The sequence below is a fragment of the Apium graveolens genome, chromosome 9 (genome assembly GCF_009905375.1).
Source record: "Apium graveolens cultivar Ventura chromosome 9, ASM990537v1, whole genome shotgun sequence".
Taxonomy (NCBI): Eukaryota; Viridiplantae; Streptophyta; class Magnoliopsida; order Apiales; family Apiaceae; genus Apium; species Apium graveolens.
The window spans coordinates 199,626,353-199,698,441 of record NC_133655.1 but is presented as its reverse complement, the minus strand read 5'-3'; the positions used below and the strand labels follow the sequence as shown (position 1 = coordinate 199,698,441).

Below are 72,089 nucleotides of genomic sequence, written 5' to 3'. Positions count from 1 at the left end.
GATTGCTGAATACCCTTGTTTACTAATGTAGTGAAATTGTTCTTCTCATAAATAAACCCAGTTTGAGACATAATCTTGACAACTGGCACCATTGTTAGAGAATAAAAGCTTGAAGAGAGAGAGAGTAAGTGCTTTGAGAGAGAAAGAAATTTGAGCAGTTGATTTGAGAATGATAAAAGAAAAGCAATTGAAATGAAATGAGCTTTTATACTATCTTAAAAATAACTGCAAAAAAAATAATAAAGTAAAATAAAGTAACCAATGAAAATTGCCTAAAATAGCCGTTTAAAAATAAACTATAAAAATTCCACCCATTATCTGTCATGTTATGCTTACAAACTTTAAGTATACTCGATGGATAATGTGCAGGGAATTAACGGCTGAGATTAAGACAATTCGACGGATGAGGATAAACTGTTATCCGTTGTGTCATAAAATATTCCAGAAAAGTAATTGATTTTTATTAGCAAATATTATACCGACGGATGATCAAACTCGATGGATAAGGATCATCCGTCGAGATGCAAATTTTGACTTAGCCAAAATTTCATCCAAGACTAAAAAGTCAATTAAATTTCTGGCTGCATTTCAACTAGCAAATTATCTCATAAAGATTTAAGAATAATTAAGCATACCTAACTCACTTACCAACCTTGTAAAGGTAGATTCATCCAGTGGCTTGGTAAAGATATCTGCAAGCTTCTTCTCACTTGGAACAAAATGTAGTTCCATAGTACCATTCATTACATGTTCCCTTATGAAGTGGTACTTGATATTTATGTGCTTTGTTCTTGAATGTTGTACTGGATTTTCAGTGATGGCAATTGTAGTTGTGTTAATCACAGAAGATAGGAATCCTCTCAACTTGCAAACCATAGTCTAGCAACTGATTCTTCATCCATAAAATATGTGCACAACAACTCCCAGCAGCAATATATTCAGCTTCAGTTGTAGAAGTTGAAACTGAATTTTGCTTTTTATTGAACCAGGACACAAGCTTGTTTCCTAGAAATTGACAAGTTCCTGTTGTACTTTTTCTATCAATTCTACAACCTGCATAATCTGCATAATCTGCATCTGAATAATCTGTGTTCCCTTGAGATATCTGAAAATTCTCTTAATAGCTATTAGGTGAGATTCTCTAGGATCAGCCTGAAATCTAGCACATAAACATGTAGCAAACATTATATCTGGCCTACTAGCTGTTAAGTATAGAAGTGAGCCAACCATGCCCCTATAACTTGAAATATCCACAGACTTTTCAGTAGTGTTTAATTCAAGTTTAGTTGCAGTAGCCATGGGAGTTTTTGCAGATGTGCAATCCATTAGATCAAACTTCTTTAAAAGATCTAAAATATATTTAGTTTGACTAATGAATATTCCATCACTAACTTGCTTAACTTGTAAACCAAGAAAGTAAGTTAGTTCTCCCATCATACTCATTTCATACTTACTTTGCATCAATTTGAAAAACTTTTTGCAAAGTTTCTCATCTGTAGAGCCAAAAATAATGTCTTCTACATAAATTTGAACAAGTATACTAGAGCTATTAACATTTCTAAAGAATAAAGTTTTATCTACAGTACCTCTTGTGAAATGATTTTCCAAAATGAGCATTGATAAAGTGTCATATCAGGCTCTAGGTGCTTGCTTTAATCCATAAAGTACTTTCAAAAGATAGTAGACATGATCTGGAAAATTTGGATCTTCAAAACCAGGGAGCTGACTGACATAGACTTCCTCCTCCAAATCTCCATTCAGAAAGGTACTTTTGACATCCATTTGATAGACCTTGAAATTGGCATGGGCTGCATAGGATAAGAAAATTCTGATGGCTTCAAGTCTTGCAACAGGAGCAAATGTTTCATCAAAATCTATTCCTTCTTGTTGACAATAGCCCTTAGCAACCAATCTAGCTTTGTTTCTAACTACTATGCCATTTTCATCCATCTTGTTTCTGATACCCATTTGGTGTCTATTGGATTCTTTCCTTTAGGCTTGGGTACCAGCTTCCATACATTATTTCTTTCAAATTGGTTTAGCTCCTCCTGCATAGCTAAAATCCAATCAGGATCCAACAAAGCTTCTTCTACCTTCTTTGGTTCTTCTTTGGAAAGAAAGCTACTGTATAGACATTCTTCTTGAGTTGCTCTCCTGGTTTGAACTCTAGAAGAAACATCACCAATTATTAGCTCAAATGGGTGATCTTTTGTCCATTTCCTCTATTGAGGTAGATTAGCTCTTGATGAAGAGGCCTCATTGTTGTCTTGATGTGTGATTGAGTTTTGATTGTTAGAAACTCCCCCTGAGTTTGTGGATCTTTGATTTGAGAAAGGGGAACTTTCTATAGGTGATCTATCTTGACTTCTTGCTTCTCTTGATAACCCGACGGATGGTGAATTTTGAGTACCGATGGATGAAGCAGGTTGCCTTCCGACGGATAAGGCAGATTGTCTCCCGACGGATGAAGCATTTTGCAATTCGACAGATGTTAAATTTTGTGCTTCATTGGTAGTAGATTTTTCTGCATTATCCTTTGATATTGTTTCTTGATCACTTCCATCATCACTGTCATCACTAACCAACTCCACATTGTCAAATTTGAGGCTCTCATGGTAATCTCCATCTTGAAGTCCTTCAATCTTTTTATCATAAAACACAACATGTATTGATTCCACAGCAATGTTCGTTATTAGATTGTAGACTTTATATGCTTTACCAACAGCATATCCAACAAAAATTCCTTCATCTGCTTTAGCATCAAACTTCCCATTTTGATCAGTTTGATTTCTCAGAATATAGCATTCGCAGCCAAATACATGAAGAAAATTTAGAGTTGGCTTCTTGTTCTTGAACAATTGATAGGGAGTCATGCATTGTCCTGGTAGCTTCAGCCCAGAAGTATGTTGGCAGTTTAGATTCTTCAAGCATTGTCCTGGAAGCTTCAATAAGTGATCTGTTCTTCCTTTCCACTACTCCATTCTGTTGTGGAGTTCTTGCTGCTGAAAACTCATGCAGAATCCCATTTTCCTCACAAAATGCTCTCATGACAGAATTCTTGAACTCAGTTCCATTATCACTCCTGATTCTTCTAACTTTGAAATCAGGATGATTATTGACTTGCCTTATGTGATTGATGATGATTTCAATAACCTCATCTTTAGACTTTAGGAAATATGTCCAAGAGAACTTTGAATAATTATCTACAATTACTAGGCAAAATCTTCTCCTTGAAATGGACAACACATTGACTGGTCCAAACAAATCCATGTATAGCAGTTGCAAAGGTTCTTCAATTGTTGAATCAAGTTTCTTCCTGAATGATGCTTTAATCTGCTTCCCTTTTTGGCAGGCATCACACAGTCCCTCCTTAAAAAACTCCACTAGAGGAATGCCTCTAACCAGTTCTTTCTTTACTAGCTCATTCATGGTCTTGAAGTTTAGATGGGATAGTTTCTTGTGTCATAGCCAACTTTCATCCTGACTTGCTTGACTGAGAAGACAAGTAACAGATTCTGCACTAGATGAGTTGAAATCAGCTAGGTACATATTTCCCTTTCTCACACCAGTGAGAACCACTTTGTTGCTTCTTTTGTTAGGTACAACACATGCTTCTGAGTTAAAAGTTACTGAGTTGCCTTTATCACAAAGCTGGCTGATACTCAACAAGTTGTGTTTGAGACCATCCACTAAGGCAACCTCCTCAATGATGCCACTGTCCTTTGAAATCAAGCCATATCCCATAGTATAACCTTTGCTGTCATCTCCAAAAGTAATACTTGGGCCAGCTCTCTCCTTAAACTCTGTGAGCAGGGTAGAATCACCAGTCATGTGTCTTGAACAACCACTATCCAAGTACCAAAGATTCTTTCAGTTTCCCTGCATATATCAAAATCAAATCAAGTTGATTTTGGTACCCAAGTTTACTTAGGCTTTATCTCATTTGACTTGGGGATATCAGATTCATCCTTAGTCATTTGAGTTGGGCCTTTGAAACCATTCATTGCAACAGAATTATTATGCAAATTATAATCAGCAGGGAATGACATGTTATTAGTGAACATGTTATTCTAGTAAGGTATGCTAAATAGCATTTGTGGCATACTGAATGCAGCATAATAAGGATTAGGTGCAAATGGCATACTAGCAAACTGTGCATTCATATTCTGTGTAGACATAACATTTATAGGCATGGGAGGCATAGCATTCATGTTGTGAAAGTGAGGTGGCACAGACATGGAAGTAGGCATGGCAGATTTACAATTAACAGACAAATGATTTACACTACCACATTTGACACAGATTTTTCTAGGAGCATATATATCAGGTGTATAGTTATTGTTTTTGTTAATCCCTACTTTACCATTTATATTATTTTTCATTTTAGCCAGTGTTTTCACCTCAACCTTTTCAAGTCTGTCACTTAACTGTTTGATAGTCATGTGACCAACATTAGCATTTTTCCCTTTCTTAACTTGACTCGATTCTCCTAAAAAAAAGTTCTTGGAAACATATCCATACTTTTTATTTAGCTTAAAAAGTTTGGCTTTACTGATAGGCTTGCTTACAGTCGACGGATGAGGATTTGCATCAGTCGACGGATAACCCTTTTTGTTATCCGACGGATGACCCTCATCATCCGTCGAGTCTACATCTATTAGCAGTCCATTCACCAAATTTGGTTCTAGTTTCTCCTTGTTCTTTTTCTAGGCTTCATCACAGAAGGACTCGATTCCTTGAACTTTAGTGATTTGAGCATGTACATCTTTGATGTTTTTCATGCCTTAATCACCTCATGTTCACGCTCGAGCTGCTTCTTCAAAATTTCTTCTTTCTTCAAGGACTCAGTTAATTCCTCCTTGGCAATCTTACACTCAATTCTTAATTTTTCAAAATCAATGAAATGAGACTCTAGCACATTATTTCTCTCACTAAAAAACAAATTGTTTTCTTTAATTTTAGCATTTTCTTTAGTAAGAGACTTAAGTGTAACACGCAAATGATATAACTCTATAGACATGTCATTTATAGCATCATTACACTCAGCTTTAGATAAATGTGCAAGGTTTGTAGTAAGTACCTGATTACTTGAAGAGCTTGTTTCTGTTTCATCAAACTTAGCCATTAGGGCTAGATTGTCATAACTGACATTTTCATCTTCATCCAGACTATCAACTGCCCAGTCATTTTCTTGTATAACGAAAGCCCTTTCCTTTTATTTGAGCAGCTCAAAGTATGTTTGCTTATAATCCAATGGCTCAAACTTTTTCTTGCTTAAATCTGGCTTTCTACAATCACTAGTAAAGTGCCCTGCCAAGCCACATTTGAAACATTTGAATTTTGATTTATTCTCCATGTTTCTATTTGGCTTGGCTGCTCCAAAGTTCTTTTTGAACTTGAGCTTGGCAAACCTTCTGGAAAGAAATGCTAAGTGTTCATTAATGTCTTCCATGTCATCTTGGCTCAAAGATTCTTCACTTTCTACTGCAAGCCCCCTGCCTTTGTTCTCACAGACCCTTGAAGTTGATTCAACAGCTTTCATCTTCATCTCTTTCTCCTTTTCTAACTCAGCAACTAGTGCAATGGATCCTCCTTTATTCTTTCCTCTCTCCATCCTCTCATCTTGCTCTATTTCAAGCTCATATGTTTTCAGGATGCCATACAGTCTCTCCAAAGTAAACTCCTTATAATCTTGTGACTTTCTCAATGAGACTTTCATTGGTTTCCATTCCTTTGGAAGAGATCTAAGGAATTTCAGATTGGAGTCTTTTGTCTGATAGACCCTTCCACGCAACTTTAGAGCATTTAGCAGTCTTTTGTTCAATGTCAGGATTAGACCATTCATGCCTTGGCTTGGGAACAGATGGCTCATTTCCAGTTGCAGCTCTCATTGGTACATGATGGCCTCTTTCTATGCAGTCCACATAGGCCTCATCTTGAGAAAGCAAAAGAAGATGCATCTTTACCTTCCAATGATGGCAATTATCTTTATCCAGAAAAGGAATCTTGACTCCATCATCCGTCTTGTTCATCTTGCTGTGTTGTTTTGATCTTTAAACTCTTTGTTCTTCAAGAGTTTGCTCTGATACCAATTGTTAGTCCCTTAACAATATAACAAGAATTACAGAAGAGGGGTTGAATAGAATTCTTGAAACTTTTTCTTGAATAAAAATTGTTCTAACTCAATTATATATATATATATATGTGTGTGAATTGATTAGTAGAATGTGGAATAGTTACTTGAAATGAATCAAAACATAAGTAATTAAAAACAAGAGTCTTTAAAAACTTTCTGGTGGATTTGAATGATTCCATCAGAGATATATAATATATATCGAGAGAACTCTGTGTGCAAAAAGCTCACAGCTGCTTACAAAATGATAACAACTATGAACGAGAGAAATGCTAAGAGTATAACTTACAAATGTTTCTCTTTTGGTTGCTAGGTTTCTTAGTTACTATTCTATTTGCTACTTCTTGGTTTATATATCACCAAGATTACAAAGTAATAAGACAGGATAATAAAACAAAAATTTTCAAGTCTAATACAATGCTACTTCATTACTCTATTCCAGCATCATTGAATATCTTCATAATAGCATGGAAATGGCAATGCTTCTTTGTTCTCGAGAACCCAGTTGAATAGGCTACCACATTTCACTTGCATACACTCGACGCATGTGACTGTGTTGTCACTGTCAACAGATATTTGAATTCTTTATCCTTTAGGTTTATGATCATCCGTCGAGTTAATGATCATCCATCGAGTTGTTGATCATCCGTCGAATCAATTGTTGTTCATCCGTCGGGTAGTAATCAGGCACTTGACTCCATTTCATTTATGCAGAATTATAAGACATCATCTATATACAATTAATCAACCTATTCTGCATATCTAGTTACAGTCAGTATGACTTAAGTACTACTATATATTTTAAACAATGTGTATGCAGAAATATGCTACAGACTTATTGTTACATAAGCTACTCACTCGATGGATAATAAATCATCATCCGTCGGGACTAAAATGATTTTTCTGTCGGGACTATTAACCTTATTCGTCGAGTGCTACATTTTCACTAAGTAAAATCTACCAAGGTGTTTTGTTCATGAAATCATCAAGTACACAACATATACACAACATACTCTTCCATGCAACTTCAGAGCATTTAATAGCTCTTGAAATCTACTAAAAATATCAGTGAGAGAATCACTTTCTTCACAGTGGAAATGCTCATATTGTTGAATCAGTAGCTACATCTTGTTCTCCCTTACTTGCTCAGTACCATCACAAATAATTTGGATTGTGTCCCAAACCTCTTTGGCTATTTTACAGTTAATGATGTTATCAAACATATCACCATCACCAACATTGAACAATATGTTCATGGCCTTCTTATATTTCCTAACTTGCTCAATATCAGGATCTGACCATTCATGCCTAGGTTTGGGAACATATGGTTCATTGCCATTGCAGCTCTCATTGGTACATGAGGACCTCTCTCTATGCAATCCACATAGGCCCCATCTTGAGAAAGAAGATGGAGGTACATCTTCACCTTCTAGTGGTGATAATTGTCTTTGTCCAAAAATAGAATTTTGACTCCAACATCCTTCTTGTTCATCTTGTTGTTTGATGTAATCTTTATACTCTTTGTACTTCAAGAGCTTGCCCTGATACCAATTGTTATTCCCTAACAATACAACAAGAATTACAGAAGGGGGGGGGGGGTGAATATAATTATGGCTACTTTTTCAGATTATAAAAACTGTTCCAATTGAATATATATAAGTGTTTGATTTGCAGAGTGCGGAATGAAAGAATTATATAAATCAAAACACAAAGTAATAAAAACATAAACTTTTAAAACTTTCTAGTGGATTTGAATGTATCCACCAGAGATATATATCAGTTTGAGAACTCTGTCTAGCCTAAAATGGCTCACAGCTGCTTTACAAGTAGAACAAACAAACTACAGAGAAATTCTTGACAAGTACAACTTTTTATGTCTCTCTTTAAAATGTGTTTGCTTAGTTGAATGTTCTACTAGCTACACTTGGTTTATATATCACCAATTTTACATGACAATAAGACAAGATAATAAAACAAAACATATCTAGTCTAACTCCATGCTGCTTCACTACTCTATTCCAGCATCTTTGAATATCATCACAATTGCATGGAAATTGGAATGCTTCTTTGTTCTCAAATTCCTGCTTAACAGGCTGCCACATTCCTTTTGCAAATACCCAACGCATGTGACTGTATTGTCACTGTTAACATATATTTGAATTTGATCATCCGTCAGGTACATGTTTGTCATCCGTCGGGAAGCTTTGTTGATCGTCCGTCGGGTAGCTATTTGTCACTTGATTCCATTTCACTTATACAGAATTACAAGACATCTCATATTAACAATTAATCAACCTATTCTGCATATCCACTAGTAGTCAACATGACTCACATACTCCTACAGAATCTACACAAAGTTGTTTGCAAAAATGTGCTACAATACTTATTTGTTATATAAGCTACTCACCATGTGGATGTCGAATTGTCATCCGTCGAGACTATATTAAAATCATCCGTCAGGACAATATTTGATTATCCATCGAGTGCTACAAAATTCACTAAGTTAAATCTACCAAGGTGTTTTGTTTAATTTATCATCACGTTCACAATATATTCCTAACACTAACTACTGCGTACTGACCCTAAAATACACACATACACACGCCACACGTTATAGTCTCAGAGTTGAAACTGAATTGTACAAGTCATATTATCCACAAATTATCAGTTCTTACACCTCAAAAGGGTTTCTGAATAAATTTACATGTTCTTTTCCATTATAACAATTCATAGATATACATATGTCTGGTACATCAAAAGTTGAAATCATATCCTATTGGTAGTTCCTACCTTAGCCAAAGTGGCATCAATGCCTACAGAAAACTTCGGAATGTTTTCTACCCATTCACGAATTGGGAGCTTAGTCCTGTTCATCTTGTCTAGTTGTTCTTGTGTGATGAAGAAATGAAGCAAGGGTGAGAAAAACAGCTCACCAAAATAATATGTATATTATGATTAATAATATACTCATAGTATTTATGAAAGTCTTGGTCAAGCAAAAATGAACCAATTTTAATGTCTTAACGTGATGAAGTCACAATATAATCAATATATATTCACAATATATATGTATATATATATATATATAGTTTGATCAATAATGCAAAGTATCTTTATCGATAACTTTCTGAAAATCTTTATTAAGCGTAAGATAATCATGTACTAGAGATAAGATTAAAAAAATGAAGTAACAAAATACTCCAATATATTTAAATATGTTCCGATTACTACTTGAACTACCACTGTTCAAGTATAATTAGTTTTCAAAAGTTTGTCATATAGATAAGGTTACAAGATAAAGCTCGTATAAGATCAATCTTAAAAGTATTATTTAAAAGATGAAGTTATGAAATACTTCATTTTTAAAACATCATTTTGAATGCTTGACCCTGCCAACATTCATCGGTCACCCAGCCCGGATTTCTGATCGGGGTGCTCTCGATAGTTTTGTAGAAGATATCCGAATTGGATGATGAACCAATACTAGAGTTTTTCGCACCAGGAAGTCGACCCACGATGATCAGTCGCTATCGTATAACCCAAAAATATCTATATGTAGAGGAGATCCACAGAAATTTAACATCTACAGGCATTGGGCTTATAAGAAAATGAACCACCGTATCGGAACTTCCATGCGCATTAGTCCCAATAATAAAAAAAGGTTGGGCCCGCACCACTAGGCCACTTACGCCACTCCTAGTTCAGATGAAATCCATGACTCTGAAATGTAAAGCTCGTCTCCCCTTTCCCCAAGTAGAAACTTGTAAACCAGACTTCACAAAGAAGTCCTATCTAGTTGGAAGGGGGAAACTCACCAACATTTCCGAAATGATGCTTGTTAATGGATTAAACTTGTTCCATGTGTTACTTCCCGAATGTTGGGTAAGTACTCGGGATTCTCTTTATCCACCTAGCAACTTCGTTACGAAGATAAAGATATCCCCTTATCCTTGAACCGGATCCCCTATATTTTGAGTGAGTATTCAAATATCCATAAAAAGGAAAGATTCAAATTTGAAAACGGTTTTGGGGTCCGCTCTAACTTTTAAAATCATTTTGAAGATTTGAAAATATTTTGAAAATGTTAGAGGTAAAGATGATTTAATAAAATAAATCAATTTCAAAATATTATAAGAATGCCTGAGTATTATTATTTAAATAATATTCCAATAAAGAGTAGCTCTTATAAAATAATTGAAGTAAAAAGTTTTGAAAGAATACTTGAAACGAATAATAATTAACAAAAAATATACTTATACGAAAGTAAAATCTTTATTTGAATAATCGAAAATAATGTTTATTTATTATTAAAATTATCGAATAAACTTTATTCGGTTAACAGTTATAGAAAACTATATATATATATATATATACTCAGGAACATCGCCTCCCGGTTTAGGAAATTATTCAACTTTGGGTCCCCTATGCTAAGGGTATACGCAATTACTTCTTATCTCTAACATATGTATTATGTAGCTCATAAGCTCTACTTTAAAGCAATTGTATTTGAAAATAAAATATCACGATTTCAAAATATACATGCATATATATATATATACATATATATATATATATATCGTATCAACATGCTTCCCAAAACATACATGCAACAATATATTCCAAGATTTTCTAACAATACTCATACAATTATCTCAAGATAACGCATAATATATATATATATCATCACAACAACAGTAATACGGGTAGAAAACTTGTCTGAGTGTTCCAGGGTAGACTTAAGTTTAAAGTGGGTCCGGTAACCTGTGAACAACAACATAAGTAGGAATTAATCCTCAGTCGCTTGAGAAACTGAACTTTACTCATGCATACCCTAACGATCACTTCTCCGCTAAAGGATTTACATTAGTCGCTCGAGTAATCCCGGCTCCACCATTTTTATAAAATTGAACGTTAAATATTTTAAAGTGAATCCTTCGCGAGAAATTTAATAACTTCCTAATAAACTTTACATAATTGTTTTATGTTTCGATAAGTCCTTAAAATACGATCTCACAGTTACTCGAAGGGTAGAGGTTTGTTCGCAAAACACCATTATTTAAAACGGTCATTTCTCCTAAACCATAAATCAGATTAAAGCGAACCACATATAAAACGAATATTAAATAATAACCTATCTAAGCATGGAAGTGGTTAGTTCATAAAAGTGAGTGTTCGGGTCCGAAAGTTAAGCACAAAACAGTTTAAAGAAAATCGGGCATTACAACGGCTATACTTTAGTGATTCCCAAATTTTCACAACACCAAAGCACACCATATCAACTACAATTCAACAACAACTCAAGATCAATACATTTACAAGCTCAAGAACATCCAACCCAATCAATCTCACTCATGATTCAACAATCACAAAAACAACTTTAACGAATATTACACTAAACATGCTTAATCCTCTCATTCCTTAACAATTATCAAAACACCCATTTATAATCTAAAATCATACAAGTTCAGACTACAAATCAAATAGGTAAAGCTCTGGTATACCTTCTTGAAGCTTCTAATTTAATATCTGGGATATATCGTGTAATTATTTTTGCTAATAAAAAAATATTATGCATATTCAATATTTATTCTGTGAATTAATTGTTAAGTGGTATATGTGTTTGGATGTTTAAAAATAATATAAATTGAGTATTTTAATTTTTATATTTCCAAAATAAAATATAGATAATTGTCATATCGTCCGATTTATTTTTATGATGATTTATGGTTTTATAGGAAATTTATGGATTTAATAAATTCTTTTTCCGAGTATTTATAAACTATTTTATATAATCGGGAACCAACCTACTTCACCCGTTTTTAAGTTTTTATAACCTAAAACTCTTCCGAGAACTCCTTTCTAACCTACTTGCAATATCCCGAGGATTTTCCATGTTTTGATTTTTTCGATCCGGCGTACGGTTTGTCTTGTGCGGGTCCCAGCGCCATATTTTCATTTCGGTAAATCATTAAAACTCATATTTTAGATAAATGGGATCTTTTTATTAAACTATTATAATTATCACCTCGTAATACGTGTAACTAGGCGCTGAGACCAAGACCGCAGTACAAATTGTAAAGATTTGGATAATTATCTCGAAAACCGTTACCGTTTGGATCTGTTTTTATAAATAAATGTACTATTTTATATCCGGAATGATCCAAAGGGGTATTAATTTTCCATAAATATAAATAGCCCTTACCGTAATTTATTTCGTACATAAATCATTTGCAATCAGTAAAATCTATATAAAACAGAGAAAATACTATATTTATAAACCGTTCTTCGTAATCAAACCTAAATCCGGAGGCATTGTCGATATCGGATTGAGGCGTGCATATACTCGAATCGAAGCCTGAGAAATATCCTATCTGATTCAGCCATCAGATAGGGTTTTGAGTTCAGCCATTAATTTCCTATAAAGTGATTTAAATTCGAATTTTCAAGAATTATAATTATGATTTTGAGTTCGAGCAATTGTTTGTATGATTTGATGATTGCATGTTGTAGATCTTTTCTTCCTAATCATTTTGGTATATTATATGCTTGATTTGGAGTTCAATAACATGTTCAAATTAGGGTTTGATTCTCGAATTATATAATTAGGGTTTATACTCGTTTGAAAGTTCTTGACTGAATTTGGGGGTTTCTTATTTAGGGATTTATAGACGTTCTAGAGGGGTGAGTTGTGTTCCTTATGAAATTTGTAATCGATTCATATATAGCTTGCTAATCGACGTTGCTCGTAGTGACCGTGTTGTTGATTTGAAAGTTCGCTGGTGTTCTTCGTTTCCGGGCACAAATCCGGCTAAATAGGAGTTTGTTTGCTTGATTTGTTTACATGAATGAGTTCCTGACAATCACCCGCACATTTCCCCGAGTTTTTGAATCGTTCTGAGCTTTCAGGCATGTTTTCGGCGAGCTTGCGCAGCGGCAGGTTGCCGTTAATGGCTTCCCGGCCGTCCGCCGGTGAGGATGAACGGGGGAGACAGCAAAATTGTTGTCTAGTTCCCCTAGTTTTCAAGAACTTACATTTTAACCCCTGTTCTTTAAAAAGTTTTTAAAAACAAGATTTCCAATTACAAAACTTTCGAAATTAGGATTTCTGTTTTAAATACTTTCAAAAATAGGATTTCTTTTTATAAAATAATTAAAAAAAAAGTTTTAATTATTTTTAAAATTCCAAAAATCATTTATTTTAATTCCAAAATTTCATTTTTAATTCAAAAATAAATCTAAATTAATTAATTAACTAATTTTAATTAATAATTAATTGATTAATTGATAAATTAATTTAAATATTCATTGATTAATTAATTTATTTATTTATTAATTGACTTTAATTGATTATTTAATTTAATTTAATTATTTTAAAATGATTTAAAAATCCTGAAAAATAGGTTTGAGCTTTAAAATATTATTTGAAATTATTTTGAAGGCTCGATAATTATTAATAAATTATTTTAGAGTCAGATTTGAGTAATCAGACTATGTTTATTACCCGAAATTGATCCAAGGACCCGTTTTGACTCCGAAAAATGTTTTAAAAATCATATTAAATACCTGCAAGAGTGTTTATGACGTGCTATGTGTTATATGTGACTTGTTTGTTAGACTATTGGTCTATATGTTCGGTGTTTATTTATTTTTATTATAACTTTCAATCCGGTAATCGGATTTGGGTAAAATGAGGGGTAGATAGAAGTGTATACCGAATATATTCATATGAGTTCAGTATTGATAGATACTTATGTTATATGAATAGAAGAGGCCATGTGTAGGAAAGGAAAGCAAGTAGTCGAGGAGTAAGAGATTGTGATTGAAAGTTTGTGAAGTATAGCAGACTAATACCAGGCAAGTATTCTGAACTTTCTCGATATATGTTGTGAATAGTTGATAGTTCTATTTTATATTGCAGGTGCTTTGAAGCACTGAACCCTAAACCTTGATTCCTGTTATTGATCTTTGAACCATAAATCTTATTCTTTCTGAACCATTGATTTTTGAACACCCGAATATGAACCACCGATATATGATACTACTCCATAAATACATACAAACTAAATACCAAACACAGAACCAAGATTTGCTTACATACTCAAACCATTGTACCTTATGCATTGAAAAACCAAATCCTTGTATCTTTGAAACTTTGATTCTTTTGTTATCCGATTCTTTCACTAGCTGATAGCCATTCTTTGGAATTGCTATCTTATTTCCTTGTGAAGATTGAAACCCATCTCTTGATTGAAATATCCCATGTTGATTATGATTTTGTTTATTTCTTTACATTGTTTATTCTATTATTGTGATAGAATTGGATTGTTTTATAAAATTGTGGACCAGATTCGTGGTTAAACCAGATTCGTGGCCAACTTAGGCCAATGTGTGCCGTGGATCTAGTAATTAGAGCAAAGATGTTTGCCTTGCTCGGGGTTAGTGCATTACTGATCAACAGCCTAACCTTGGTTTTTAAAATAAAAATATAATATCCAATTCTATATCCTTATTCATTGTTCCTTTGATACTGTAACTCATTTCACTTGATCATTTTATTCTCAGTATTGTCAATGTGACTTGCTGAGCTAGTTAGCTCATTTGTACGATGTTGTTTATGTTCTTTCCAGTTAAGAAGGAACCTGTTGGTAGCGAAGATCCCCAATCCAGTGGGAGAGCTAGGGGTCCAGGTTGATCGAGTTAAGCTAGCTAACAGCTTTTGAGATAGTTTAAGTTTGTAAAGTTTGTAATGATTTTTATTATTCAGTTGTAAGTTTGAATAGTTGGGATTTGGACGTTTATAATATAAGTGTGTGTGTGTGGCTTGTGTGTATAGTTTAACCTGTTGCGGTCCGTGGTAGTTGATAGTAGAGTCATTGTATATTATTATTCTCTTTATTATTGTTATAAGTAGGTTATAAATAAGGTATGTGTGTGGACCCTAAAATTCTGACCCGGGTTTGGAGAGCGCCACAGGTTTGGTATCAGAGCTACAAGTTATAAGTCACTGACACAAGCTTAGATTGACGGGAATGGGTAGAGGGTTAGGATTATAAGTAAGAAATAGAAAGATAGAACGTCGAGAGGTTGAGTACGATGGTATAACATGTATTAGTATAATTCGCGTTGTGGTTCGAGATTCTTATTTTATGATATGATTTCAGATAGCAGCGATGGCCGACTCTTTCATCCACGTATCAGCTGATCACTCAGAGCCCTTAGTTGGACCATCTTTAGATCCACGTTCTGTTGTCCCACCAGTGTTGGCTATTTTACCTTCACCTGTGTTGCAGCCTGTACCATTGCAGGCCATTCCACCCCCAGGCATGAGGTCGCTAATTAGAGGACACCCACCTACTGATTCAGATTCCACTGGGCATTCAGTTGCGGGTGCCCCATTCCAGTCTACATTGCATCATGTTCCTTATTACCGGTATGAGGCTCTTCTACTGGAGCGTGATTCTTTGTTGGCACAAATCCGAAAGCTGCAGCATATCATCAGGACTACAGATGTTGATCGTAGTGTGAGGGAGCTTCGAGAGGAGATTCATGTGACACGGGGGATTCTTGAGGGTAGAATGCATGGAGCTACATTAGCCGGCCCTGATGCATTTATGGGATGGGCCTGGGAGGTGATAGAGGACCTCGAGAGGCTGGGCGGACCAGAGTTTCCTTGGAGTTAGAGACAGAGGCACAGAGATGGAGATGTTGAGCATTGTTGTTGTGATTGTTTAGTATGTACAATAATGTGTAGTATGTATCAGTAGACTTTTGGGTTGTATTTATAGACTAGATCTGCTGACTAGTGAGTAGGTTTGTTGTACCCTTTTTGATTTTACTTTTGAAGCATTTTATCTCTTGTACCACCTAAAACTTTTGATCTATATATATCAATACCTTTTCCTTTCCAGCATTGTCATTTACATTATTGCACTTGTTTTATTTTACTTTACTTATTGCACTAGTTATACCTCTTGTGATATCATGTACCCTACCCCTTTAACTGTTTACATTCTATAAAGAAGCATGCAATTTACTTAGTTCAACTGTTACAACTGTTTTCAAAAAGAGATATTTCAGTTTTACAAAACTTTTCTTTTATGCAAAGAATTTGATTTAAAAGCTAAATGTGTTGTTTGATTATTTACAAAAAATGCCTTCCAGAAGATATACTGTTAGTCCCTTAACAATGAAGCAAGAATTACAGAAGGGGGGTTGAATGGAATTCTTGAACCTTTTTCTTGAAATAAAAATGTTCAACTCGATTATTGATATATTTATTTTGATTAGCACAATGCGGAATATAAACTTGAATGAATCAAAACACAAGTAATTAAAAATAAGAGTCTTTAAAAACTTTCTGGTGGATTTAAACAATTCCACCAGAGATATATATAATATATCGAGAGGACTCTGTGTGTAGAAATTCCCACAGCTGCTTACAAATTGAACTGTTGAGAAAATAGGAAATGCTAAAGATTAAGCTTACAAGGATTTCTCTGTTTTTGTATTTCTCAACTATCTCAGTTGTTTTTCTATTTGCTATTCTCTTGGTTTATATAATACCAAGATTACAAAGTCAAAAAGACTGAACAAATATAAAATCTAACAGTCTTAATCTTTGCTGCTTTTTGTCCTCTATCACCCAGTTAATGGGCTTCCACAATGTGTTTTTATCCAACTCGACGGCTGTGTGTCAGCTTTCACTGTTCAACTGATATTTGAATTCTTGATATGATCATCCGTCGACTTTCAGATCATCCGTCGATGACTTGATTGATCATCCGTCGACTGCTATGTTAAACATCCGTTGATAGTCATTTGATCATCCATTGAAGGCTTTGTTAATCATCCGTCGGTAGCTATTTTGGCACTTGACTTCATTTCACTTATACAGAATTACAAGACATTACTTATGTACAATAAATCAACCTATTCTGCATATCTAGTTAAAGTGAACATGACTTATATGCTACTACAGATTCTATACAAAGGTGCATACATCACTGTGCTACAAACTTATTATTACATAAGCTACTCACTCGATGGATAATAAGTAAATCATCCGTCGGGACTATAATGATTTATCCATCGGGACTATAATTCTTATCCGTCGAGTGCTACATTATTTCACTAAGTAAAATCTACTTAGATGTTTTGTTTAAGAAATCATCAAGCACACAACATATGCACAACAATCTCCCCCAATTTATGTCTACTGGAATTATAGCCATAAATTAAGAGATAATTGATGATGACAAAACACCCTAAACATATATCTTTAAAGATAAGTAGATAAAACTGAAAGTGCTTCAATTATACAAAATGTACAAGGTTTGGCTCACAGTCAATTCAAGATGCTCCTCTAGCCTAAGCAGGTTTTTCTAGTTTCTTGAAGGTCTGGATCTTCTTCCAAGCTTTCTGTTGTTTTCTTCAATTTGATTCTGGAGCTGCCTGTGGAATTCTAGTTCATCAGATTCTGAGAGATCTAGCATTTCTTGCATCTCCAAGAGAGTCTCATTGCTAGAGATACTCAATTGGTCTTCTAGTCTGAAGAATCTTCTTACACCCTTGTCATCCATGAATTCCATCAGCCAGTAGGGCCTTAGATGCACTCTTCTCCCTGTGTATGGGATGATTAGAGTCTTTGGAAGTGCATCTTTAGCTCTAACACTCCTCAGCTCTTCAATCTTCTTCAATACTAGTCTTCTTGCAGTTACATTGAACCCAAAGTTTTTCTTGAAGGATGAGTAGACTTTGATCAACACATCTTGGCTTTCTTGAAGTATCCTGTGAAGAGGCCACTGCATCTCCCTTCCTCCTTTGTACTTGAACACCAACCTTTCAGGTAGGTTTCTGTATGCATCAATTGCCCTTACTTCATCCAGTTCATCCAGATAAAGGTTTAGATTTGAGAATTCTTTGATGTCACATAAGTACAAGTAGTCTCCCCTGTTGACCTTGGGTTGAGCTTTGACTACTGACTTGGATTTGAGAGGTGACAGCTTCACTTTCTTAACTGCCCTTGATTTTGTCCTTCTTGGCTTAGTAAGAATTGGCAAGTTAAAGTCATGAATTGGTAATTTATCCCACTCTATTGGCTCATCCTTTGCCATAATAGGCTCTCCATGTATGTTCCTGTAGGGGTCCACCACCCTTATGTCTTCAAATACCACAGAGGGCTTTGATGCTTGAGTTTTAGCTTGAGTAGATTCCTTAGGAAATTGATCTTCCAATTCCTTGTCAACAACATCCAGTTTCCTTTTTGTTCTTCTAGCCAGTTCTTTCTTTCTTGGGGATTTCTTCTGTTTTTCAATCTTCTTCTTTGATTCAGCAGCTTCAGATGGTTGAGAGGGAATTTGTTGAGAAGAGTTTACAGCCTGTAGCTTGGCCAAGATAGCAATATGTTCTTTCTTTTGTTTAGACTTCTTTGCATCTAGAGCAGCTTGCCTCTTTTCCTGCTTTAATCTGGCTTTTTCTTCTTTCTTTGCTTGAGCAAACTTTGGATGTCCAGCTACCACACAAATTTCCTTTCCATTTCTGAATATCTTAGCAATTCTCCTTTTTGAGGCTGAATCAGCTGGATCTTTATAGAAGACAATGGATCTTGACAGAAGCTTCTTTTCATCAGGTTTGGGTGTCTCATACACAGTATCCAAGGGATTCTTCAAAGATGACTTTGGATAATTTGCCCTTGGTTTGAGAATTATTTCAGCCTTTTACGATTTTATGCAGGAAGATTATCCTTTCTCCAGATAGTTCATGCTCATCTCATTCGCACTGATTGGCTTGACATGAGAGTGATGGATGGCTGACTTAACTGGCTCCTTGACTAGTTCAAACTTTTTCTGAATTTCCTCATCAATCTTTTCCCAGTTGATTAAACTCAACTTTTCTTTTTCAGCAACTTTCAAATTTGCTGCTGCAGCTTCCATTAGATCTATACCATCTGCAACTGGTGTCTTGGAGATAGTAATTGAAGGTACAATTACTTTGCTGATTTGTACTTGAAGTTTCTCCCCCTTTGTTGGTCCTTTCTCCCCCTTACTTGATTCTCTCTCCCCCTTTTTGTTATCATCAAGTTGAGGAGTTAGGCCTTGTGCTTTAGCCAGTTGCATGAGAAGATTTGTCTGAGTCTGTTGATTTTGAAGAAGAATAGCCACTGAATCTTCAATAACTTGAACTCTGTTTTCCAGTTTGGCTAGCTTCTTTTCAGAGTCTGATTCTCTCCTCAATCTTAGTAGTAGATCTTACATAGTACCATATGGCATTACTGAATCCAGCTTCTCAGAGTTATAGGTCTTCAAGTCAGCTATATCTCTTTTCAATTCATCCACACTGAGATTCTGTCTTAAGTGCTGGATCTTCATTAGATGTAGAGAGTCTAGGTGAGCTTGAAGAACAACCTTGGTACCAGCATCTGAGGTTTCCTGAAGGGCCTGTTGAATAGCCATTACTTGTTTGACAAAAGACACCTCAAATTGTCCTGGTGTAGATTCCTTTGCCCGTGCCCATTCAGGTAAACTTAAAGCAGAACTTGGGCCTTCAGCTCCCCCTAAGTTCATGCTTCCATCTAAAGAACCAGAGTCATCATCATTAGAATTTACTCCAATTTCTTCAGATGGCTCTCCAGCTTGAGAAGGCATCCTGTTAACAGCAGCTTTATCTCTTTGAAGAGATTCTGTGGTGTGCACTAAATTCAAAGTCTGCTCTGCCTCTACATTGCCCTGAGCAGCCAACAATTGATAGGTTGGAATAGGGTGAGTAAAAGTGTCAGCATCCAAGGAAATGTTACCAATTACAGCTTTGTAATGTTGCTGAAATTGTCTTTCCTTTTCAGCATCATCCACAATCATTGACTCACTAGCAATGGCTGGATCCATCCTTATTTCTCCTGTACCTGCCTTTCTCTCATAGTCTCTCTTTTGTTGCATCAGGGTCTCACCCTGGCTCCCCACCCTCTCACACTCACCTTCACCTACTAAGATGGGACTCCTCTCACTCACTTTTGCCAATCCTGAAGAAATGGATTGCTGAGATTCACTCTTTTCCTCTCCTTTTGCCTGGGAGCAACCCAGCCTCTCACTCAATGCACTCTCCTCTCTCAGTCCTAAGAGTGATTGTATTACCACTAAATCTTCTGCACTTGAAATTATTGAAGTTTGAAGTTGTGCATAGACACTCGACGAATAAGTGATATCCGTCGGGTGAGTGGTAAAGCTATCCGACGGATAACTGCTATTAAGCTTATCCGCCGGGATACAATCACTACTCGACGGATGAGCAATATCCATCGAGAGGGTAGAAATGAATGAGGTGGGAAGAGAAACTATTGTAGACTCTGTGTTGATTGAAGTTATTTGAGGCACAGATGTCACAATAGAATCTGAAAGAATTGGCAAGTGAGCCAACAAATCATCTAAAAGATGATGCTCACTTGTACTAGATTTTGGCTTCCCCAACAGATTTAAAGAAGGGGAATCAGGAATTGAAGTGTTTATCATGTCCACTTCCAATGAATTAGTTGGTGAGTATGGTGTTTCAGTGGCTTCTATAATGAGAGAGTTTGGCTGTGACTCCACGTTTGTTGGAGCCACATCAATCTGAATTTGAGAAGGTGCAGGGACTGTGTCTTTAGCACCAGTTTGCACTGTGTGTGTGCCCTGTGCATCCCCAGTTGTTTTGGATTTCTTCTTTCTAGTGTAAGTTTGGGGTGAGCTTGTGTCCCTAACCCTCTTGGCCTGTGCTCTTGGATGAGAGCTTTGTTCAATAGCCACAACCTTTTGGGAGGATGCAGCTAGAAGTGAGCTTTTATCCTTTTTAAGCACTGCAGTTTGTTGGGAAACTGAAGTGTGGCTGGGCTGGGGTTCACTCATCTCTCCAACCTTATCCTTGGGGTTTCTTTGATGTTCACCCCTTCCCTCACCGATCTGTCCCTCCTTCACACTCCCCTCTTTGGCTTTGGTAGATTTTTCAACTGGTACCTTTTGAGAGATATCAGAGGGGGTTTTCTTTGATTTGGATTTGGAAATTATAGTTGTTTTGGCAGCTTTGGTAGGCAACTGTTTGGTCATTGTCACAGTTGCCATAGCTAGGCCTGAACTCAAAGAATTAAAGGAGAATGGAATGGTTGAGGGTATGGATGAACTTACCTCACTTACCTGAGGTGTCTGCATTGCAGGGAAATAGAACATTGGCATATCCCTGTGATGGTTGGCTCTGTTCAAGTCTGTAATGATTCTTCTCTCTTGAACCCAACAAGCCAATTTGTTGTTTGGGTTCTCAAGTACAATCTCTTGACAAAGATGGTTAGCCAAAAGCATAAAAAAACTAGCATAGTAAACATTCTTTCCTCTTTTGGCTAAGTCACCTAGTTTAAAACCTAACTCATACACAATAAGGTCACTAAAATTGTAAAATTTGTCTGTAACTAGCATGTATAGCATGTTAAGCATGGAAATGTTCATAGAATCAAAATTACTTATTTTTCCAGAAAAGACTTTAGTTACAACATCACACATGTAACTCCATTCCTTCCTAAGACCTAGTCTTCTAATGTCACTTAGTTTTTAGTAGGAAGTGCATAATAAATGGAATTGCGCATATTGACAATATCAGTGTCAGTGTGTGGTGCAGTTACATTATCATCAGGAATCTTGAAACATGCTTTTATTACATCACTATTGATACAGAACTCGTTACCTTTGATAGTTAGAGTGATGGTTTTGTCAGTAGAGTTGTAGATTGTTGTTGTCCAAATCTCTTCAACAACTTCACAGTAAATTGTGGGTGATTCCAGCATGGCATAACTTAGTTTACAGTTTTTCACGAAGTTCATCATCCTGTGATAGTCTTCTGATTGCTGGATACCCTTATTGACCAAAGCAGTGAAGTTGTTCTTCTCATAGATGAACCCAGTCTGTGACATGATCTTTACTACGGGTGCCATTGTTAGAGAATTAAAGCTTGAAGAGAAAGAGGATTTTTGCTTGAGAGAGAATGAAATAAACACAGTTGAATTTGAGAATGATAAAAGAAAATGATTAGAATGAAATAAGCTTTTTTACTTTGCTCAAAAACAACAGATAAAAATAACAAAGAGAAGTAAATTATCCAATAGAAATTGCCTAAATTAGCCGTTTTAAAAATAAACTGTAAAAATTCCACTCATTATCCGTTGTGTAATGCTTACAAACTGTAAGTATACTCGATGGATAATGTTCAGGGAATTAACGGTTAAGATTTAGACACTTCGACGGATGAGGGTAAATAGTTATCCGTCGAGTATTAAAAGATTCCAGAAAAATAATTGATTTTTATTTGCATATTGTATATCGACGGATGACTCAACTCGATGGATAATGGTCATCCGTCGAGGTGAAAATTTTGACTTAGCCAAAATTTTATCCAAGACTAAAAAAAAATCAGTTAAATTTCTGGCTACTTTTTAACTTGCAAAATAACTCAGATAGATTCAAGAGTAATTAAGCATATCTAACTGACTTACCAACCTAGAAAAGGTGGATTCATCCAGTGGCTTGGTAAAAATATCTGCAAGTTGCTTCTCACTTGGAACAAAATGTAACTCTACAGTACCATTCATTACATGTTCCCTTATGAAATGGTACTTGATATCTATGTGATTTGTCCTTGAATGTTGCACTGGATTTTCAGTGATGGCAATTGCACTTCTGTTATCACAGAAAATAGGAATCCTCTCAACTTGCAAACCATAGTCCAGCAATTGATTTTTCACCCATAAAATCTGTGCACAGCAACTGCCAGCAACAATATATTCAGCTTCAGCTGTAGAAGTAGAAACTGAATTTTGCTTTTTACTGAACCAGGACACAAGCTTGTTTCCTAGAAATTGACAAGTTCCTGTTGTGCTTTTTCTGTCAATTATGCAACCTGCATAGTCTGCATCTGAATAACCAGTTAATCAAAACCAGAATCTCTAGGATACCAAATGCCAAGTTTTGGTGTTTCTTTGAGATATCTGAAAATTCTCTTAATAGCTATCAAGTGAGACTCTCTAGGATCAGCCTGAAATCTAGCACATAAACATGTACCAAACATTATATCTGGCCTACTAGCTGTTAAGTACAGAAGTGAGCCAACCATGCCTCTATAGCTTGAAATATCCACAGACTTTTCAGTAGTGTTTAGTTCAAGCTTAGTTGTAGTGGCCATGGGAGTTTTTACAGATGTGCAATCCATTAGATCAAACTTCTTTAAAAGATCAAAAATATATTTAGTTTGACTAATGAATATTCCATCACTAACTTGCTTAACTTGTAAACCAAGAAAGTAAGTTAGTTCTCCCATCATACTCATTTCATACTTACTTTGCATCAGTTTGGCAAACTTTTTACAAAGTTTCTCATCTGTAGAGCCAAAGATAATATCATCTACATAAATTTGAACAAGTATGCTAGAGCCATTAACATTTCTAAAAATAAAGTTTTATCTACAGTACCTCTTGTGAAGTGATTTTCCAAAAGGAACTTTGATAAAGTATCGTACCAGGCTCTAGGTGCTTGTTTCAGTCCATAAAGTGCTTTCAGTAGATAATAGACATACTCTGGAAAATTTGGATCTTCAAAGCCAGGAGGTTGACTAACATACACTTCTTCCTCCAAATCTCCATTCAGAAAGGCACTTTTGACATCCATTTGATAGACCTTGAAATTGGCATGGGCTGCATAGGCTAAGAAGATTCTGATGGCTTCAAGTCTTGCAACAGGAGCAAATGTTTCATCAAAATCTATTCCTTCTTGCTGGAAATAGCCTTTAGCAACCAATCTGGCTTTGTTCCTTACTACTATGCCATTTTCATCCATCTTGTTTCTGAATACCCATTTGGTGTCTATTGGATTCTTTCCTTTAGGCTTGGTTACCAGCTTCCATACTTTATTCCTTTCAAATTGGTTTAGCTCCTTCTGCATAGCTAAAATCCAATCAGGATCTAACAAGGCTTCTTCTACCTTCTTTGGTTCTTCCTTTGACAGAAAGCTGCTGTATAGACTTTCTTCTTGAGTTGCTCTCCTGGTTTGAACTTGATAAGTGGCATTTTATACCACTTAGAACGTCTTAAAATGGCTTAAATTGGTGTCTTGAAATCAAGTATTTTGTGTATTTGATGTGTTTTTCTAGTGTTTATGCATTTCAGGGTATTAGTTGCATTTCGGGGGAGGAATCATCAAGAATAAGCCTTGGCATGTGTTCACCATTGCGAGAGGAAAGGAACGGGCAGATTACGGCGAAGAAATGGAGCAAACTTGGATTTTTTCCAGTAGAGGCCTGCGCGCCCGCGCAGCTATGCTGAGCGGCCGCGTAGGGTCGGGAATTTTGCTGAATTATTTTAGACTTCTACTTCTGTTTGGCTTCCAACTTCTATGTAATCTGAGTTTTATGGGACTATTATATAAGTAGATTTGAGACGTTTTCACAGGGAGGAAAAAAGAAGAAGAAGATTGTGTTTTACGCAAGAAGCGAAGGAGATAAGGAAGAAGACCGATTTAGCACACCGCAACAAAGAGGAAGCATATTTTCTTGTGATTCTTGTTTCGTTGTAACGTTGGATGCTAGTTTTCTTGCTTTGACTTATTTACTCTTGTGACGTATGATGGCGATAAGTTCTATTATGGGCTAATCGTGATCATGGGGTTGCAACGGATTTATTATGGAATTCTTTAGTTAATTGTTTAATACTTTAGTGTGTGATGATTACTTGATATCTAGTATTGGTTGTGCGTATTCCTCTTATGTGCATCGCGAACATATAAGATAGGGTGTTAATCTCTTGTGAAGCGACGGTGGATCTTGAGATTTAGAACTTGCCATGCTAGCGTAGGTTCATGTACGTTGTGCATGATTAGTGGGTAACTCTAACAGTTTTATTTGCCCTATGTAATCAAAAAGGAATAACTTGTGCTTAAATCGTTGTGTTGTCAATTTCTGTAGACATATAGGAACTCAACATTCGACTTCTATCTTAATTGTGGATGCTTGGTAGAATGGTATTAGTATAATGAAAGTTGGCTTTTATCAGTTTCGTGTTATTCGATTAATATCATCACTGTCACATGCTAAAGGTAATAAAAATGGCTATAGAAGGAAGTAATAATGAAGTTGTGATCTCATGAGTGTTTTATTATTGATAAATTGAAGTGTTAGTTAAGTGGTTAATTAAGTAGTTAATTATAGTTAATATTTAATCAACAATTTTAAGTGTTATTATCTTAACATTGAGAAGTAATCATACATTGGTGAGTGAGTTTAATTAGACAATAATTTAGTCTGAGTCTCTGAGGGAACGAACTAGAAAATATTCTATATTACTTGCGAACGCGTATACTTGCGTGAATATTAGCGCGTGTTTCCGCCCTAACAAGTTTTTGGCGCCGCTGCCGGGGACTCGGCGTATTTGTTTAGTTTATGTACTTACCATCATTGGTCATTAGGACTCAGTAATTATGACGTAGTAGTTACTTATTTTTTCTGGTTGTGTTTCAGGTACTTTAGCAAGCGTTTATGCAAACTCGTTCTCGTGCTCGCAAGAGGACTTTAGATACAGCTGAGGAGACAGACGAAGTTCTTGATATTCCGGAGAAGTTAGATTTTGAGGATTCGGATTCAGGAACTGAGCAGAAAGAACCAGTAAACATGGGAGATCGTATTGTTCAAGCTGATCCAGCTCTTATGGATTTTTCTCAGCCTAAAATTGATGACATTCAGTCAAGCATCCTTCATCCGGCTATTCAAGCTAACACCTTTGAAATCAAGCCGGGAACTATTCAGATGGTGCAGAATTCTATTTCTTTTGGAGGAGCGGCAACTGAAGACCCCAACATGCACATAAGGAATTTTGTCGAGATCTGCAGCACTTTTAAGTATAATGGCGTGACTGCTGAGGCTATCAAGTTGAGGCTTTTCCCATTCTCACTAAGGGACAAGGCTAAAGACTGGTTACATTCTGAACCAGCTGGGTCCATCACTACGTGGCAAGATCTTGCGCAAAAGTTTCTGGTGAAGTTTTATCCGATGGCAAAGACTGCTGCTATGAGGAGTGCTCTTACTCAGTTTGCGCAGCAACCTACAGAATCTATGTGCGAGGCTTTGGAACGCTACAAGGAAATGTTGAGAAAATGTCCACATCATGGAATGCCGGATTGGATGGTGATCACTGGTTTCTATAATGGTTTGGGGGCCCAATCTCGGCCCATGCTCGATGCAGCAGATGGAGGTGCCTTATGGGCTAAAAGCTATACTGAGGCGTATAATCTTATCGAGACAATGGCTGCAAATGAGCATCAAAACCCAACTCAGAGGATGACGTCAGGCAAGGTAGCAGGTATTCTGGAAGTTGATGCAGCCACCGCTATTGCAGCCCAGCTCCAAGCGCTATCAATGAAGGTTGATTCTCTGGCTACGTATGGAGTTAATCAAATAGCTATGGTTTGTGAGCTTTGTGCAGGTTCTCATGCTACGGATCAGTGTTCTCTTGTAAACGAATTTGTTTAGTATGTGAATAATTATCAGCGACAACAACAGCTTGTGCCAGCGACCTATCATCCTAACAACAGAAATCATCCAAATTTCAGCTGGGGGAATAATCAGAATGCTATTCAGCCACCATATCAGCAAGGAGTGAGTAAACAGTTTAACCCACCTGGATTCCAGCAACCACAGCAGTATGCTACAAGGCAATCATATCCTCAACAGGGAAGTGCAGATGCACCTACTAGTGCTGATTTTGAGGAACTTAAGCTGTTGTGTAAGAGTCAGGCGGTTTCTATCAAGACCTTGGAAAATCAAATTGGTCAATTAGCCAATGCAGTGCTCAATCGTCAACCTGGCACTCTTCCCAGTGACATGGAAGTACCAGGCAGGAAGGAAGCTAAAGAGCAAGTCAAGGCTATTACCTTAAGGTCTGGAAAAGTAGCTGATGCTGAAAAGGCAAAAGAAGTAGAAGCTGAAATTAGAGGTGAAGAATCTAAGCAAAAGGAGAAAGTGGCGGAACCAAGGAAGACTACTATTGAACACACTCTGCCTGAGGCTAATACAGGGGAGAAACAGCTCTATCCTCCACCACCTTTTCCTAAGAGATTGCAGCAACAAAAGCTGGATAGATAGTTCGGGAAGTTTCTGGAGGTGTTCAAGAAACTTCACATCAATATACCTTTCGCTGAGGCTCTGGAACAAATGCCTAGTTATGCGAAATTTATGAAGACTATTCTTTCAAGGAAGGTGAAACTGGATGACCTTGAAACCGTTGCTCTCACTGAAGAATGCAGCGCTGTTCTGCAACAAAAGTTACCACCAAAACTGAAAGATCCAGGAAGCTTCACCATTCCTTGCACAATTGGCAATCTGACGTTTGACAAGTGCCTTTGTGATTTGGGAGCAAGCATTAATCTGATGCCGTTGTCGATCTTTAAAAAACTGGATCTACCTGATCCAAAACCCACGTACATGTCACTACAATTGGCTGACCGTTCCATTACTTACCCAAGGGGCATAGTTGAGGATGTGCTCGTCAAAGTGGATAAGCTCTTCTTTCCAGCAGATTTTGTTATTCTGGATTTTGAGGAAGATAAGAAGATTCCCATAATATTGGGGAGGCCTTTCTTGGCTACTGGTCGTACCTTGATAGATGTGCAAAAAGGTGAACTTACTATGCGGGTCCAAGATCAGGATGTGACCTTCAACGTATTCAAGGCAATGAAATTCCCTACAGAAGATGAGGAGTGCTTAAAAGTGGATGTGATTGATTCTGCGGTTACTTCGGAACTCGATCACATGCTAATGTCTGATGCATTGGAAATGGCCTTAGTGGGGGATTTTGACAGCGATGATGAAGATAGCAACGAGCAATTACAATATCTGAACGCTTCTCCCTGGAAGCGAAAGCTGGACATACCATTTGAATCTCTTGGTACTTCTGACCTCAAGAACGCTGAAGGGAAGCTCAAACCATCAATAGAGGAAGCACCTACCTTGGAGCTCAAGCCATTACCTGATCACTTGAGGTATGCTTTTTTAGGTGATTCATCTACGTTACCTGTTATTATTTTATCTGACCTTTCAGGTAGTGAGGAAGACAAGCTCTTAAGGATTTTGAGAGAATTCAAATCGGCTATTGGATGGACCATAGCAGACATCAAGGGGATAAGTCCTTCATATTGTATGCATAAAATTCTGCTAGAGGAAGGTAGTAAGCCAACTGTGGAACAGCAGCGAAGACTGAATCCCATCATGAAGGAGGTGGTGAAGAAAGAAATTCTGAAATGGCTAGATGCAGGCATCATTTATCCTATTTCTGACAGCTCGTGGGTGAGCCCCGTACAATGTGTACCTAAGAAGGGAGGTATCACTGTGGTCGCAAATGAAAAGAATGAGCTCATCCCTACTCGAACAGTTACAGGATGGAGAGTATGCATGGATTATAGAAAATTGAACAAAGCCACAAGGAAGGATCACTTCCCCCTTCCATTTATTGATCAGATGCTTGACATATTGGCGGGTCATGAGTATTTTTGTCTTCTGGATGGTTATTCCGGGTATAATGAGATTTGTATTGCACCAGAGGATCAGGAAAAGACTACCTTCACTTTTCCATTTGGCACATTTGCTTTTCGCAGAGTTTCGTTTGGGTTATGTGGCGCACCGGCCACCTTTCAGAGATGTATGATGGCTATATTCTCTGACATGATTGGAAATAACGTCGAAGTGTTCATGGATGACTTCTCCGTCTTTGGACACTCATATGATGAATGTTTGAATAATTTGCGCGCGGTACTCAAAAGATGCGTGGAAACTAATTTGGTGCTTAATTGGGAGAAATGTCATTTTATGGTGCGTGAAGGCATTATCCTTGGGCATAAGGTCTCTAGCAAGGGTCTGGAGGTGGACAAGGCCAAGGTGGGAGTCATTGAAAATCTTCCCCCACCTAATTCTGTGAAAGGAATCCGTAGTTTTCTTGGTCATGCGGGTTTTTATCGGCGATTCATCAAGGACTTTTCAAAGATATCTAAGTCGTTGTGCAATTTACTTGAGAAAGATGTGCCTTTCAAATTTGATGATGAATGTTTGGCAGCATTCGAGACTCTCAAGGAGAGTTTGATCACGGCACCAGTCATTACAGCACCAGATTGGACAGAACCATTTGAGATGATGTGTGATGCGAGTGATTATGCGGTAGGTGCAGTTCTGGGACAGCGCAAGAAAAATCTCTTCCATGTGGTCTACTATGCGAGTAAGACTTTAAATGGTGCCCAATTGAACTACACCACTACTGAGAAGGAGCTTTTGGCTAAAGTCTTTGGCTTTGAGAAATTTCGATCTTATCTGCTTGGTACGAAAGTAACAGTATTCACTGATCATGCAGCTATTCGCTATCTGGTTTCTAAGAAGAATTCGAAGCCGAGACTTATTCGTTGGGTGCTTTTACTTCAGGAATTTGAGTTAGAGATCAAAGATAGAAAAGGTACTGAGAATCAAGTAGCTGACCATCTCTCTAGGTTGGAGAATCCCGATTCTACTTCACAAGATAGGACGTTAATCAATGAATCTTTTCCGGATGAGCAGTTGTTTGCAATTCAGGAGGAAGAACCATGGTTTGCAGATATTGTAAACTATCTCGTCAGCAATATAATGCCTCTTAATTTGACATCCGCTCAAAAGAAGAAGTTTCTGCATGAGGTGAAGTAGTATATGTGGGATGAACCATATTTGTTTAGACAGGGAGCTGACCAGATCATCAGGAGATGTATCCCGTTCTGTGAGACGGAGGGGATATTACGAGACTGCCATTCCACGGTTTATGGGGGACACTATGGAGGTGAGAAGACGGCAGCTCATATTCTGCAAGCAGGTTTTTTCTGGCCTACTTTGTTCAAGGATGCTTATCAGTTTGTTTTAAGGTGTGATCGTTGCCAAAGAGTGGGAAATTTGTCAAGGAAGGATGAAATGCCATTAAATGTGATGTTTGAAGTCGAGGTCTTTGATGTATGGGGAATCGATTTCATGGGGCCTTTTATCTCGTCTTGCAATAATCAGTACATCTTGCTGACAGTCGATTATGTCTCAAAATGGGTCGAAGTTAAAGCTTTACCGACAAATGATGCAAAGGCAGTACTAAATTTTCTTCATAAGCAAATTTTCACAAGGTTTGGAACACCTCTGGTAATCATAAGTGATGAAGGATCACATTTTTGCAACCGTAAGTTCACTTCTATGATGCAGCGTTATAATGTGAATCATCGAGTAGCTACTGCCTATCATCCGCAAATAAATGGTCAAGCGAAAGTGTCTAACAGAGAGATAAAGCGCATTCTAGAGAAGGTTGTTTATCCGTCAAGGAAGGATTGGTCTTTAAAGCTCGATGAAGCTGTTTGGGCTTACAGAACAGCATACAAAACTCCACTTGGGATGTCACCGTTCCAGTTGGTGTACGGTAAGGGATGTCATCTACCTGCGGAGCTTGAGCATAAGGCCTACTGGGCATTGAAGAAGTTGAACCTGGATTTAGATGCAGCTGGTAAGAAAAGAATGCTTCAGCTTAATGAACTGGATGAATTACGACTTCAAGCGTACGAAAATAACAAAATGTATAAGGAAAAGGTGAAGAGGTGGCACGATAGGAAGCTACATCCAAAGTTATTTGTGCCAGGGCAACAAGTTCTCTTATTCAACTCTCGTCTCCGACTTTTTCCTGGGAAGTTGAAATCAAGGTGGTCTGGACCTTTTATTGTCAAAACTGTGTTTCCACATGGAGCGGTGGAAATTTTTGAGAATGATCCGGACCAAGCATTCAAGGTTAACGGTCAGCGGTTGAAGCACTACTATAGGGACATGGCAAACCGAGAAGTGGTTAGTGCCATTTTGTTGACTACTTGAGCAGGGTACGAAACGTCAAGCTAATGACGAAAAAGAAGCGCTGCGTGGGAGGCAACCCATGAATTATTGTTACAGGAACCCTTAGAAGTTAATAACCTATCCAAAAACATAAAAAAATCAGAAAACAGGGGCTGAAAAAAAAAATTCTAGTGAACCCCTGCGCGCCCGCGCAGCTAAGCTGAGCGGCCGCACAGCAAGCTGAGCGCCCGCGCAGCTATGCTGAGCGGCCGCGCAGGGGTCGAGGACCAGAAATTTTTTTTTACAGTTCAAAAAAAAAAAAAACCAAACAAAAACAAACACAAAAACAGTTTTAGCCCATAAACCCACGATTTGTTCCCACTACCCCATCATTTTATCCCTTAATTCCCAAACCCTAATCTAATCCACACCCTATATATACATACACCTATCCTACATATCTCCCACAAAACTTCCTACACTTAAACCCTCTCACAAACATCAAATATCAGTTCTTACACGCTTTTATTCACGAATCAATGGCACCCAAGAGAGCACGCACTATTGACAGCAGCAGCACAGTTCCTACTGCTGATTCATCGAGGGGTACTGCTGCAAGGCCTCGGTTAACTGACAGAGCCGCGGAGGAGGAGTACACTAGGCTGTTGGGTAAGCCGATTCTGAAGGAGAGGGGGTTTTTACCATCGGGGAGGGATGGTGAGTTGTTGCCCATGATTGCAGAGAAGGGGTGGATAGTTTTTTGTGAGTCACCCGAAGCAGTACCGATGAGCGTTGTTCGCGAGTTCTACGCGAACGCGAAGGCTGAAAAGAATGGGTTTTCTGTGGTCCGTGGGCTGACGGTTGATTATCATCCTGCGGCGATTCGCCGTGTGATTGGACAGCGAGAGAGGAAGCCCGATGAGGAGAACTGGAATGAAAAGACTGCTGAGGATTTTGACTTGGATTTGATTTGTGCGACTCTCTGTCGACCGGACACAGTTTGGATCCGCAGTACAGGCAATAATGAGTATCGTCACTTTCCGGCGATCTCCATGAACAGGTATGCCCGTGCATGGAATGCATTTATTTGTGCTAATATTTTGCCTTCTTCGCATGCACACGAGATCACAGTTGAGAGAGCACAGCTGTTGTGGGGAATTCTGAATGAGGAGTACTATGTGGACCTTGGTGAGTTTATCTACCAAGGAATTCTGAAGTTTTTGAGGGGAGCAAAGCATATGAACATCCCTTATGCATCTACGGTTACGAAGCTATGCCGAGCAGTGGGAGTGAACTGGCCGGCTCATGAGCAGTTGCAGTTGCCAGCCGCTCCGATTGATTCTGGCACTCCGAATGGGATGCAGGAGTGGACCGGTGGTGAGCCTGAGGAGCATGGGCTGGGTTATCGTCTTCCAGGAGGGCGTCCAGCACGAGGTGCTACTATGGCTAGGCCAGGGCGTGATGAGGCTGGTTCTTCGAGAACTCAGGAGGCTGCTGGGATGGATGATGTCCAGTATAGGAGGCTTTCACGGCGGATGGATGCCATGTATGAGACACAGAGCAGGTTTGCTCAGGAACTCACCCTTGCGTTAGGGACTGCTTTTCGAGGCCTTGGAGCTGATATCCAGTGGCCAATTTTTGGTGAGGACTCTGCATACCCGCCGCCTAATACTCCACCCACTGAGGGTGATGATGATGATGACTCCGAGTAGGTATACCCTGTGTTCCTTTCTACTACTTTCACTGAGGACAGTGAAGATTTTTAGTTTGGGGGTGGTAGTTAAGGAATTTTGTGTGTGTGTCATTTAGTTGCATATTCATGATAGTTTAGTTCATATAGTTGCATAATTTATGCCATATAGTTTTTTTTTTATGAATGTCATATAGCTCATGCATTTACCATGATCCCTTTTGCAATGATTTATCGACTGAATTGTGATATTGATGTGACTGTAGTGATAGCATTAAAGTGATATTAAGTTGTGTAGGTTGATATGCATGCTAGAAACAATTGTAAGTCCACTAAGTCTTAGAGAATGCGAAAGGGCTAGATTGTGTTATGATTTAGTTGTTTTCAAGGTCAATCTACTTATTATGCTTAAAATTCGATTATAGGCTCTTAGTGATAAAGACATGAAAAAGAAAAATTTTGGAGAAAAAAATATGGAAGTTGTTGCTAGTTGTGGCTAGGCGTCAAATGGCTAGTAGCCGGCTCGCGTATGTTGCGAGTAGTCTAGGGTTGAGCAAGATGGAGTGCAACGCACTTGCTCAGAAATTAAAAAAAAAAAAAAAAAAATTGGCATAATTGATCAAGAGTGGGCTCTTTGGTATTCGAGTTATTAAGTTCTTAGGGGACTTTGTGCCTAGCGACCTAAGGCTTTTAGAGTCTGGGATCCGCTAACCTAACGCTCGTTACATGGATATCATTGTATAAGTCTTTTGTGGACCTCACTCATTGCACGGTCAAATAAGCATTTGAGTTGTAAATAAAAAGCACGATTCCGTAGTAAGCTCCAGAGTTCTTGTAGTGTTGTATATCACTTTGTGCCTGGAATTTTTATTCTTTGTATAATCGTAGGATTGCCTTGAGGATAGTCTAGTCATAGTAATTGGTCTAGTTCCGAAGCATATCTGTTAAGCATTTGCACACACCATGTTTCTGGCTGTATGTCCGTTTGCATGAGTTTATTGATCTTTAGTTGTCTAACTGCATTCGTTGAGATGTGGCAATTTGGTTGATTAATTGTAGTAAGGGGGATCGCTGCATTTTCATATAGATTGTATTCATGCATATTTTTATTTATTTTTGAGTCTGTGACGCTTGAGGGCAAGCATCGATTTAAGTTTGGGGGTGTGATAAGTGGCATTTTATACCACTTAGAACGTCTTAAAATGGCTTAAATTGGTGTCTTGAAATCAAGTATTTTGTGTATTTGATGCGTTTTTCTAGTGTTTATGCATTTCAGGGTATTAGTTGCATTTCGGGGGAGGAATCATCAAGAATAAGCCTTGGCATGTGTTCACCATTGCGAGAGGAAAGGAACGGGCAGATTACGGCGAAGAAATGGAGCAAACTTGGATTTTTTCCAGTAGAGGCCTGCGCGCCCGCGCAGCTATGCTGAGCGGTCGCGCAGGGTCGGGAATTTTGCTGAATTATTTTAGACTTCTACTTCTGTTTGGCTTCCAACTTCTATGTAATCTGAGTTTTATGGGACTATTATATAAGTAGATTTGAGACGTTTTCACAGGGAGGAAAAAAGAAGAAGAAGATTGTGTTTTACGCAAGAAGCGAAGGAGATAAGGAAGAAGACCGATTTAGCACACTGCAACGAAGAGGAAGCATATTTTCTTGTGATTCTTGTTTCGTTGTAACGTTGGATGCTAGTTTTCTTGCTTTGACTTATTTACTCTTGTGACGTACTCTGTTTTAATATAATTAGTTTAGTTATTATTTTCTTGTATTTGTTTATCATGATTTCATATGAACCCATGATGGCGATAAGTTCTATTATGGGCTAATCGTGATCATGGGGTTGCAACGGATTTATTATGGAATTCTTTAGTTAATTGTTTAATACTTTAGTGTGTGATGATTGCTTGATATCTAGTATTGGTTGTGCGTATTCATCTTATGTGTGTCGCGAACATATAAGATAGGGTGTTAATCTCTTGTGAAGCGACGGTGGATCTTGAGATTTAGAACTTGCCATGCTAGCGTAGGTTCATGTACGTTGTGCATGATTAGTGGGTAACTCTAACATTTTTATTTGCCCTATGTAATCAAAAAGGAATAACTTGTGCTTAAATCGTTGTGTTGTCAATTTCTGTAGACATATAGGAACTCAACATAATTGATGACTATTCGACTTCTATCTTAATTGTGGATGCTTGGTAGAATGGTATTAGTACAATGAAAGTTGGCTTTTATCAGTTTCGTGTTATTCGATTAATATCATCACTGTCACATGCTAAAGGTAATAACAATGGCTATAGAAGGAAGTAATAATGAAGTTGTGATCTCATGAGTGTTTTATTATTGATAAATTGAAGTGTTAGTTAAGTGGTTAATTAAGTAGTTAATTATAGTTAATATTTAATCAACAATTTTAAGTGTTATTATCTTAACATTTAGAAGTAATCATACATTGGTGAGTGAGTTTAATTAGACAATAATTTAGTCTGAGTCTCTGAGGGAACGAACTAGAAAATATTCTATATTACTTGCGAACGCGTATACTTGCGTGAATATTAGCGCGTGTTTCCGCCCTAACAGAACTCTAGAAGAAACATCACCAATAATCAGTTCAAAGGGGTGATCTTTTATCCATTTCCTTGGTTGAGGTAGATTAGCTCTAGATGAAGAGACCTCAATGTTGTCTTGATGTGTGATTGAGTTTTGATTGCTAGAAACTCCCCCTGAGTTTGTGGATCTTTGATTTGAGAAAGGGGTACTTTCTATGGGTGACCTTTCTTGATTTCCTGCTCCTTTAGATAACTCGACGGATGCTGAATTTTGAGTACCGACGGATGAGGCAGGTTGTCTTCGGACGGATAACACAGATTGCCTTCCGACGGATGAAGCATTATGTAACTCGACGGATGTTGAGTTATTTGCTTCATTGGTGGTAGATTTGTCTGCATTATCCTTAGACACTATTTCTTGATCACTCTCATCATCACTTTCATCACTAACCATCTCAACATTGTCGAATTTGAGGCTTTAATGGTAATCTCCATCTTTTAGTCCTTCAATCTTTTTATCATCAAACACAACATGTATAGATTCAACAACAATATTGGTCCTTAGATTGTAGACTGTATATGCTTTACCAACAGCATATCCAACCCAAATTCCTTTATCTGCTTTAGCATCAAACTTCCCATTTTGATCAGTTTGATTTCTCAGAATATAGCATTTACAGCCAAAGAAATGAAGAAAGTTTAGAGTTGGCTTCTTGTTCTTGAACAATTGATAAGGAGTCATGCATCTTGCTTGATTAATCAGAGAGATATTCTGAGTGTAGCATGCAGTATTTACAGCTTCAACCCAGAAATAAGTTAGTAATTTTGATTCTTCAAGCATTGTCCTTGCAGCTTCAATAAGAGATCTGTTCTTTCTTTCCACTACTCCATTCTGTTGTGGAGTCCTTGCTGCTGAAAACTCATGCAAGATCCCATTTTCCTCACAAAATGCTCTCATCACATAGTTCTTGAACTTAGTTCCATTGTCACTCCTGATTCTTCTAACTTTGAAATCAGGATGATTGTTAAATTGCCTTATGTGATTGATGATGATTTCACTAGCCTCATCTTTAGACTTTAGGAAATATGTCTAAGAGAACTTTGAGAAATCATCTACAATTACTAGGAAAAATCTTTTCTTTGAAATTGACAATACATTGACTGGTCCAAACAAATCCATGTGAAGCAGTTGCAGAGGCTCTTCAATTGCTGAATCAAGTTTCTTTCTGAATGATGCTTTGATCTGCTTCCCTTTTTGGCAGGCATCACACAGTCCATCCTTTGTAAACTCTACTAGAGGAATGCCTCTAACTAGCTCTTTCCTTACCAGCTCATTCATGGTCTTGAAGTTTAAGTGGGATAGCTTCTTGTGCCATAGCCAACTTTCATCTTGACTTGTTTTGCTGAGAAGACAAGTTACAGATTCTGCTTTAGTTGAGTTGAAGTCAGCTAGGTACACATTTCCTCTTCTCACACCAGTAAGAACCACTTTGTTGTTTTGATTATTAGTCACAACACGGGCTTCTTTATTGAAGGTTACTGAATTGCCTTTATCACAAAGCTGGCTGATACTCAATAGATTGTGTTTGAGACCATCCACTAAGGCAAACTCTTCAATGTTGACATTGTCCTTTGGAATCAAGCCATATCCCAAAGTATAACCTTTGTTGTCATCTCCAAAAGTAATACTTGGGCCAGCTCTCTCCTTAAACTCTGTGAGCAGGGTGGAATCACCAGTCATGTGTCTTGAACAACCACTATCCAAGTACCAAAGATTCCTTCTGTTTCCATGCACACATCAAAATCAAATCAAGTTGATTTTGGTACCCAAGTTTCCTTGGGTCCTGCCTTGTTAGCTTTCTTCTTCTTCTGTTTCTTAGGTCTTAACTCATTTGACTTAGGAATTTCAGATTCTTCCTTAGTCATTTGGGTTGGGCCTTTGAAACCACTAGATGTAACAGAATTATCATGCATGTTATGGCTAACAGGAAATGTCATGCTTGGTGCAAACATGTTATTCCAGTAAGGCATGCTAAATGGCATTTGAGGCATATTGTATGCAGCATAATATGGATTAGGTGCAAATGGCATATTAGCAAATTGTGCATTCATATTCTGTGTAGGCATAGCATTAACAGGCATGGGAGGCAAGACATTCATGTTAGGAAATTGAGACTGAACAGACATGGGAGTAGGCATGGCAGATTTGTAATTAACAGATAAATGATTTACACTACCACACTTGACACAGATCTTTCTAGGAGCATATTTATCAGGTGTGTAGTTATTGTGTTTGTTAATCCCTACTTTACCATTCCTATTGTTTTTCTTTTTAGTCCCTGTTTTTACCTCTATTTTCTCAAGTCTGTCACTTAACTGTTTGACAGTCATGTGACCAACATTAGCCTTTTTCCCTTTCTTAGCTTGACTTGACTCTCCTGAAACAAAGTTCTTGGAAACAGACCCATACTTATCATTTAGCTTGGTTAATTTGGCTTTGCTAATGGGTTTGCTTACAGCCGACGAATGAGGATTTTTATCATTCGACGGATAACACTTTTTGTTATCCGACGGATAGTCCTCATCTTCCGTCGAGTCTACATCTGTCAGCAACCCATCTACCAAAATAGGTTCTAGTTTCTCCTTATTCTTTTTCCAGGCTTCATCACAAAAAGACTCAATTCCTTGAACCTTGGTGATTTGAGCATGAACATCTCTGGATGTTTTCCATGCTTTAATCACCTCTTGTTCACGATCGAGCCGCTTCTTTAAAATTTCTTCCTTTTTCAAGGACTCAGTTAATTCCTCCTTGGCAATCCTACACTCAATTTTTAGTTTTTCAAACTCAACAAACTAAGACTCAAGCACATTATTCCTCTCACTTAAAAACAAGTTGTTTTCTTTGATTTTAGCATTTTCTTTAGTGAGGGACTTAAGTGTAACACGCAAATGATACAATTCTGTAGACATGTCATTTATTGTATCATTACACTCAGCTTTAGATAAATGTGCAAGGTTTGTAGTGATTACCTGATTGCTTGAGGAACTTGTCTCTGTTTCATCAGACTTGGCCATAAGGGCTAGATTGACATAGCTGACATCTTTATCTTCATCCAAGCTATCAGCTGCCCAGTTATTCTCTTGTGTAATAAAAGCCCTTTCCTTTTGTTTGAGTAGATCAAAGTATTTTTTCTTGTAATCTACAGACTCAAATCTTTTCTTACTGGAATCTGACTTTCTACACTCATTTGCAAAATGCCCTGCCAAGCCACATTTGAAACATTTGAATTTTGACTTATCTACCATGTTTCTATTTGGCTTGGCTGCTCCAAAGTTCTTTTTGAACTTGAGCTTGGCAAATCTTCTTGAAAGGAATGCTAGGTGCTCATCAATTTCCTCCATGTCATCTTGGCTCAATGAATCTTCATATCCTGTAGCTAGCCCCTTACCCTTGCTTTCACAGACCTTTGAAGTTGATTCCACAGCTTTCATCTTCACTTCCTTCTCCTTTTCCAGATCAGCAACTAGTGCGATGGATCCTCCTTTCTTCTTTCCTTTCTCCATTCGTTCATCCTGCTCTATCTCAAGCTCATAGGTTTTCAGAATGCCATACAGTCTCTCTAAAGTAAACTCCTTATAATCCTGTGAGTTTCTCAATAAGACTGTCATTGGTTTCCATTCCTTTGGAAGAGATCTGAGAAATTTCAGATTGGAGTTTTTAGTCTGATAGACTCTTCCATGCAACTTAAGAGCATTTACTAGTTTTTGGAATCTACTAAAAATGTCAGTGAGTGATTCACTTTCTTCATTGTGAAAATGCTAATATTGCTGAATCAGGAGCTGCATTTTATTTTCTCTTACTTGCTCAGTACCATCACAGATTATCTGTATTGTGTCCCAAACTTCCTTGGCAGTCTTGCAGTTGATGATGTTATCAAACATGTCTGTATCAACACCATTGAACATAATGTTCATGGCCTTTTTATCTTTCCTGACTTGTTCAATGTCAGGATCAGACCATTCATGCCTTGGCTTTGGAACAGATGGCTCATTTCCTGTTGCAGCTCTCATTGGAACATGAGGGCCTCTTTCTATGCAGTCCATATAGGCCTCATCTTGAGAGAGCATGTGAAGATGCATCTTTACCTTCCAATGATGGTAATTATCTTTATCAAGAAAAGGAATCTTGACTCCAACATCTTTCTTGTTCATCGTGCTGAATTGTTTTGATCTTTAAACTCTTTGTAGATTAAGAGCTTGCTCTGATACCAATTGTTAGTCCCTTAACAATGAAGCAAGAATTACAGAAGGGGGGTTGAATGGAATTCTTGAACCTTTTTCTTGAAATAAAAATGTTCAACTCGATTATTGATATATTTGTTTTGATTAGCACAATGCGGAATATAAACTTGAATGAATCAAAATACACGTAATTAAAAACAAGAGTCTTTAAAAACTTTCTGGTGGATTTAAACAATTCCACCAGAGATATATATAATATATCGAGAGGACTCTGTGTGCAGAAATGCCCACAGCTGCTTACAAATTGAATTGCTGAGAAAATAGGAAATGCTAAAGATTAAGCTTACAAGGATTTTTCTGTTTTTGTGTTTCTCAACTATCTCAGTTTTTTTTCTACTTGCTATTCTCTTGGTTTATATAATACCAAGATTACAAAGTCAAAAAGACTGAACAAATATAAAATCTAACAGTCTTAATATTTGCTGCTTTTTGTCCTCTATTACCCAGTTAATGGCTTCAACAATGTGTTTGTATCCAACTCGACGGCTGTGTGTCAGCTTTCACTGTTCAACTGATGTTTGAATTCTTGATATGATCATCCGTCGACTTTCAGATCATCCGTCGATGACTTGATTGATCATCCGTCGACTGCTATATTAAACATCCATTGATAGTCATTTGATCATCCGTCGAAGGCTTTGTTAATCATCCATCGGTAGCTATTTTGGTACTTGACTTCATTTCACTTATACAGAATTACAAGACATTACTTATGTACAATTAATCAACCTATTCTGCATATCTAGTTAAAGTCAACATGACTTATATGCTACTACAGATTCTATACAAAGGTGCATACATCACTGTGCTACAAACTTATTATTACATAAGCTACTCACTCGATGGATAATAAGTTAATCATCCGTCGGGACTATAATGAGTTATCCGTCGGGACTATAATTCTTATCCGTCGAGTGCAACATTATTTCACTAAGTAAAATCTACTTAGATGTTTTGTTTAAGAAATCATCAAGTACATAACATATGCAAAACAAATACCCGCACCAACACTCAAAATGAAGAAACCAACAACAACAACCAAGATAACACCAACAAGAATGCAAACCCAGGACCCATAGACCCAGCAGTAGCCCAGATTCTTCAGATCTTGGCTCAACAAATAGTTCACCTAACTCAAAACCAACAAATACAGACCAATCTCCAGGTAACTTTCAAAACTTTTCATGCGGTAAACCCACCAGAATTCAAGGGTTCCTTAGATCCAATTGAAGCGAATGTTTGGTTAAAGGAAATAGAGAAGTCATTTGCTTTAGTTAAGGTAAAGGAAGAACATGATGTTGAGTTTGCAAGTTATTATTTGAAGAATGAGGCCACCTATTGGTGTGAAACTGTGAAGACATTGGAAGGTACAAATGTTATAACTTAGGAAAGGTTCAAATAATTGTTTCTAGAAAAATATTTTCCTCAGTTTGTTCAGGACCAGATGGAGTTGAAGTTTTTGGAGCTAAAGCAAGGAAGTATGTCGGTAGCTGATTATGAGAGTAAGTTTGAGGAATTATCAAGATTTGTGCCATCATATATGGACACTGACCAGAAGAAGGCCAAGAGATTCCAGCAAGGTCTGAAGCCATGGATCAGAGGGAAGGTAGCCATATTTGAATTGGATACCTATGCAGGAGTTGTACAGAAGGCCATGATTGCAGAAACTGAGAGTGAGATGTCATAGAAAGAAAAGGAAAGTAAGAAGAGGAAGTTTGAAGGGAATGACGGATAGTCACAACCAGGGAAGTTTCCAAATTTCAAGAGGGGAAAGTTTTAGCCAGGGAGAAATTTTAATTTCAAGAAATAAAATGTAGGCGACAGAGGTCAAGGCAACCGCCCAGTCAATGTGAACCAGCCGAATACGTTGAGGCTAACTTTTCCAGATTGTCAGGTATGTGGGAAAAGCACAGAGGAATTTGTAATAAGTTGAACGTGTTGTGTTTCAAGTGTAATCAGAAAGGGAACTATTCGAGAGAGTGCCGCAACCATCCAACAAGCGAGCAAGTGAGCAAGGATCAGCCTACCCGGAATCCAACAATTAAGGTTCCAACTATTGGATTTACATGCTTTAAATATAGAAAGCCAGGAGACATAGCCAGGGATTGCAAGACACCATCCCTAGTCAGTAATGCATTGAGAATTATGGGATCTACTCCAGCAGTGAATGAGACTCCAAGGGCTAGAGTTTTTGATATGTCTGTGAAGGACGCTATCCATGATACTAATGTCATGGCAGGTACACTTAATGTGAATTCTTTATGTGCCAAAGTGTTAATAGATTCGGGAGCAACTCGATCGTTTATTTCTCTAGATTTTGTTATTAAGTTAAATTGTCCAGTTGATTATTTAAATAAAATAATGACTGTGGAATTAGAAAATCAAGAACGTATATCTGTTAATCAAGTTTGTGGGAATTGTGAAACTGAGATTTCTGGTAATAAGTTCTGTGTGGATTTGATACCATTTAAGCTAGGAGAGTTTGACATTATCTTAAGAATGGATTGGTTATCTAAGCACGATGCCCAGATACATTGTCGAAATAAGAAGGTAGTGGTGAAAATGCTAGACGAAATGATAGTAACGTTTAAGGGTCATAAGCAAGCAAAGAAGTTTTTAACGATGATTCAAGCCAAAAGGTTTCTACGACAAGGATGCGAGCATTTCATTGCATATGTAATTGATAAAAATCAGGAGCCAACAAAACATGAAGATATTCCGATAGTCAATGAATTTCCAGACGTGTTTCCCGATGAGTTACCAGGACTTCCTCCAGATAGAGAAATTGATTTTGCGATCGACTTAGCACCTGCAACGGAACCAGTATCCAAGGCCCCGTATAAAATGGCGCCCGTCGAGATGAAGGAACTAGCAAAACAATTGCAAGAGTTGTTAGAGAAATGAGTAATCAGACCCAGTGTATCCTTGTGGGTGCACCGGTGCTATTTGTCAAGAAGAAGGATGGAAGCATGAGACTGTGCATCGATTATCGGGAGCTTAACAAGCTTACAATCAAGAACAAGTATCCGTTACCTCGAATTGATGATCTGTTTGACCAGTTGAAAGGAGCCAAGTACTTCTCCAAGATTGATTTGAGATCGGGATATCACCAACTAAAGATTAAGCAAGAGGATTTATCAAAGACAGCTTTCAGAACAAGGTACGGACATTATGAATTTTTAGTGATGTCTTTTGGATTAACCAATGCCCCGAAAACATTCATGGACCTGATGAATAGAATTTTCAAGGAATACTTGGACAAGTTTGTTATTGTGTTTATAGATGATATTTTGATTTATTCAAAGACAGAAGAGGATCATGCAGAACATTTGAGGACAACTTTGGAGATTTTGAGGAAGAAAAAGTTAAATGCTAAATTCTCGAAGTGTGAGTTTTGTCTACAGGAAGTACAGTTCTTAGGACACATAGTCAGTAATGAAGGGATCAAAGTGGACCCAGCGAAGATTGAAGCAATTACAAATTGGGAAAGGCCGAGAACACAGACAGAGGTAATAAGTTTCTTGGAATTAGCGGGATATTATCGCCGATCTGTTCAAAATTTCTCAAGGATTGCAACACCATTGATAAACCTTACATGGAAGAATGAAAAGTTTATATGGAATGATAAATGTGAAGAAAGTTTTCAGGAATTGAAGCGAAGATTAATTATAGCACCTGTTTTGTCACTTCCAGATGACCAAGGGAATTTCGTAATCTATAGCGATGCTTCTCATAAAGGACTAGGATGTGTTCTGATGCAGCATGATAAGGTTATTACGGATGCGTCAAGGCAATTGAAACCACATGAACAAAAGTATCCTACTCATGATTTGGAGCTAGCAGCCATAGTATTCTCTTTGAAGATTTGGAGACATTATTTATAAGGAGAAAAATGCGAGATTTATACGGATTGCAAAAGCTTGAAGTATATTTTCACACAAAAGGAGCTCAATTGGTTAAGGATTACGACTGCACGATTAACTATCATCCTAGTAAAGCAAATGTTGTAGCGGACGCGTTAAGTCGGAAAGAAAAGTTGAATGTGTTATCAGTACCCGAAGAAATATACAAGGAATTTCGGAAACTGGAATTGGAAATCAGAGTTTGCAAGCCTGTTGAAGCGAAAGTGTATAGTATGACTTTTCAGCCGGAGTTGTTAGAGAAGATAAGGAAGTGTCGAGAGGAGATAATGGATCAGGACATTAATCGTTTGGCAGGCGAGGAATTATGCACGCTAAAGGGCGATCAAGGTATTCTTAGGTTTTCTTCTAGAATTTGGATTCCACCAGTAACGGAGTTGAAGAATGAAATTTTACAGGAAGCTCATAATTCAAGGTATTCAATCCATCCCGGGAGTACCAAGAGGTACAGAGATTTAAAGGAAAATTATTGGTGGCCAGATATGAAGAGGGAGGTAGCAGAATGGGTTAGCAGATGTTATACATGTCAAAGAGTTAAAGCAGAGCATCAGAGGCCAAGTGGATTGTTGCAGCCATTAGAGATTCCAGAATGGAAGTGGGAGCATATTGCCATGAATTTCATAGTCGGATTACCAAGGACAAAAGCCAATCACGATGCCATTTGGGTTATAGTGGACAGGCTTACCAAGTCAGATCATTTCCTGCCTATAAATGAAAGATTTTCACTAGACAAGTTAGTCCATATATACCTGAAAGAAATCATAGTTCGTCATGGAGGTCCTGTGTCTATCATATCCGATCGAGATCCGAGATTTAATTTGAGATTTTGGAAGAGTTTTCAAGAATGTTTGGGAACGAGACTAAATATAAGTATGTCTTACCATCCACAGACGGACGGCCAGAGTGAAAGAACAATCCAGACAATTGAAGACATGTTACGTGTTTGTGCTATTGATTTCAAAGGAAGTTGGGATGAGCATTTACCCTTGATAGAATTTGCTTACAACAACAGTTATCATGCAGTATTGGGATGCCACCCTATGAAGCTCTTTATGGACGTAAATGTCGATCTCCCGTATATTGGGATGAAGTTGGAGAACGCAAAATACTTGGACCTCAATTGGTGCAACAGATGAAAGAAATTGTTGAAGTTATCCAGAAGAAATTAATAGCAGCACAAGACCGTTAAAGAAAGTATGCAGATCAATCAAGGAAAGATATGGAATTTGAAGAAGGAAATCTAGTATTGCTGAAAGTATCGTCGTGGAAGGGATTGCCTAGATTTGGGAAGAAAGAAAAACTGAGCCCTAGATATGTCGGACCTTTTGAGATTCTAAAGCGTGTTGGCAAAGTAGCTTACGAGTTGGCGTTACCCCCGCACATGGAACACATTCACAATGTTTTTCACATATTGATGCTTAAGAAGTATAATCCAGACTCCAGACATGTAATCGAATACGAGCCAATATAACTTCAAGCAGATTTGTCGTATGTAGAGAGTCCGATAGAGATTCTAGAAGAAAGAGAGAAAGTGTTAAGAAATAAAGTGGTAAAGTTGGTAAGAGTACTGTGGAGAAACCAAAAGGTTGAAGAATCAACCTGGAAGTTAGAAAGTGATATGGAAGAAAAGTATCCTCATTTGTTTTTTTAGGAGATTCTGAGGACAGAATCCTTTTAAGGGGGGAAAGATGTAATATCTGGGATATATCGTGTAATTATTTTTGCTAATAAATAAATATTATCAATATTTAGAATTTATTTTGTGAATTAATTGTTAAGTGGTATATGTGTTTGGATGTTTAAAAATAATATAAATTGAGAATTTTAATTTTTATATGTCCAATATAAAATATAGATAATTGTCATATCTTCCTATTTATTTTTATGATGATTTATGGTTTTATAGGAAATTTATGAATTTAATAAAAAAAAATTCCGAGTATTTACAAACTATTTTATAAAATCGGGAACCAGTCGACTTCACCCATTTTTATGTTTTTATAACCCGAAACTCTTCCAAGAACTCATTTCTAACCTAATTGCAATATTCTGAGCATTTTCCATGTTTTGACTTTTCCGATCCGGCGTACGGTTTGTCCTCTGTGGGTCCCGGTGCCATATTTTCGATAAAAAAATTCATTTCGGCAAATCATTAAAACTCGTATTTTCGATAAACGGGATCTTTTTATTAAACTGTTATAATTATCACCTCGTAATACGTTTAACCAGGTGCTGAGACCAAGACCGCAGTACAAATTGTACAGATTTGGATAATTATCTCGAAAACCGGTACCGTTTGGATCTGTTTTTTATAAATAAACGTACTATTTTATATCCGGAATGATCCAACGGGGTATTAATTTTCCGTAAATATAAATAGCCCTTACCGTAATTTAGTTCGTACAGAAAATCATTTGCAATCAGTAAAATTTATATAAAACAGAGAAAATACTATAATTATAAACCGTTCTTCGTAATCAAACCTAAATCCTGAGGCGTTATCGATATCGGATTGAGGCGTGCATATACTCGAATCAAAGCCTGAGAAATATCCTATCTGATTCAGCCATCAGTTTCAACCTAGAATCAAAGGTTAATTTCCTATAAACTGATTTATATTCGAATTTTTAAGAAATATAATTAGGGTTTTGAGTTCGAGCAATTGTTTGTATAATTTGATGATTGCATGTTGTAGATCTTTTCTTCCTGATCATTTTGGTATATTTATGCTTGATTTGGAGTTCAATAACATGTTCAAATTAGGGTTTGATTCTTGAATTGTATAATTAGGGTTTATACATGTTTGAATGTTCTTGACTGAATTTGGGGGTTTCTTATTTAGGGATTTATAGACGTTCTAGAGGGGTGGATTGTGTTCCTTATGAAATTTGCAATCGATTCATATATAGCTTGCTAATCGACGTTGCTCGTAGTGACCGTGTTGTTGATTTGAAAGTTTGCCGGTGTTCTTCATTTCCGGGCACAAATCCAGCTAAATAGGAGTTTGTTTGCTTGATTTGTTTACATGAATGAGTTCCTGGCAATCACCCACACATTTCCCCGAGTTTTCGAATCGTTCTGAGCTTTGAGGCATGTTTCCGGCGAGCTTGCGCGGCGGCGGGTCACCGTTAATAGCTTCCCGGTCGTCCTCCTGTGAGGATGAAGGGGGGAGATGGCAAAATTGCTATCTAGTTCCCCTAGGTGTCAAGAACTTACATTTTAGCCCATGTTCGTTAAAAAGTTTTTAAAAACAAGATTTCCAATTACAAAACATTCGAAATTAGGAATTCTGTTTTAAAACTTTCAAAAATAGGATTTCTTTTTATAAAATGATTTCAAAAATAGTTTTAATTACTTTTAAAATTCCAAAAATCATTTATTTTAATTCCAAAATTTCATTTTTAATTCAAAAATAAATCTAAATTACTTAATTAATTAATTATAATTATTAATTGATTGATTAATTGATCAATTAATTTAAATATTAATTGATTAATTAGTTTAATTATTTATTAATTGACTTTAATTGATTATTTAAATTGATTTAATTATTTTAAAATGATTTAAAAATCCTGAAAAATAGTTTCGAGTTTTAAAATGTTATTTTAAATTATTTTCAAGGCTCAATAATTATTATAAAATTATTTTAGAGTCAGATTTGAGTAATCAGACTCTGTTTATTACCCGAAATTGATCCTAAGACCCGTTTTGACTCCGAAAAATGTTTTAAAAATCATATTAAATACCTGAAAGAGTGTTTATGACCCGAGACCTCTCCATAAATGGAATTTCATTAGTTGTTTGACCTGTTATGTGTTATACGTGACTTGTTTGTTAGACTATTGGTCTATATGTTTAGTGTTTATTTGTTTTTAGCATAACTTTCAATCCGTTAATCGAATTTGGGTAAAACGAGGGGTATATAAAAGTGTATACCTAATAGAATCATATGAGTTGAGTATTGATAGATACTTATTTTTAGTATTGATTTTTGAACACCCGAATACGAACCACCGATATATGATACTACTCCATAAATACATACAAACTAAATACCAAACACAAAACCAAGATTTGCTTACATACTCAAACCATTGTACCTTATGCATTGAAAAACCAAATCCTTGTATCTTTGAAACTTTGATTCTTTTGTTATCCGATTATTTCACCAGCTGATAACCATTCTTTGGAATTGCTATTTTGGTTCCTTGTGAAGATTGAAACCCATCACTTGATTGAAATATCCCATGTTGATTATGATTTTTTTTATTGCTTTACATTATTTATTCTGTTATTATGATAGAATTGGATTGTTTTATAAAATTGTGGACCGGATTCGTGGTCAGACCAGATTCATGGTCAACTTAGGCCAATGTGTGCCTTGGATCCAGTAATTAGAGCAGAGCTGTGTGCCTTGCTCGGGGTTAGTGCGTGACTGATCAGCAACCTAACTTTGGTTTTTAAAATAAAAATATAATATCCAATTCTATATCCTTATTCATTGTTCCCTTGATACCGTAACTCATTTCACTTGATCATTTTATTCTGAGTATTGTCAATGTGACTTGCTGATCTAGTTAGCTCATTTGTGCGATGTTGGTTATGTTCTTTTCCAGTTATGAAGGAACCTGTTGGTAGTGAGGATGCCCAATCCAGTGCGAGAGCTAGGGGTCCAGGTTGATCGAGTTAAGCTAGCTGACAGTTTTTGAGATAGTTTAAGTTTGTAAAGTTTGTAATGATGTTTATTATTCAGTTGTAAGTTTAAATAGTTGGGATTTGGACATTTGTAATATAAGTGTGTGTGTGTGTGGCTTGTGTGCATACTTTAACCTGTTGCGGTCCGTGGTAGTTGATAAGTAGAGTCACTGCATATTATTATTATCTTGATTATTGTTATAAGCTGGTTATAAATAAGGTATGTGTGTAGACCCCAAACTTCTGACCCAGGTTTGGAGGGCGCCACATCTAATACTTTTACAAAGCCTTATGTATCCTTGGATGATCCTTAAACAACCTTAACGTGTTATAAACTTCAACAGAAAACCAAAAATACAAACATGGCTACTATTCACCTACTGTAAATTATGAAAAACGAGTATGGGAATCAAGGAGGTGAGGAGAGTCCATACCCTATATGCATAAAGCTTTTCGAGGGCTTCAATTTGACTGGTAGAATGCACGAATCGGCCAAGGGAAACCCAAGATACAAGCATTTCTTTCTCCTTATTTTTGTTCTCTTTTTCTTTCGGATTCTTTCTTCAAAAATGAAGAAATGATCTTTTGCTTGCCTTAATTTAGGAAATGTAAATGAAATGCTTGGTTTAGATTCATCCAAAGATTTATTTTGAAGAAATATCTTGATTATTTTGTAATAAAGTGATTATGTCACTTTGCTTGCATCATCACAAGGCCACATGTTTGATTCTTATGGTGTGAGGGTGTCTAATCTTTTAACCACATGTTTTAGCTTTTCTTGGAAGCTTCCTTCTCATGCTACTTGCATGTGCTTTCCCCTTGGTCGCTTATTTGTTTTACGGTTCGCTTAATTCTCGTTCTCGTTGATCGTTTGAGAGATCATATCCGGGATCTTATCATTTGGGTTTTCCTAAACTCTTCTTAATATCTTCTATTCCTCTGCTATAATCCTTTGAAGGGTTTAAGCACATAAACGCAGCGAAAACGTAAATTTAAATCTTAAAAAACCGTAACCCTCCGCAGGATCCATACAAAAAATAATATTTAATTCGTAGTTCATTATGTTTACCTTAAGAAACTTTACGTTGATGTAAAGATGGAGGTCTTTAATAGCGATCCAAGAACAACGAGCGGAGATCCTTAGCAGCTACTCCTCAAGTGTGAAGCACTCCACCGGTATCCACCAAGAAAATGATGTAATGAAGGAGGAGGAGGTGGAGAGAATTAGGGTTTTGTAAATCTTTTGGTTGAGACAAAAATAGGGTTTATAATAGTATATTTATAGGGAAAATTTTCAGCTGAAAATTTTCCCATAAAATATTATTATTATTAACCCTTTATTATTCTCACAAATAATTAAAACACCTTTTAATTATTAATCCTTTTTCTAAACTCTTTAGAAATAATTCTCTCAGTTGATTTAATTTCCAAAAATAAATTCTTAATTAATAATATTAAGAACCTTTTCTTAATTAATTTATAATCAATTAAATCTCATTTAATCAATTATTAAATTTTCTAATTAATTATTTATTTCATAAATAAATAATTATCAGCCATTATTAATTAATTCCTCCACCATTAAATCATTCTCTTTTATGGTGTGACCCTGTAGGTTCAATATTAAGCCGGTAGTAGAAATAAATAATAATAAAACTATTTTATCATTATTTATATAAATTCTCTAATTCATTAAATATGATTAATTAATTAATCATGTTTATTCTACATCGCGAGGGATACTTCTCAGCATATCACGACTATCCGGATAATACGAATTCACTGCTTAGAATACCAAGAACCTATTCAGTGAGTAGTTACCGTACAATCAATTCCTTCTACCCTGTAATGTCATGATTAAATACAAGGCATGGAACTTGTGTCAAGCCTATCTTATTTAATCACTTGCTTTCCCATTCACTATGCTTAGTTCTATTTAATGTAAATTAGAAACTCCTTTCTAATTTATTCACTCTGTCCAGAGATTCCTGAACTAGCATAAGTGGATGAGCATTGAACATTCTCTTCCTTCACTGGAAGGGGTAGATCCTTTATTGATCATACACTATCTTCGTGTACAAATTCCTTTACCCAGTAGAGCCCTTATAATTGTCCCTGAAGACTAAGAACTAAACCAAAGCATAGTTCAGTGTACACAAGATGACTATGATGACCTCAAGTCTAAGGATACTTGTACAACTATCACTATATGAACAACTGCTGACACGTGAGTGAATTCCATCAGTTGTTCAGCTATGTGAGTCATGTTTAGTGAACTTATTCTATAATAAGCACCTACATACTAGCTATAGTGTCACCACACAAATGTCTATGAGAACAGACATCCTTCATAATGAAGCAAGCATAGTATGTACCAATCTTTGCGGATTATTAATTACCAGTTAGTAATCCTACGACCAGGAACTATTTAAGTTTAGAGTTATCATCTTTTAGGTGTCATTATTATGATCTCATCACAATCCATAAAAAGCTTTACTCTAAAATGTGGTATATCTTATTTAAACACTTAAAATAGATAGAGCCCGCAATAAAAAACAAAACAAGTCTTTTATTAATATCAGTGAAATCAAAAACAGATTACATAAAAGTTATTCCTAAATCCTCATACATGATTGGACTTAGGACATATCTCTTTCAATCTCCGACTTATACTAAAGCCAATCACTCTGATATCTAATACCCATCTTGTCTTTATGACGATCAAAGTGACTTTGAGAAAGTGGCTTTGTTAGTGGGTCTGCTACGTTGTTATGTGTGTCAACTCTCTCGATATTGACATCTCCTCTTTCAACAATCTCCCTAATCAGATGAAAGCGCCGCGGGACATGTTTGGAATTTCTATGAGACCTAGGTTCCTTGGCTTGTGCTATTACTGCATTGTTATCACAATACAACACAATAGGCTCTTCAACGCTAGGAACAACTCCCAACTCAGAAACAAATTTCCTCATCCAAACGGTTTTTTTTGCAGCCTCACTTGTAGCTATATATTCTTCTTCCGCTGTGGAGTCAGCCATTGTAGACTGTTTGGAACTCTTCCAACTAATCGCACCACCATTCAGAGTAAACACGTACCATGATATGGATTTTCTATCACTTTCTGATTGAAAACTAGGGTCAGTATAACCCTCTATTTTCAACTCAGATTCACCACCAAAAAAAAGAAAAATGTCCTGAGTCCTTCGCAAGTACTTAAGGATGTTTTTCACTACTTTCCAGTGGTCTTCACCTGGATTGGACTGATATCTGCTCGTCACACTAATTGAATAAGCAACATCAGGCCTTGTACATAACATCGCGTACGTGATAGATCCTATTGCTGAAGCATAAGGAATCTTACTCATATGCTCTCTTTCCTCAGGTGTCTTAGGAGATATTTTTCGGAAAGGGACACTCCATGGCTCATCGGTATGAGACCTTTTTTGGAGTTTTCCATGCTAAACCTTTTAAGCACTTTCTGGATGTATGTACCCTGGGTAAGACCTATTATTCTTCTAGATCTATCTCTATAGATCTTCATACCGAGAATTAGGATGCTTCTCCCAAGTCCTTCATGGTGAAGTTCTTCGATAGCCATACTTTGACTGATTGCAGCATCGGCATATCATTTCCTATAAGAAGTATGTAATCCACATACAATACAAGAAATGTTACCGCGCTCCCACTAACCTTCTTGTAGACACATGGTTCATCTTTATTTTTGATAAAACCAAACTTTTTGATTGTCTCATTAAAACGGATGTTCCATCTACGAGAAGCTTGCCTTAAACCATATATGGTTCGCAGCAGCTTACACACTAGGTGTTCTTTTCCTCTGGAAAGAAAACCCTCCGGCTGTGTCATATACACTTCCTCTTCAAGTTCCCCATTGAGGAAGGCCGTTTTCACGTCCATTTGCCAGATCTCATAGTCGTAGTAAGCAGCAATCGCAAGCAAAATCCGAATTGATTTTAACAGGGCTACAGGCGAAAAAGTTTCATCAAAGTCAATTCCTTGCCTTTGTTTGAATCCTTTTGCCACTAGCCTGGCCTTATAGGTCTCCACCTTACCCTCTGCTCCAATCTTTCTTTTGTATACCCACTTGCACCCAATAGGCTTAACACCTTCAAACACCTCAACCAGAGTCCATACTTGGTTGGTATACATAGATTCCATTTCGGATTTCATGGCACTATGCCATTTCTCTGAGTCAACACTACTCATAGCCTCATTATAGGTCACAGGGTCGTCATCATCAATGATTGACAACTCATTTCCATTCTCAATGACAAGGCCATAATACCTCTCAGGTTGGCGAGACACTGTCCCTGTCCTACGAATGGGCTGTTCCACAGAAGGTTGTTCAGTCTGAACAGGTGTTTCCACTTGATCCATAGTAGTTTGTGCTTCTTGAACTTCATCAAGTTCAATTTTGGTCCCAGTGTTTCCTTCAAGGATAAACTCCTTTTCCAAGAAGGTAGCATGTCTGGAGACAAACACCCGATGATCGGTGTAAAAGTAATACCCCAAAGTCTCTTTAGGATATCCCACAAAATTACATTTTACGGATCGATATTCCAGCTTATCTGGGTTGACTTTCTTGACATAAGCTGGACATCCCCAAATCTTAACGTGTTTAAGACTCGGTTTCCTTTATTTCCATATCTCATATGGAGCTTGAGGAACTGATTTGGAAGGCACCTTATTCAGTAAATATGCTGAGGTTTCCAATGCATAACCCCATAGGAATACTGGAAGATTCACATAGCTCATCATGGACCGAACCATGTCTAACAAAGTTCAATTTCTCCTTTCAGATACCCCATTTAACTGTGGAGTATATGGAGGAGTCCACTGGGAGACTATACCATTTTCTTTGAGATAATCTAGAAACTCTTCATTTAAGTATTCACCAACTCGATCTGATTGAAGAGTTATAATACTGTGTTTGGTTTGTTTCTCCACTTCATGTTTATATTCTTTGAACTTTTCAAAGGCTTCAGACTTGTGTTTCATCAAATACACATATCCGAATCTAGATCTATCATCTATGAAAGTAATGAAGTATGAAAATCCACCCATGGCTTGCGTAGACATTGGTCCACATACATCTGTGTGTACCTATCCTAGCAAATCTGCAGCCCTCTCTCCATGTCCATTAAATGGAGATTTGGTCATTTTACCCAATAGACAAGACTCGCATGTAGGATATGATTCAAAATCAAAGGGGTCAAGTAATCCTTCCTATGCAATGTCCGCAGTCTATTTTCACTAATATGACCTAGCCTACAGTGCCATAAATAGGTCATATTTTCATCATCTCGTTTTCTTTTATTAGTTTGTTCAATCTGAAGTAAATCATGCTCTACGTCACATACATACCGACCATTATTTAAAATACCACGTCCACAAAGTACATTATCTCTAAGGATAGAACATTCATTATTCTTAATAATAAATGAAAAACCATCCAAATCCAACATAGGAATAGAAACAATATTCCTCACAATAGAGGGAACGTAATAACAATTATTCAAAATAATAGTCTTGCCCGTAGGCATATGTAGACTAAATGATCCTACAGATATGGCCGCAACCCTTGCTCCATTGCCCATACGTAGAATCACCTCATCTTTTCAAGATTCCTACTTCCCTTTAGTCCTTGCAACGAATTGCAAAAATGAGAACTACAGGCGGTATCTAATAACCAAGTAGAAATTTGACCTAGTGACATTAACTTCGATCATAAACATGCCTGAATCAGAAGCGGTAGTCTCACTATCCTTCTTCTTCAATTCTGCAAGGTAAACCTTGCAGTTCTTCTTCCAGTGCCCCAACTTGTTATAGTGAAAACAAACAGCTAAATAAGGACCAGTCAACTTGTGAGCATCTAGTATGCTCCGGAGTGACAGTGCAGAAGACATGATGAATATAGTAAATCTGTAAATGATAAACACATAACAACACTTAGCAAATATTCAATTTCATTTCAAAACACTATATGAATCCGGTCTTTATTCATAAGTGTCTCCCACTAGTTTATCTAATTTATTCAACCCCCTAAGTGAAAATTAAGCATTCATAATGCTAGTGGGAATAAGGATCCTACATTCCATCACACAACCTCGGCTGTAGCACGAAACGTCATGTGATGTTCAATAGGCAGACAACTCTTGTCAATTACATCTTATGTTATTCCCTAATATAACTTTAGCCTCTTGAATAATTGAGTCACGGCTGTGGCACAACAAACTCAATATTCTAAGTCAAGTCTAACCCAATATTTCGTACAATTGAATCAGTCTCCAACGGCTCACGCCTGTAGCACGTACCGACCTTTAGATTCTAATTCATTGTACACATCTCTATGTAATAGACAAGTATTTCTTATTTCGAAATCAAAGCCCTCGGCTGTAGCACGAATCGACAATGATTTCAAAATAAGAACCGCTTTCTACCATGTTGGAAGGCTATGACCGACACAAGCCTGTTGTGTCATTGGTCAATTACTACTTGATATTATTTAATATTAGAGGGATTATATTACGTTACAATCATAATCATATTATAAAGAGATTCTTCCTTTTAAATTAAATATTTCAAATCAATAATCGATAATCAGATGATTCCTAGATCGGGTGGAGCATTGTCAAGAGGCATCACTTAATAACCCTTTCTTACAGATAGAAATCTGTTGTTGACAGAATCATCCTTTCTCTCAATATTGAAAATTCATATTCAATTACGTGTTTCATAAACACAAGAATCTCATGATCGTATTCATAATATTTATTGTTAAGGAAAGAAATGATTCATATTCTAGATTTTCTAGAGCACGCCTTATATTGATTTAAGTTCACCTAAATTTATCATCGCATGGTAAACATAGGCATAGATCACATATATAAAATTAAATAAACAAGTAAATGTAAAGTGCAATAAAGTAAATGTGTTTGGTTATGGCCCCATCCTATGTGATGTTTATCAAGCTCATGATAAAGATCAAGGTCAATCTAATATGTTGATGGAAATAAATACAACTACTTATTACATAAGTCTTCTTCTTTGTTTAGACTTCTTGTTGTTAGTGTAGGTGCCCTAGAGGCAATACATTATTCTTTTATAATCTTTATGTCAGTTGATCATTCAATAAATGTATTTATTATGACCTTAATTACTGCGATACTTTGTTAGCATAATAAATGTCCTTAGAATCATGATACAAATTATATAGTTTAAGTACATGACTTGAACTTGAGATTATATAATATATCATATTCTTAAAGGTCCCTAGTCGAGTATTATTATATAGGACAATAATAATACGTAGATAGACTAGTATGTTGTTTGACAAGATAACCACATCTCATTGGTTATAAGTATGGGGATATCAAAGTCAATACATAGGTACATGTGAGAGTACATGGTACTGGACAGACCCACAGTGAGATTCTTCATGTTTAATAAAGTCATAAGAAAGACTCACAGTGATAATGGTGTAACGATCCTTTGACTTGAAATCATTATATTTCTATACGAGGATTAATATACTTTGACTACATTAAAAGTTACTTTTGATCGGGTGATGATAAAAGTGGACATCGGGTATATCATGAGTTGTATGAGAAATATGAATGATAGATAAAGGATTTAACCCTCCTATAATTAGGAGAGATATTATTGGCCTCTTGATTGAGTGAGATTATAAAAGCATGGCCATGCTCAAATAATGATTTGTCTCGATAATCTACTCATGGATCAAGTAAACCCGGATTAAATGTAGAAGAGGATGACTAAATACATTTACTCGAGTTTGATCTATAATATGTATGGTTAAAGGGATTATATTACACAAAAAATATTAATCACGAAAGGTTTTATCTAATCACGATTTAATTATTGTTTAATTGGGTAACAATGATGTATTACTAGATACCGCTCATTGTTTATAATTTTATTAGAGAATAAAATTATTGTCAATTAAATAATAGCCTATAGGGTCGCACAAATAGAGCACTTAATGGAATAGTTAATTTAAATTATAGATTTAAATTAATTGATGATTATTTGAATTTTATTATAATTAAGTAAGACTTAATTGAGATAATATAAATTTGAATTAAAAGGAATGTTTTTGCCCATAATAATTAAGTATGACTTAGTTATTAATTAAATAATAGAAATTCATTTTTATTATTTAATCCAATACCTACTAGGGTTGGGCTTTGCTATTATGGGCCTTTTTAATCAGCCATTATAAATAGATAATGATAGGTTAAAGAGGCTTGTACGTTTTTAAGAAAAAAAACCCTAGCAGCAAAGAGAGGCAGAGACAATTCAGATCGTCAAGAAGGAGGCTAGTACATCCATTCCGTAGTCAAGTTCGTGAGACGTTCTTGAAGGTGCTCGTGTGGATACCATAGAGGTGTTTCTCCGAGAGGTAGACACAAAGCGTGATAGCTAGGATCTCCGTTGAGTTTGTGAAAGTTAAGCTCTTGAAAGGTATGATTCGTTATCTCCATAATCTGCCCATAATTATACATGGATCCTATTTTGGGTTTCGAAATTTTTGTTTTATTTACGTTTATCCGCTGCGTTTTATGCCTTCGGAACCCAACACTTGTATGCCTCGTCTTCTTCTTTGTATCACCTCCATTGGATAGCCTTCTTGAGTCTTCAATTACATTACATGATTGAAAGTAAAACTAATCTAATGAACTTACAAGAATAACTTGAGTTACATTCGAGATTTATGATTACAAAGATTGACGACATGCAAGTCGTATTTAAAACCAAAACCAAAACCATTACACTAAGGTCGAAAGGCCATAACCATCCACCATGCTCATACAACACATAAAAGCATGTTAAAACACATAATCTGACCTTAACATATCATATTATCCATCATCTAATCATAAAAAGAAAATATAACAAAAAATCAGAAAAACCAGAATCAAATCAGAAAAATAAGAATCACTGTTTACGGGGAGTAAACGACGTCAAACGGCTTACAGACGAGTCGTTGATATCTTTAGCTATCAGTTTTGTTCAGAAGCTCGTTTACCTATGGAATAGGGTATTCGTTTGCGTAAATCGGACATTAGACCCAGATTTCAGCATATTTGCAGCAGCCAATTCAGAATCCGTATCTAATATGATTCTCATAATTAAAACAAACATAAATCATGTATATGTCAGTATATATACAGATTACATAATCATCTTATGATTATACAACTCAAATGAATATCATATATTCAAAACCATACATATATAAGCATATTATATCAACATCAAATCATGGCGAATCACGTACATGCTCATATATCGAAAACAGTTAAACACATAAACGAATTAAAAACTTTTCGCAAGTAGCTCTGATGCCATTGAAGGGTTTTAGCACATAAACACAGCGAAAACGTAAATTTAAATCTTAAAAAACCGAAACCCTCTGCAGGATCCATGCGAAAAATAATATTTAATTCGTAGTTCAGTATGTTTACCTTTAAGAAACTTTACGTTGATGTAAAGATGAAGGTCTTTAATAGCGATCCAAGAACAATGAGCGGAGATCCTTAGTAGCTACCCCTCAAGTGTGAAGCACTCCACCGGTATCCACCAAGAAAATGATGTAATGAAGGACGAGGAGGTGGAGAGAATTAGGGTTTTGTAAATTTTTTGGTTGAGGCAAAAATAGGGTTTATAATAGTATATTTATAGGCAAAATTTTCAGCTGAAAATTTTCCCATAAAATATTATTATTATTAACCCTTTATTATTCTCACAAATAATTAAAACACCTTTTAATTATTAATCCTTTTTCTAAACTCTTTAGAAATAATTCTCTCAGTTGATTTAATTTCCAAAAATAAATTCCTAATTAATAATATTAAGAACCTTTTCTTAATTAATTTATAATCAATTAAATCTCATTTAATCAATTATTAAATTTTCTAATTAATTATTTATTTCATAAATAAATAATTATCAGCCATTATTAATTAATTCCTCCACCATTAAATCATTCTCTTTTATGGTGTGACCCTGTAGGTTCAATATTAAGCCGGTAGTAGAAATAAATAATAACAAAACTATTTTATCATTATTTATATAAATTCTCTAATTCCTTAAATATGATTAATTAATTAATCATATTTATTCTGCATCGTGAGGGATACTTCTCAGCATATCGCGACTATCCGGATAATACGAATTCATTGCTTAGAATACCAAGAACCTATTCAGTGAGTAGTTACCGTATAATCAATTCCTTCTACCCTGCAATGTCACGATTAAATACAAGGCATGGAACTTGTGTCAAGCCTATCTTATTCAATCACTTGCTTTCCCATTCACTATGTTTAGTTCTATTTAATGTAAATTAGAAACTCCTTTCTAATTTCATTCACTCTGGCAAGAGATTCCTGAACTAGCATAAGTGGATCAGCATTGAACATTCTCTTCCTTCACTGGAAGGGGTAGATCCTTTGCTGATCATACACTATCTTCGTGTACAAATTCTTAGTCCCTGGAGACTAAGAACTAAACCAAAGCATAGTTCAGTGTACACAAGATGACTATGATGACCTCAAGTCTAAGGATACTTGTACAACTATCACTATGTGAACAACTGCTGACACGTGAGTGAACTCCATCAGTTGTTCAGCTGTGTGAGTCATGTTCAGTGAACTTATTCTATAATAAGCACCTACATACTAGCTATAGTGTCACCACACAAATATCTATGAGAACAAACATCCTTCATAACGAAGCAAACATAGTATGTACCGATCTTTGCGGATTATTAATTACCAGTTAGTAATCCTACAACCAGGAACTATTTAAGTTTAGAGTTATCATCTTTTAGGTCTCATTATTATGATCTCATCACAATCCATAAAAAGTTTTACTCTAAACTGTGGTATATCTTATTTAAACACTTAAAATAGATAGAGCCCGTAATAAAAAACAAAACAAGTCTTTTATTAATATCAATGAAATCAAAAACAGGTTACATAAAAGTTATTCCTAAATCCTCATACATGATTGGACTTAGGACATATCTCTTTCATCTTTAAATTTAATTCCTTTTAATCTTATCACCTTATACTTAATTCCTTCAGTATCTGGTGGATTTTCCGGAAAACTCAAAGTGTTCGAATTCGAATTTTGACAATCTTTACATACACTCAGTTACATTACTGAATACTAATATGAACTCAGAAATTCCATAATAGAACTCCTATATAGGGTGGTCTGATAATTTTACTCAATCAGCAAAAATTAGCAAAAATATGCAAAAGTTACTATTCATTAGGGTTTCAAAAATTCCAAAAATTGGGGTTATTGCAGCATGTCTCTCACTAATTCCTTATCCAACAAGGTGTTGATTGCTTTTTAATTCAGGTGAGAAAGTTTCTTGTGCCAAAGTTTCTTTGCTCAATAGATGCTTTGGTGTAGAAGCAGCATATTCCATTCTTTTTTGATGAATTTAAGTCTACAACAAACATACTACCTTTCTTTGCTCCTTTCAGAGCAACTTCACCAGTTTTCTCGCTAGTGATTTAGCAATTTTCTTTATCCAATATTACTCTGAAACCTTTTTCTGTAAACTGGATGAAAATGAGAAGATTTAGTTCAAGACCATCAACTAGTGCTACATCATCAATGACATCATTACCGAAAATTAACTTTCCATATCCCATTGTGAATGCTTTATTGTTGTCTCCAAAAGTCACCAATTTTCCAGCCATTTCCTCAAACTCTGATAGAAGGACTTTATCACCTGTCATATTCCTGGAACATCCACTGTCAATGATCCGTATGACATTATTCTTCTTGCCTGCAGACAATGAGGATTAAGTGTGTTTAGCTATCCAAGTAGTGTTGGACACTTTCTTCTTCTTCACAGAAGTTGCAGAAGTAGAATTTGAACATTCAAAAATTACAACCTTCATAGTTTGATCAGCATTATCCTTTTTAATTGTATATCTAAGATTGACTTCCTTTAGATCATTCCTCAATTTATAATAGTTTGTCATAACCTTCATATTGCAAGGAATGTAATCAAACTTATCACAGAAGGAATGGGGATCTTCAGCCAGCGCCTCATTGTACTTGCATGCTCCAACTTTTGGCTCATTAATAGCCTTTCTACAAAGGTGAGTTAGATGATTTGTTGAGTCACATTTCTGATATTGCATCCTTGGAGCATCTATAACATAGACATAATTGTTGCTTTTGTTTACACCTATTTTTCCATTTCTGTTTTTTTTCTTTTTCCCATTGTTTTCAGTCTTAATCTCCTTAGTTAGTATCTTAGTATCTTGACTCTTTATAGGCTTCTTCTTACATTTATAGAAATGGTTTTTGCTTTTTTCTTTTTTTTTGTTTTTATCTACAATTTATTGCTTGATGATCAACTCCTCTTCCCTGAAATTTACTTCACAAGCTTTGAACATAGGTGCATTTACATTCTTCAGTATCACTTGAACATCATGGTTCACAATGTTTTTTCCTTTGTCAGCTTCAACTTTTTTTGTGAAAATTCAAGGCCTCATAGTCCAAACCAATAGCCATGTTAGCACTTGGTTTGTTTTTCTCTCTCATCACTGTCTCAACTTCTCCAGCACATATAAGCTTGTTCTAGAGGTAGTCATTTTCTTGTTTAACTGTTTCAAGACCAACAAGCTGTATTTCTAGCTCCTGTTTCTCAATCTCAAGCTTCTTATTAATTTTGACACTTTGCTCACTTCCTCAGTAGCTGCCATCAGGATTGTGTGAATATGAAACATCTCTATACTCATTTTCTCAACAGTTTCTTTATATTGAGTGACATTTAAATCAATTGTGGTTAGAATATGTACCTTTGATCTTGTCAAAGGAATATATCTTTCTAGTGCTTAATTTATGAGTACTCATTCTTCCAAGATCTTTATCTGTTTACTTTTTAGATTTTGCCCAAATATCAGTTGTTATATATTGTTTGCAATGAAATATAACACAGGGGGTGAATGTGTTTCTTTGATATTAATTCTCTTTTGAAACTATTTGGATTAAATTGAACAAAAGAAAATATGAATTTGTAGAGATAAATTATTTGATAGTAAACATGTGATGCTCTCCAAACCCGGGGTCTAGATTTGGGGGTCACTAGCTAATAAACCATAATAAAATAATCACAGTGGAATAATATAATAAATATGACCCCTTGCATGCAACTGGATCAATGAGAAGTTATAGTATGAAACAGGCACTAATACAACCCAACTGTTATTACAAACCATAAGTCTAATTAGTTTTACAGATTATTCAAATTTTATTACAAACCTCTAGACTATTCAAGCGTCCCAAAACAATCAACCTGGAAAACACACCAAACTATCTACAAGCACTTGACTTCGGGTCAAACCTGGAACTCAAGCCTGCTCTGGCTTAGCTGAAAGATTAGATTGAAAAACAAGTATGAGCGAAAAAAATGATCAGCAAGCAATATAAATTGTGCTTGAAATGATAACCACATTTTGATAATAATTGAACAACAGGATAAAATCTGTGATAATTGATCAATAATAAAAGCTTCACAAGCTATCAGCAATAAATGATAATTTTTATATTGGAATCTAACTCCGAACGACGTACTATCATATGATAATCAGCCCGTGTTATAGCAAAAGGTCATGATTCATAGAAACATGTCCCCAAAACAAGAGTACTCAAATAAAAAGGCAATATATCTTCCTCTGGCATAAATTATGTCATAATATTTCATATAACACATGAAAATAACCCTCTGCTGGACCGTCCGTCCCGGTCACTTACGCATTCATCCAATCCATAAAATATTTTGATCAAATGAGTCGAATCAAATGACATTCTTAATAATATAACTCCCCATTTCTCATGGTCCAGAGCTATCTCAACAATCGATGGCGAAATAACTAGAACAATTAGTTATTCGCTAATCTCAATTCAATGTTCCACTGTATAGAGTAATTTATAGCGAAATATAAAATGTTTAACTTTTCAGAACTTAGAATAGTATGGAAATTGAAAGAATAAAGTTCAGAGTTAATATCACTTGAATGATAAGTGAAGATATAAATACTTGCATAATATGTTTCGAAATAAATGTCACTTGAACGATAAGTGAAGTTAGGGGTACTTACCTGATATGCTCGACAACCTCTTACTATTACTCTGGTTTATAACTGTTGGCTACTAACTTCGTCTAACACTTGACTGCACTCCTTGCTACTTGATTCTATAAACAAAAGGACTAACTTAATTGACAGAACCAAACTCAATCGACGAAACTATACGTTTTGATATCTACCCAATCTTTTATAACTAGTCATGGCATTTTAAAACTGTAAACAGATAGCATGCATATCACGTAACACATAATTATGGTATTCGTATAACACATAAGCACCTATTCCATATAACAAATAGATGAGATAGTCAATAGATAGGTTTTAGAACGTTCAGAACTGAAATTGGGTTGATAACGGAGTTTATCAATTAAATACAGACTCAGACTGATACCCAACTCAAATGACATTGCAATATAAAATAAATTAATTGGGTTGATAACGGTGTTTATCTCAAAAGTATTTTTATTGAAAGCATAATATTTTTCTAAGTCTATACGCGTTCGTTTCGTATTAAACGGACGAACGGTTTATTTATTATGAATAAAATAAGAAATAATTAGAAACAAATCAATTAATAACAATATTAATTGATTTTTAAATACCAAAATATAATTTGTAAAAGCTTAAAAATAATTTTTAGGAATTATTTGAATTAATTATAAATAATTCACATTTATTTAACTATTTATAAATAAAATTAATTGATTAAATGAATTAATCAATTAATTAAACTCATAAATAATTAACTAAAATAAATTATAAATAAATAAATCAAAATAAATTTTTGAAAATAATAAAAGAAAATGATTTTAGGAATATAAAATAATTAAGGAAATAATTTTTAGAATTTAAGATAATAAATAAATTATTTTTTTGAAAGTAAAATAAATAATTTTTATTAAAACAAAAATAAATTTTGAATAAAAAATAAAAAAAATGGCAGACAAACTTTTGAGAATAAAATGTTGGGGAACTTAGAATCAAAACCGGGTCTGAATTAGAACCCAACGGGTCGGGCAAGAACCCAGACGGGTTCGCATGAACACCGCCGGAGATCCCCGCCTTTTTCTAAGAATTCCCAGATTCCTGTCACCGGGGAATTTTCCAGTGATGTCTAACCCCCCCCCCAAATCAACTGCTTTCCTTCGTTTCTCCCCTCGAATCAATACAATACTAACCCAACAACCCAGAATGCACAACAACGACAACACCCGACGCTGCAACACTGAACTCCGGCCAAAAGCCATTTCTTCGAGTTTTCCAGCGAAAAACTCGATTTCCATCGATTTTAAACTAAACTTTGCGAAATATAACTTAAATTAAAGCTAGCAAACCCAGAAATCTATTGCCATGATCCAAACATACCAACGATTCGCAAACAACTCACAAAATCAAATTAAAAAAACTATAAAAACCAAGAACTCGGTTTTAGTGAAATCCTAATCAAAATTAACAAATTGATATAACAAATCGATCCTTAGGACCCCAGGAACATTAATCAATACTCGAAAACACCAAACAATCATCCTATAAACAAAACCGAATTTAAATAACAAAAAATGAAAAAAACGAAATCACAGAAGAATTAACCTCGGTTTATGATGTTGATATCAACAGATAGAGCTTGAAGAGAGCTTCAAATCGACTATTCAAGCATCAAAAATGGACCTCAAAATCACCTTCAACTTTTGATTTTAATTTCTACCCTCAAGAACACCCCAAGAACAAATTCTTGATTTTCTTTTATTTTCTGATTTTTTTTTATAATAATAATAAAATAATAAAATCAGCTGCTATTTATATATGTACAGAAAATAATACTCCAAAATAAATTAAGGGTGTTTTTATCCCCTAATTATAATAATTATCTCCAAAAATACTAATTACGGGGAATAATTTTAAAAACGATAAAATATAAAATTAATGTCAAAATTCCCCAAATATTGCGAATAATCCAAAAATACAAAAATAAAGGGTATTGGAAATACGAATTTTTTTATAAAAATAAAAACACACGTTTTGTGGGGTTTGACATCCCGGTGGGGTCCTGATCCATTTATTTTTGAAAAACAAAAATGATCCTTAAATTAACAGAAAAACCCGAATACGCATAAAATACATTCAAATGCACATACACGAGATAAAATAGGTACCTTGATGAAGACGTAATTAATTACAAGTACAAATTACAGGTTGATCCATATAGTTGCAGTTTAAACACATAATAATTAATTGAAAAATTTTATGATCCGCATGGGAACACAAGTAACAGCTATAACATTTAATATCATGGCAATAATCACTTTAAACTGTTAAACACATAATGTTTATTCATTTAACACCAAAAATATTCACATAATTTTCCCAGATATTACATCCTTCCTCCCTTAACAGGATTCTGTCCTCAGAATCAGCCTAGGAAAACAAGTGGGGATACTTGGATCGCATTTCGCTTTCCAATTTCCAGGTCGACTCTTCAACCTTGGGATTCTTCCACAAGACGCGCACTAAAGACACAAACTTATTCCTAAGCACTCTTTCTTTCTTATCTAAGATCTGCACTGGCCGCTCTACAAAAAACAAATCTGGTTGAATCTCGATTGGCTCGTATTCTATCACATGGATCGAATCAGGCAAATAACGCTTCAACATTGACACATGAAACACGTTATAGATATGCTGCATGTGAGGTGGTAACGCTAACTCGTAAGCAACCCTTCCCACATGCTTCAAAATCTCAAAAGGGCCAACACAGCGCGGACTCAGCTTTCCATTCTTCCCAAATCTGGATAAACCTTTCCAAGGTGAAACCTTCAATACACTGCCTCTCCAACTTCAAATTCCATATCTTTTCGGGTAGGATCAGCATATTTGTGTTGAAAATCTTGAGCTGCCACTAATCTTTTCCGAATGAGTTCTATTTTCTCTTTCATTTGCTGGATCAATTCTGGACGCAAAATCTTTCTCTCACCAACTTCTTCCCAACATATTGGAGATCTATATCTTCTCCCGTACAAAGCTTCGTAAGGCGGCATTCCAATACTGGCATGATAACTGTTGTTGTAGGAGAATTCTACTAATGGAAAATGGTCATCCCAACTTTCTTCAAAATCTAGCCCACATACCCTTAACATGTCTTCAATAGTCTGAATTGTCCTTTCACTATGACCATCTGTCTGTGGATGATACGTGGTACTCATATTAAGCTTTGTTCTGAGAAAATCTTAAAAACTTCTCCAAAATCTTGAATTAAATCGAGGATCTCCATCTAAGACTATGGATACTGGAACTCCATGTTGAACTATAACTGGACCAATATATCCATTGAAAATCTCTCGTTGATAGGAAGAAAATGCACTGACTTCGTCAACCTGTCGATAATAACCCAAATAGCATCATGATTTTCCCTGGTCCTCGGTAATCCAACTACAAAATCCACCGCGATATGTTCCCACTTCCATTCTGGAATATCCAATGGCCGTACCAGACCACTAGGCCTTTGATGTTTCACTTTGACTCGCTGGCAAGTGTAACACTTACTAATCCATTCCGCAATTTCCTTCTTTATATTTGGCCACCAAAAGTTTTCTCTTAAATCTCTATACATCTTCGTACTTCCAGGATGAATTGAATATCTGAAGTTATGAGCGTCTCGAAGAATTTCATCTTTCAGCTCAGCTACGTTAGGTATCCATATTCTGGAAGAAAATCTTAAGATTCCTTTATCATCCTTTTGACTCCCTATCTCTTCTCCTGTCAAACTGTCTCGTTCATGGCTCATGACTTCTTCCTGACATCTTCTTATTTTCTCCAATAATTCTGGTTGCAAAGATATTGCACATAACACCTCTGTAGATAAACTTGGGGTACTGACTTCTATTTCAAGCTTCTCAAACTCCTTGATCAATTCCTTAGATGAAATGATCATAATTAATCTTTCTTTCCTGCTCAGAGCGTCTGCCACCACATTTTCTTTGCTTGGGTGATAGTGCAGTCGTAGTCCTTGATCAATTCTAGCCATCTTCTCTGCCTCATGTTCAATTCCTTCTGGGTGAAGATATACTTCAAACTCTTGTGGTCCGTGTAGATCTCGAAATTCTCCCCATACAGATAATGCCTCCGTATTTTTATTGCAAATACTATAGCTTCCAATTCTAGATCATGAGTTTGATACTTCTCTTCATGTGGTTTCAGCTATCTTGAAGCGTAGGCTATCACCTTTTCATGCTGCATTAAAACACATCCCAATCCTTTGTACGACGCGTCACTATAGATCACAAAGTTTCCTTGATCATCTGGCAAGACTGGCACTGGTGAAGATACTAATCTATTCTTTAATTCTTGGAAACTCTTCTCGCACATCTCGTCCCATTCAAGCTTCCGGTTCTTTCTAGTGAGCTTTTTCAATGGCGTAGCTATCTTTACAAAATCTTGCATGAATCTTCTGTAGTAACCTACTAATCCAATGAAACTTCTTACTTCCGTTGGTGTTTTTGGCCTTTCCCAATTCACTAGAGCTTCAATCTTTGATGAATCCACTTCCACTCCTTCATTGCTAATCACGTGCCCAAGAAATCGTACTTCTTTTAACCAAAATTCACACTTGGAAAACTTTGCGTACAATTTCTCCTGTCGCAGTATTTCCAGAACTATCCTCAAATGCTCTGCATGATCTTCTTCGGTCTTGGAATAGATCAGAATGTCGTCTATGAACACAATCACGAATTTATCCAAGTACTTCTTGAATACTCGATTCATCAAATCCATGAAAGCTGTTGGTGCGTTGGTTAATCCAAATTCCATTACTAAAAACTCATAATTCCCATATCTGGTTCTGAATGCGGTCTTTGGAATGTTTTCTGGCTTGATCTTCAATTGATGATATCCGGATTTTAAATCAATCTTAGAAAACCATACAGTGCCTCTCAGTTGATCAAATAAATCATCGATCCTTGGCAATGGATACTTGTTTTTAATGGTCAGCTTATTCAGTTCTCAATAGTCAATACACAGTCGCATACTCCCGTCTTTCTTTTTGACAAACAGTACTGGTGCGCCCCACGGGGATACACTGGGTCTTATGACTCCTTTCTCCAAAAGATCTTGCAACTGAGTTGCTAACTCTTTCATCTCCACTGGTGCCATCCGGTACGGAACTTTAGAAACTGGTTCTGTTCCGGGTGCTAGATCAATTGCAAACTCAATTTCTCTGTCAGGAGGTAATCCTGGTAGATCGTCTGGAAAGACATCCGGAAACTCACTGATGACTGGAATTGCTTCTAGTGCTGGAACTTCTTTGCTGGTGTCTATCACATGGTATAAATACACTTCGCAATTCTAACGCAATAACTTCTTCACTTGATCTATCGATAAGAACTTCTTCTCTTGCTTACTCCCCCGAAATATTACCTTCTTACTATCCAAGGTCTGAAGTCTTACTTTCCTATTCTTATAATCAATCTGAGTGTTATTCTCTGACAACTAATCCATTCATAAGATAACATCAAACTCTCCCAACTTAAAAGGTATTAAGTTAGCATAGAAATGATGTCCTCCTATCCCGATGTCACACCTCGAGCACACTCGGTCGACGGGAACTTGATTCTTATTAGATAATTCTATCATTAACACTTGTTCTAACAATTCAACCTTGCAATGCAGTTTATCGACAAAACCTTGAGAAATAAATGACCTTGTAGCTCTAACATCTACGGAGTTGACGGGAAGCGTACCTGCAACCACATCAGAACTCTGAATAACATCCTTCATTGTCATATTGAATGTTCTGGCTTTGTACTGAGATGGTGGTCCTTCAATCCTCGGGACATTCTGAGATGGAGCACCTGTAAGCCTTGGTGTGTTACTTATCGTACCTTGTGTTGGGCAATTTCTGGCGATATGTCCTGGCTTCCCACACTTATAACAACCAGTTCGAAAATTCTGACCTTGAGTCAGATTCTGACACACATTAGCAAAGTGTCCCTTCGTTCCACACTTGAAACACATCACATTGGTATTACAATTTCCAAAGTGCTTTCTACCATAAAAATGGCAATCTAGTACTGGTGGACAATTGGGCCTCTGTTGATTTGAATTCTGAAAATGGTTGCATTGTCCTCCATTTCCTGATTGTGGTCTTTTGAATCCCACACTCTTATTATCCTCAAACTCTGGCCTTTTATTAAAATGGCCCTGGAAGTTACCTTGTTGCTGACCTCCTTCTAAGGTTTCTATTTTCCTTTTCTTCCCATCATTTCCCTTCTGAGACATATCACTTCGACTTTCAATCACCATCGCTTTCTAAATCACTGCCACATATGAAGTCAACTCAAACATGGCTACTCTGTTCTAAATCCAAAACATCAACCCCTGCTCAAACCTTCTTTCTCTCTTTTCATCTATATCGACCTGGTCTGGCATAAACCTTGCTAATTTAGTAAACTTAGCCTCATACTTCGCGGCAGTAAGATCTCCCTGGGTTAAGTTCAAGAACTTGATTTCCATTTGGTTCTTCATGTACCTCGGGAAATACTTCTCCAAGCACAGCTCTGTAAATCTTTCCCAAGTTATAAACTCACCTCCTTCCAATGCTCACGTGGATTCCCACCAATAGTTCGCCTCGACCTTCAGAAAGTAGCTTGCAAACTTGGTCTTCTATTCAGTTCCTGCTCCGACTAATTCAAAAGCCTTTTCCATCTCCTTGAGCCATGCATAGGCTTCCACGAGATCAGCACTTCCCTTGAACTTAGGTGGCTTCACAGCTTGAAAATCACTGCAGGTGGTGCTGCTGTTTGCTGCTGCTTTTGATGTTGCTACTGCTTTTGCTGCTGCGTAAGATGTAACATCTGTTATTGTATCAGTCCCAACATCTGGACAATTGCTGGATCCGTCCGACTCTCAGTACGATCCTCTCCTGAATTATTCCTCCTCTTTGGTGCCATTATTCTAGTAAGAAAATAAGCAACATATATAATAATCTATCAAGCATTGTGTCAAATATGTAGCAATTTTTTAGCATATCAAAATTCTCAAGCATTATATTTTCTCAAAATATCATAAAATTGCTACCATATTAACACAAGCGACATGATTACCACATAATCCTGCTTATTATCTTGAAAATAACAACACAAAGAAAACTTACGAGATATTATCCAAACCTTTTAAACTCTTGCTCAAAATCTCAAATAAACCAACAAACGATGGATACGGTTGCAGCACAACCTTCCAACCTCTTTTCATTACTTCTTACCATCCTCAAAACCAACAAAATAGCAAAGCAATGGCACAAAAGCCAAGAGCTAAACACAAATTAGGGAACCTGAACAACTTAACTATAAGCCAACCGAATAACCTAAATTAACCTTATAAGAGGTAAACTACACACGCCTATCTTATGTGATCTTCCTATAACTCATATATGACAATCTTAAGCATGTTTCAGTGACTATAACCTATAGCTCTGATACCAACCTGTAACGCCCTCCAAATCCGGGGTCTAAATTTGGGGGTCACTAGATAATAAACCATAATAAAATAATCACAGCGGAATAATATAATAAATATGACCCCTTGCTTGTAACTGTATCGATCACAAGTTATAGTATGAAACAGGCACTAATACAACCCAACTGTTATTAGAAACCATAAGTCTAATTAGTTTTACATATTATTCAAATTTTATTACAAACATCTAGATTATTCAAGCGTCCAAAAATAATCGACCTGGAAAACACACCAAACTATCTACAAGCACTTGACTTCGGGTCAAACCTGGAACTCAAGCCTGCTCTAGCTTAGCTGAAAGATTAGATTGATAAACAAGTATGAGCGAAAGAAATGCTCAGCAAACAGTATAAATTGTGCTTGAAATGATAGCCACATTTTGATAATAATTGAACAACAGGATAAAATTTGTGATAATAGATCAATAATAAAAGCTTCACAAGCTATCAACAATAAACGATAATTTTTAGATTAGAATCTAACTCCGACGGACGTACTATCACATGTTGATCAGCCCGTGTGATAGCACAAGGTCAAGATTCATAGAAACATGTCCCCAAAACACGAGTACTCAAATCAAAAGGAAATATATCTTCCTGTGGCACAAATTGTGTCATAATATTTTATATAACACATGGAAATAGCCCTCCGCTGGACCGTCCGTCCCGATCACTTACGCATTCCAATCCATAAAACATTTTGATCAAAGGAGCCGTATCAAATGACATTCTTAACAATATAACTCCCCATTTCTCATGGTATAGAGCTATCTCAACAATTGATGGTGAAATAACTAGAACAATTAGTTATTCGTTAATCTCAATTCAATGTTCCACTGTATAGAGTAATTTATTGCGAAATATAAAATGTTTAACTATTCTGAACTTATAATAGTATGGAAATTGAAAGAATAAAGTTCAGAGTTAATATCACTTGAATGATAAGTTAAGATATAAATACTTGCATCATATGATTCGAAATAAATGTCACTTGAGTGATAAGTGAAGTTAAGGGTACTTGCCTGATATGCTCGATAACCTCTTACTGTTACTCTCGTTTACAGCTGCTAGCTACTAACTGCGTCTAACACTTGACTGCACTCCTTGCTACTTGATTCTATAAAAAAGGACTAACTTTATTGACAGAACCAAACTCAATCGACGTAACTATAGGTCTTGACATCTACCCGATCATTTATTACTAGTCATGGCATTTTAAAACTAAAAACAGACAGCATGCATATCACGTAACACATAATCATGGTATTCATATAACACATAATCACCTATTCCATATAACACGTAGATCAGATAGTCAACAGATAGGTTTTAGAACGTTTAGAACTGAAATTGGGTTGATAAAGGTGTTTATCAATTAAATACTGACTCAAACTGATACCCAACTCAAATGTCATTGCAATACAAACGAAATTAGGCCTCAAAAGTATTTTTATTGAAAGCGTAATATTTTTCTGAGTATGTACGCGTTCATTTCGTATTAAACGGACGAACGGTTTATTTATTATGAATAAAATAAGAAATAATTTGAAATAAATCAATTAATAACAATATTAATTGATTTTTCAATACCAAAATATAATTTGTAAAAGCTTAAAATTAATTTTTAGGAATTATTTAAACTAATTATAAATAATTTATATTTATTTAATAATTTATAAATAAAATTAATTGATTAATTGAATTTATCAATTAATTAAAATCAAAAATAATTAACTAATATAAATTATAAATAATTAAATCAAATTAAATTTTTGAAAATAATAAAAGAAAATTATTTTTAGGAATTTAAAATAATTAAGGAAATAATTCTTACAATTTAAGATAATAAATAAATGATTTTTTTTGAAGGTAAAATAAATGATTTTTAAAACAAAAATGAATTTTGAATTAAAAATAAAAAGAAAATGGCAGAAACACTTTTCAGAATAAAATGTTGGGGAACTTAGAATCTAAACTGGGTCTGAATTAGAACCCAGCGGGCCGGGCAAGAACCCAGACGGGTTCGCATGAACACCGCTGGAGATCCCCGCCGGTTTCTGGGAATTCCCAGATTCCGGTCACCGCGGAATTTTCTGTTGAGGTCTAACTCCACCCCCCAAATCAACTGCTTTCTTTCGTTTCTCCCCTCGAATCGATACAATACTAACCCAGCAACCCAGAACGCATAACAACAAAAACACCGACGCTGCAATACTGAACTCCGGCCAACAGCCATTAAAGCCGACAGTTTCTTCGAGTTTTCCGGCAAAAAAAT

At 36.2% G+C, this 72,089-nt stretch overlaps 1 non-coding gene across 1 annotated transcript; it reads right to left on the bottom strand.

Moving 5' to 3' along the window:
- Positions 1-26,191: 26,191 nt before the first annotated feature.
- LOC141688094 (small nucleolar RNA R71) lies at positions 26,192-26,298 on the bottom strand. Its single transcript, XR_012561560.1, has one exon. It is a non-coding gene; the product is annotated as a small nucleolar RNA R71 (small nucleolar RNA).
- Positions 26,299-72,089: the final 45,791 nt, after the last annotated feature.